At 29.2% G+C, this 72,089-nt stretch overlaps 7 protein-coding genes and 1 non-coding gene across 10 annotated transcripts in view; 1 reads left to right on the top strand and 7 right to left on the bottom strand.

The window, feature by feature from the left end:
* Nucleotides 1-2,547, bottom strand: part of LOC101489336 (protein neprosin-like) — a 2,816-nt gene extending 269 nt beyond the window's left edge. The window contains exons 1-7 of the mRNA XM_027335452.2: nucleotides 2,424-2,547; nucleotides 2,209-2,295; nucleotides 1,917-2,087; nucleotides 1,314-1,475; nucleotides 563-616; nucleotides 296-454; nucleotides 1-174 (exon numbers count right to left, since the gene is read on the bottom strand). The exon at nucleotides 1-174 is cut by the window's left edge and continues 269 nt beyond it. Coding sequence (XP_027191253.2) covers nucleotides 1-174; nucleotides 296-454; nucleotides 563-616; nucleotides 1,314-1,475; nucleotides 1,917-2,087; nucleotides 2,209-2,295; nucleotides 2,424-2,540 — 924 coding nt within the window. The 5' untranslated portion in view covers nucleotides 2,541-2,547. The remainder of the gene's footprint in view (nucleotides 175-295; nucleotides 455-562; nucleotides 617-1,313; nucleotides 1,476-1,916; nucleotides 2,088-2,208; nucleotides 2,296-2,423) is intronic.
* Nucleotides 2,548-4,887: 2,340 nt separating this feature from the next.
* LOC101502170 (probable galacturonosyltransferase 9) lies at nucleotides 4,888-7,750 on the bottom strand. Its single transcript, XM_004507210.4, has 3 exons — nucleotides 7,297-7,750; nucleotides 5,855-7,093; nucleotides 4,888-5,541 (listed from the first exon to the last, which is right to left on the bottom strand). The coding sequence occupies exons 1-3, from the start codon at nucleotides 7,447-7,449 to the stop codon at nucleotides 5,266-5,268; spliced, it is 1,668 nt and encodes a 555-aa protein (XP_004507267.1). The 5' UTR covers nucleotides 7,450-7,750; the 3' UTR covers nucleotides 4,888-5,265.
* Nucleotides 7,751-12,362: 4,612 nt separating this feature from the next.
* LOC101502485 (basic leucine zipper 4-like) lies at nucleotides 12,363-13,179 on the bottom strand. Its single transcript, XM_004507211.4, has one exon. It carries the CDS (start codon nucleotides 13,077-13,079, stop codon nucleotides 12,465-12,467), a length of 615 nt encoding a protein of 204 aa, XP_004507268.1. The 5' UTR covers nucleotides 13,080-13,179; the 3' UTR covers nucleotides 12,363-12,464.
* Nucleotides 13,180-36,686: 23,507 nt separating this feature from the next.
* LOC101502789 (uncharacterized) lies at nucleotides 36,687-38,113 on the bottom strand. The gene has a single exon (XM_004507212.4). It carries the CDS (start codon nucleotides 38,023-38,025, stop codon nucleotides 36,946-36,948), a length of 1,080 nt encoding a protein of 359 aa, XP_004507269.3. The 5' UTR covers nucleotides 38,026-38,113; the 3' UTR covers nucleotides 36,687-36,945.
* Nucleotides 38,114-42,690: 4,577 nt separating this feature from the next.
* On the bottom strand, nucleotides 42,691-47,100 carry LOC101503110 (ATP sulfurylase 2). Its single transcript, XM_004507213.3, has 5 exons — nucleotides 46,400-47,100; nucleotides 44,764-45,169; nucleotides 44,131-44,391; nucleotides 43,525-43,611; nucleotides 42,691-43,117 (listed from the first exon to the last, which is right to left on the bottom strand). The coding sequence occupies exons 1-5, from the start codon at nucleotides 46,966-46,968 to the stop codon at nucleotides 42,983-42,985; spliced, it is 1,458 nt and encodes a 485-aa protein (XP_004507270.1). The 5' UTR covers nucleotides 46,969-47,100; the 3' UTR covers nucleotides 42,691-42,982.
* Nucleotides 47,101-50,351: 3,251 nt separating this feature from the next.
* Nucleotides 50,352-50,423, bottom strand: TRNAT-UGU (transfer RNA threonine (anticodon UGU)). Its single transcript has one exon. It is a non-coding gene; the product is annotated as a tRNA-Thr (tRNA).
* A 3,246-nt stretch (nucleotides 50,424-53,669) lies between these two features.
* LOC101503435 (amino acid transporter AVT6B-like) lies at nucleotides 53,670-58,958 on the bottom strand. 3 transcript variants are annotated; one of them, XM_004507215.4, is made up of 6 exons: nucleotides 58,818-58,958; nucleotides 57,151-57,642; nucleotides 56,462-56,614; nucleotides 55,559-55,762; nucleotides 54,912-55,377; nucleotides 53,670-54,497 (listed from the first exon to the last, which is right to left on the bottom strand). In XM_004507215.4, the coding sequence occupies exons 2-6, from the start codon at nucleotides 57,578-57,580 to the stop codon at nucleotides 54,359-54,361; spliced, it is 1,392 nt and encodes a 463-aa protein (XP_004507272.1). In that variant the 5' UTR covers nucleotides 57,581-57,642; nucleotides 58,818-58,958; the 3' UTR covers nucleotides 53,670-54,358. The 3 variants fall into 3 exon arrangements, with proteins under 3 accessions (XP_004507272.1, XP_004507274.1, XP_004507273.1); XM_004507217.4 differs by lacking the exon at nucleotides 58,818-58,958 and adding an exon at nucleotides 58,029-58,181; XM_004507216.4 differs by lacking the exon at nucleotides 58,818-58,958 and adding an exon at nucleotides 57,860-58,017.
* A 1,829-nt stretch (nucleotides 58,959-60,787) lies between these two features.
* Nucleotides 60,788-65,212, top strand: LOC101504409 (protein trichome birefringence-like 13). Its single transcript, XM_004507218.4, has 6 exons — nucleotides 60,788-61,363; nucleotides 62,098-62,281; nucleotides 63,150-63,290; nucleotides 63,805-63,925; nucleotides 64,516-64,650; nucleotides 64,776-65,212. The coding sequence occupies exons 1-6, from the start codon at nucleotides 60,859-60,861 to the stop codon at nucleotides 65,037-65,039; spliced, it is 1,350 nt and encodes a 449-aa protein (XP_004507275.1). The 5' UTR covers nucleotides 60,788-60,858; the 3' UTR covers nucleotides 65,040-65,212.
* Nucleotides 65,213-72,089: the final 6,877 nt, after the last annotated feature.

Genomic DNA, 72,089 nt, shown 5'->3' with positions numbered 1-72,089 from the left:
ACCCATTGGAGGACTATTCATATTATTAGGAGGAGTAAAAGTTTCACCACCAAATCTAACCAAAGAAGCACCTTGGTTCAAATGAGTTAATATTTCCTTTGGCCAATATCCAATGTTTAGATACCCTGATTTATTATCATGTGCACTTAACCACCAATGCCCAGTATTTTGATCCTACATATATATTAAAAATGAATAAATTGTCACCTTATGTGAAGTAATATTAGCATATTTAAACAATCAAACTAATTAAGGAAAGTAACAAAAATTGTCACCTTAGTTATAATAAAATTACCTGTTTGACAAGAAAAGGAGAAAAGAATTGTTGGGATCGTGATCCAATTACAGATGTTGGCGAGATGGCTGCTCCAAGGAAAACATTTGGATCGACTTGCACAAAACCTGAGCAATGTGCATTATAATTTATGCAACCTGTCTTTTGAAAATTATCCACCTGAATATATACATTAATTAAATATATTTAATTAGACTAAACCACTCACATTAACTTAATTATTAATTTCAAAATGTAATACATTAATAATTAATTTTGGTTCCTTACTGTCCAGAAGCCAGTAATTCTTGTTTGCGTGTCTCCATAGTAGCCTGGATCAACCTATTCCATTATCCAACTTATACGTTATACTATATATCAAAACCAACAAAAATAAATTTAACCATATCAAAGGAAATTAATAATAATAATAATAATAATAATAATAATAATAATAATAATAATAATAATAATAATAATAATAATAATAATAAAGGTTAAATAATATAACTTTTCAGTCCCATAAAATTTCAAAAAATGTATTTTTTGTCCATATATAACTTTGTTCTTCAAATTTTAGTTCTCACAATATTTTGTATCAATAATTTATTTTCTTATAATTCCAAATAAATTGAGACTTTATTAAAATACTAGACACATTTTGTGTCATAATTGAAATCTCTGTAACAAAAAAATAATTTAAAATTCGATTTGATCTATGTCCAAATTTTTGTTATATTGAGATTTAAAAATTTATATTTAATTCATATTTTTTAAAGAATTCTATTTTTTTTTTGGGTGAGATGGATTAACTTAATAGCCAAAATTCATTCAAAATTTTAAAATATTCTCATGAATTGACTTAACAAAAACAAAATCTACCAACAAAACATATTAAAATTGCATATATTTAACCTTAGTAATAAGAAAATCAGTTAAATAAAAACAAAAATAGATGCATTAAATCATTGATTCTTTAATTTATTTAGTAGCAAATGAAATAAATAAAACAAATTAAAATGTATAACAATCAACTTACACCAGATCCAACTTTAATAACATTGAGTTCTGAAGGAGGACCGTTTTGAAGCCAAATTTGGGACATGCTATATTGGTTCTGTTGTAACGTTAGATTATATATAGTTATCTTTGCACTTGCTCCATGATATGTCGTAGCTTGAGTTGTATCCAAGGTAGCAAACTAATTAACAAAATATAAGAATTTAATTAATCTGTTTTCACAAGATAATTTTTTTACATAAATATTCAATCATATAATATTATATAGATAACTGCAAAAATATTTTAGAAAATAATTAAATTTAACCGTTGCATTCAATGGAGACATATTTTCCAAATTTAACCGTTGGATTGAAATATTATCTTTATATATTTTTGTATAAATTTAAAAGCGTCTGATATGTTATTAAAGTACGTCAAAATTAATGCATTAAATATTTTTATCATACGACGTTAATTCCAATGCACTTCAATAACTCATCAATTGATTTTAAATTTATATAAAAATTTATAAATATAATCTTTGAATCCAGTGATGAAATTTATAAAATATGTATTATATGGATTACTAGTAAATTGAGTGTTGAAAAAGAATATTACTAATAACTATCAATAAACTTACGTGATGACCAGGATTACTTTGGGAATATTGATGAAAATGTTGAAGTTGTGATTTTGAAGTAATGTTTATTTGTTGCCTTACTTTTCTCCTGTGAATAGGCACACTTCCCAGTGGACATCTTCTAATTTTAAAACGGTCCATAACTATGTCTCTTGCGAAACTTGGCCTATGCTGCAAAAAATACAACAAAAACCATTGTTAAAGACAAATATAAATAACCTTAATCCAAAAAAAAATCTAAGGATAAAATAATGTACCCCCATTTGAATTTAATTTGTGAGAACACTATTACCTGAATTTTGTGATTTTTTAGTAAAGGATGTTTAAGAGAAGGTTGTTTGTATATACCAACACACTCAAAGTCACTATCCATTGTTTCCTGTATATGTAAACAAAATGGCATAAAGTAAATAGTAGAAAGAAAAAAAATGAGCAATATTTTCCATTGTATATTGTAAAAAATAAAAAGTTAAAATTATATATTAGTACTAGGTTGTTCTTTAGAACCTGTGATTTTGTAGGAGTACCATTGATGTTCCGGGCACCAACTTCATAGCATGATATGCTCAAACTTATTATAAGAACTACAAAGAGAAACATCATCTCACTATTCATCAAAGCCATTTTTTGTTTGGAGGAATACATTTTGTGTGTGTGTGAGTCCATTTAAATAATGTCAAGAAACCTCACTATAAAGGATATTTTTTAATTTGAAGAATAAGTTACAATATTCTATTTAGAGAAAAAAAAACTGAAAATCTGCATTAGTAGAAACCAGTAATTTCTCTTGTAAAAAGACAAAAAGGAGTCTTCTAGAAGGATTTTGGATCTACTCAAGGTTGAGATTTTTTTATTATATTTTAATAGAATTTGTGGTATTGGTGTATTTTATTTTATTTTTCATGCTAAATTGGCTGTATGGAGCTAGATTTATTTTTTTATAATATATAATAAATAAACAAATTTACACTACTAACAATATTAATAATAATTAATAGACTGTTGAAAAAAAAAAAAGAATAACCATATATAAGTATTCCTAATTCAAATAAAAAATAGAATAAATAAATGTTAAAGTGTTCTTATATATTATAAAAAAATTAAGTATATCAAACGAGAATAAAAAATTTATGGATGTCCAAAAATGAGTATCGAGAAATTAATAAAAAAAAATGATATATAGAAGCAATAATCACCATCATCCATATTAGAAAAGTAAATACAATAAAATAGAAAGAAAAAATAAATAAAAAAAATATACATCTTAAAAGTTTATTCACCATCCCAATGAAGCCTATTACAAATGCGGGTTTGGGTTGGGCTTGGTATGCCGCATGCTACTCATTATTTATTTGTATTTTTTTTTATCAAAATTAAAAATAAATAAAAACATAAAATATCAAGACAAAAAGGCCAAAATGGCAAAATAAGTGTTGTTTGGAATGGTTGCTAATAGGATTGTTTATATCTAAATTAAAGATGACAATTGAATCTATATCTATATGATATTCGCAAAAAATATCTATAATAGGTAAAATAAACTGATCTAAATAAAATCGAAAATCAATTAAAAAATTGTTTGGATTATATTGAATTTCAAATTTCTTTTTCAAAACAGAACCGATCATCATACACAAATTTTAATAGTTTAATTTAATATTATCGTATATTTTATATATCATTTGTTGATATTAATTTTTATTTCTAATAATAATTATTAGTTTAATTTAATCTATTTCTTCTGCTATTTAATATATTTCTAACATAAATGATCATATGTTTGGTATGTTTGGTTGTAAGAAGAAAGTGAAAAGAGATAAATAGACAAGAATAGAGTATGTTTAATATATTAATTGATATAAAGAGATGCATGTAATTTGTAAAAGGATAAAAATATTCTTACATTCAGTTTTTAATTATTTGAGTGTTGAAACAATTAAAGGGTGTATATGTGGAAAGTTATTTAAGGCCCATGTGTGGCCAACCAAGGTTATGCTTATGCATGAATTTTTTATTTTTTATTTATAAATAAAATAGGAAACAAATTATTATTTATTAAAATACACTAAAGATGATTTTACATATGTCTTGACGTTACAAGACCAATCTTTTATCAATAAACTTATACCAGAAAGATTGGTCAATAAATTAGGAAATTCCAAAACATTACATAGAAGTAAATAAGTCTTTGCCGGTTAGCATGGAACAAAACATTATGGATAATAGCACTATGAAAAAGTAGCGGTCCATTTACTAAATAAATCCAAATCTACTTTGCAAACAATAAAATTCTCAAATAATTATATTTATGTTATGTGTCTTACATTTCTTATAAGTAAATTTAAAAATACATCCTCTCTAGTTAACATTTCATGTGTCTTACATTTCTTATAAGTAAATTAAAATTAACACAATATTTTAAAAAAGAAAAATAAAAAATATTTTTTTCAATTGTACAAATATTGTGTCTATTTTCTCCAACGTAATACATGCTTCTCAACTATCAACTACAAAAAAAATGTCAGAAGCAATCACGTCGCTTGTCGCCCTTGACAGAAGACCGAGTGTGGATCTTCTCCAATTACTGAACAGTATCAATAGAAAAGAGAAAGACACAATATGTAAAATGGTCATTTTATTATTTGCGTCTTTCCCTCTCCTAGTGGAACTATCCAGAAATTGGAGAGGATCCCAACCCCACTAGACATTGGTAGAGTCCACGATACAACATATGCATTGTATATAAAGAAAAGCTGTATTCATCACTTGAAAGTGCAGAAAACTCAGTCAGAAAAACAACCTATCTTCAAAGTTTTAAGAATGCAAATCCCTGGTTGAAAATGCTATTCATAACAACCAAATGAACCAAATCTCTGCAAATAATTTTCCACATATAGCTTTTCCCTATGATAAGTAGATATCAATAATGTAAATAGAAAGAGGTATGTCCAGAAGAGTACAAAACATCATATGTAGTAAGTGTATTATTATATAAATAAACAGTAATACCTTCTCATTATTCATTAATTAAAGTCATGACAATAACATTAGCAAATGAATAAATGATAAATATGCTTCAAACTATAGAATAAGAAAGAAAAAAATAAACAAAAGCTATTTCGTGTACATTTCCAAATTCAGCTCATAAAAATTATTGCCTAACATCTGAAAATTATCAACAATGCAGCATTCCCAGCATAGACCATACTTGATAACAATGCAGTACTTTCCTGTGCGACAAGCAAGATTTAAACATGAGATTCTCTCAATACTGTAAGAATATGGTAGCCACAAGTGGACACTTTGTCTCACAATTATGACTATAATATAGATTGTGTTAATCTCTCAACTATAAGCCAAAATTACACATCTGAACAAACTCCATGTCACTGTCAACATATTTGGTCCACAGATTTTTGTATTGATTCAAAGCAATATCAAGCCAAGGTTTCATGTTTCCGTTGTAATGAATGACTGCAGCATTGTTGATCTCATCCATGCTAATACTTGGATTGTATCCTAACCCAAGAACATGCCATGATTTGTCCAGTGACTTTGTTGTAGAGTAAAAGGTAATCAAACCAGGTGCAAGCGTCCCCGATTTCCATAAAGTCTGGTCTTCGTTCTGATAACAGAATAATCACAAACAAGAATTAGTGAGTTAAGCATCGACACAGATAATAACTTTAAAAAGTGAAGTGATTGAATGTAACCAAATGTACCGGTGTTGGACACTGATACATGTCAGACATCGAACACGTTTTCAATCTAAGGTGTCAATGCTACACAATAATTGTCCCAAGGAATGGATTGAGCACTATACCGGCAACCATTTTAGAAAAATAAGGGCTTTATTGAAAGCAAATTAAACAGTGTACCGGCACAAATTTATTGGCACATAGAGTAGCAAAGAGTAACTATAAGCAGAAGAAATTTACCTTGTTCTGCCAGTAATGATAACGTTCTGTGCATTTTTGACGCCTCCAAGCATCAAGATCAAATATATTCATACCATAAGTCCAAGAACATGCTTTTGGATTGAAGCTCTCCTTGATTAAAGGATGAGAGAAATTCAAGTATTGAGAATATCGGTGGAAAGAACCAAAACAGATCTCAACAGCGCCATTCACCTTATCATCCAAATCAATCTTCCACAAACCCGTCAAGTCTTTTTGCACCACAACATCGTCGTCTAAAAGTAAGATATTACGCAATTTAGGGTACATCTCCGGCAAATAAAACTGAAGGTAATCCAACATGGACAGGTACTTAGCATTTCTAAGTTTCAAGTCCTGTGCATCGTTTGGGGTCTTCTCGGCTTGATTCTCAATGTAATGCTGCTGCATTTTTGCCGACTCAACTTGCCTCAAAACCGGTACATACGATGAATTTAAGAATGCAAATTCTTCTACCGACTTTATCTCTAAAAACGCACCCCCTTCAACTGGCCTCATTTTAAACCATACTTTCATTGCAGCAACATTCATCCTGTTCGTAACTACATGAAAAACATGTTTCCATGGCTCTGCTGCATTCTTCACCACAGATCTCACCACCACCGAAACAGCTATCACGTTGTCTGAGAATATCGCATAATGATACAAACTCGGATCTTCAAACTCCGGCCTAGGATTTTCATCCCTATATTTCTCCGGATTCGAAATCTTCTCACCCATCAACCTCATAGCCAAACAATGCAAACTCTTGGGAACCGATTTCGCAGAAATCAAGCTCGCCAACGCCCCATTCTTCTTTGCCTTAGCAAGTGACTCATTAACAGCAAATATAGTATCCTTCAACTTCTGAATCTTTAACTGAGTATCATAATTCTCTTTCGCCTCAACAATCATCATCCTCGCAATCTTCACTCTATCCTTAACCTCCTTCTCAAACTGCCTCAACACATCCTCATCAAGCAGACCATCCGACTCAAACAACGACGCTCGGTACGTCGGCTTCAAAGCAATATCCGAAAAATTACCAGCCAATTCATCAAACATCTTCAATTGCCTAGAAATATCAAGCTTAAGCTTCCTAGCATAAGCAGCATATGCATTCACTAATGATATATGATCTTTAGCTTGTTGATGTATCAAATCCACTCTTGTCCTAAGTGGATCAGATTTCAATGCTAAAAATGTTCTCTGAACATAAGCATTACCAGTAGTAGGAAGATCCTAAAAAAAAAATCAAAAAACAAAAAAACCTAATTCGTTATAATTCATTCAATTAATCAAATTAAAATGGGGCTTATGCTTCAAACTGAATCTAAAATAAAGGGTCGTTTCAAATTTCTAAAATTGAAAATGGATTTGAATCAAAATCAAAACTTTGCAACAAAAACACATAAAAATTGAAAAAATAAAACAGAGGAACTTACAGAGATATCGTTTTCTGTGGATGGATTTGTGGTGAAGAGAACTGAAAGAGTGGCAATGAAAAGAAGAGAGAACATAGCAGAGATGAAGATCCGGTAAGAGAAGAAGCCACGGAGGGTAGATCCACCTCTGCTTCCTCTAGAAGAAACCGCCATTGGATCTTAAACTCAATAAGCAGTGTCAGATCCAAGAATGAAAAATCTGTTTTAAAAAAAGTGCTTTTTTCTTCTTTCAGTGTTTTGTTGTTTGTTGAAATAATAATAATAATAATAATAATAATAAAAATGAAAATTGGAAAGTGAAGTTGACAGTAAGAACAGAATAGATGATTCAGAAAATTCAGATAAGAGAGTGTGGAATTGAATTGAATGCAATGTGAATGAATGAATGAAGTTGTGTTGATTTAGTGTGTGATGAATTAATTGAAGGTGGGCTACTTAATGAATTATGGGCTCCATTTCACACTTACTGTAATTTCTCTATTTATGGATTTTTCTTTCTTATTTTGACTTTCATTTTTTGTCTTTTTGGTATTTCGTGTGCTCTTCCAAATGCCCCAATTTAATGTGTATGGAAGACTTTTCTTCTTCTTTGGGAGTTTGTATTTTTATATGAATGTTTTTCGTACATCAATTAAAAATTGAATTTGTGATGAAATAATTAAGGAATTTAATTATTTATTATTTGTGTCACATTATATTTGTAATTTATTGTTATTATAATTTTTGACATTTTGATAATTTCATAAGTATTTTGAGAAGTTTTGATTCATTGAATTATTTATGATATTAATGTTTTCTTGAGTGTTATAAGATCGAAACTTAAAACTCATTTTTGCTTTTCAATTATGTGTTCTAAGGATCCAACTATGGTTTTTATTTAACTAATTGAACTATACTCATTAGATTATGACAAATTTAGTAAGGTAAATTGTTTGATATGTTGGAGTTATGTTAAATATTAATACTCTAAAGATAAAATTGATTCAAAATTTAAATTTAATTTAAAATCATTAAACATTTGAAAAGTGCACACAAAAATAATTTAATGACAAATTTATATGTTATTTCAACTTATTACAATTTATCTATTCAAAAAAAAAAAAAACTTATTACAATTTACATAAAAAGAGTTTAGTTATATTTTCTATTTATTTTATAAAAAAAATTGCTTATATACATAAATGATTATATGATAAGTTTCTCTTTTTTTTTCCGTTATTCTCAAAAGCTATTTTGCATGTTTGATAAGAAAAATTATTCCAATTAATCCATCTGATTTTTCTTTTAATAAAAAATGAGTTAAAATTTGTTTTTGCTTAAACAATAGAACTAAACTAAATCATGGATTCAACCAGATGCAATTTTTTACCTATCTAATAACTAAAAAAAAAAAATCATGTTTTAAACATTTAAGGAAAAAAAAAGTTATGATTATTTAGAAGTAACTAATTTCTTTTATTCAACAAGATTCATACAAAATAGTATAAATTTTGAATTTAAATTCGAGTCTCAAGTTTGAAAGATGAAAATATAACAAAATTAAAAAAAATTAGAAAGAGTTTTACCATCTAACATGGTCTATAAGCTTAATCACTTGTTATTTTTAGTACTTTTTATCCATTTTCTTCAAAATAAATGTTTTTATACGTGAAAGTTATGAATCAATTATGTAAGTAAATTGAATTTTAATTAATATACAATTTTTTTACAGCATATTTTATGTTTATAATTTCTAAAATTAATTTATTTGAGGATCAATAATTCATTTAAGAGTTGTCTATTCTAAATAATTAACTTTTATCCAAAAAGTGTTTGAACTTTAATCACATGTTTAAAGAGTTCAAGTACTCAATTTAGTAGTAATTAAAATGATATACCTCATAAATCTTAACAAGATGAATGTCACACACTAGACATTGTCTAACAAGAATAAACAACTAATTTTTTATTTTATTTTTGATGATCTATTTAACATAAAATTTATTTGAAAACATTGACTAAGGTGTCATTAGGTTTAGTTATGAATATTATATAATTTACCCAAATTTTGTATTCATGAACGTTAGGCGTAATCCCTATACTTCATGGTTTGGCTCAAGAGCAAACTTGCTTTTTGAAAGATAAAATATATTATAAAGATTAGTAAATTAAACATATGACCAACTAGTTAGTAGGTAAGTTAGCACAAGTTTTTAAACTCATTTAAAAAAAAAACATGAGGTTGGTGTTGAAGATTCAATTTTATGCCAATCATCAAGGATAAACATCAGCCCAAAAATCAAATGACACTAATCCACAGGCTTCTCTAGAGTTTTATAATCCTAACTCAAGGCCCAAAATCCATCTTGAGTCTCAATCACTCTTTAGTACTATCCACCACACATTTCATTGTAGGAAAGTTCCTTATTGCCTCCATACTTATACAATTAAAATATCTTGATTAAAGATAAGTTCCTTCACCAAAGAAAATACATAAAGAAAAAACATGACCACAAATATAGGGCAACATAAATGATTGATATCCGAGTCTTTTAACTATTTAGTCAGAGTTTAATATTTAACAATTGCGTATAAAAAAATATAAATTGTAAGAGGTCAATTATTTAAATAGATTTTAATTACTTCGTAAGATTAGTCTATGTAATTACATGTATATGTCATTAATTTGTCACTTGAATAAAAATGAAATGGAAATCAATGGAATGAAAATTTATAAGAAATTTATAGTAAAAAATTGAGAAATCTTAATATTTTTGTTAAACATGTAATTAACTCATTGTTATTAAAGATTAACGTTTGATGAATTAATAATTTTAAATAGTTTGATGTTTGTTATCTCATTTTTACATAAAAAGTGACTTCTATAACAAAATAAAATGGGTTATGCGTCCTTTATAAAGATTAAATGGTACATTAGACATAGAATAAAATAATTTGTGAACATGTGATTCACATTTAGGTTTATTTATAGGAAAGACCATAAAAATAAAAAATAAAAAAAACTTGTGTACAAGCCGACAATAATTAAATTAACTTTTTTTAATCATTCGATTTTTAGAAGAATGAAGTTTTAGTATTCTAAAGTTTGATAAAAAGTAAGTAAAATCTAATAAAAAAAAATTGTTGATATCAAAGATAAATTTGAAGTAGTAGAAAGGGATTGAAAAGTGGATTAGAAAATAATATTAGATTTTATTATGTAAATTATTAAAAATGGGATGAAATAAAGTACTCCTATTTTGTTATTTCCTTTCAATGTTAAAATTATGATATGAGACAAAGCATTTCTGAACTTTATTTGAACTTCGTTTACATAAAAAATATATTTAAAAAAAATCAATTTGTGGGCAAGCCTAACTTAGCTTTTCCCCTGCTTTTAGCTTGGAGCAACAAGCAAAGTAATAGTGACCTCTACTATCTGCTCAAAATTTGTGCCTAATTTTATGATGTCAATATATATCTCATTCAGATGTTGCTCTCTTAAGATTTTGCTACATAAGAGGACCACAGCAAGAATAATGTCTAAAAGATGAACATCATACATAAAATTATACTTTTGTTTATTTTATAAACATATATAAATATTTAGAACAAAATTAACTATTAGTATATTATGAAAATATTAATTCTTAATATTTTGATTAAAAAAAAAACTACACTAATATTTGTTTATAAAAACTAGTTAAACTAGGCCTTATATATTGAACTATATCTATAATTTTTCTTTCTTTATAAGAATATACTCCATTCGGTGTTAATAAAATTTGAGTTAAATGTATTTTGATTTTTGTTTATATTTATGATATAATTTTTCTATAATATCTATATTTATATATACATGTAATAAATTCTAAAAATATATGTTATCAAGAACCATATTATAGAAATAGGTATTCATAAAAAAATTGTATTAATCAAAACTATATTATAGATAAAGTACATAATTGGCCAATTAAAATCCATAGCTTGTAGTTGTGTTGAATTATCTCTATCAAAACATAGGAAAGTAAATATAACCAAAAGTGAAGTTATTTTCCAATAATATGCAGTCAATGTAGGTCTGAAAAAGTCATTAAATAGTGATAATAATTTGAGTGGGGTGCCATGTCTAAATGTTTTCCTTTTTATGGCAACTTTTTCTATCATCATCCAATGACCACTACAGACACACTTTTATTTCAGTGTCATGTCCAACTCCCCTCTTATATCCATTTCCACCTGATATAATTACTTCCATTATTTTCTTACACAAATCATTTTTTTCATTATATTTTCTTGGCTTCACATTCATAGATTTCTTTTTGTTTCATATCTTCTATATTATATCATTTTCTCTTTTGCTTCCTTTTTATCTATCCACAATTCTCTAGTTGTGTTGCTTGAAAATGAGGTCATTAAATAAATCTTTACATTCAAAATCATAATGGTGCGATGAAATGAAACATTCATACAAATACGATACTGATACACAGACATTAAATATAAATTTTAAAAATAGAAATAATTAAATGTAATTACTTATATCGGTTTTGTATTGACGTCGAATAATAATGTGTGTCAAATACTAAATATATTTTCAATCTAAAGTGTCGGTGTACACGTCTAACACTTTTATTTGTCCTTTAATTTGGTGCTCAACAAATTAACCCAACATGATTATAGATAACTCATATGCCTCTTAAAATGTTTATAACGCTCAAGATAAAAAAATTTAGAGTTATTGAAGACTCTTAAGTCTCTTTAAATGTTTATTGCTAAAAACATAAAAATATAAATTTTGGTCTTATTTTCCAACACATGTCAATGTCCGACACCTTACGAGCATCAATACAAGTTATTGCATTTAATTATTTTCATTTTCTTAAACTATTACTTGCATTTATGAAGTGAAAAGGCTAAAAAATAAAGATAACTCAAATCAAGTTATTGCCATTTATCTTTTTCACCTCTTACATAGCTCAAAAGGGAGGAGAAAAATACTAATTTTCACATCAACACAAACATAAAAAAAAAAACCAAAAAAAAAAAAAAAAAAGAAAAGAAATTAAACAAAATATCAGATACTAATTTTCCAACAAACACAAAAAAAAAAAAAAAAACCAAAAAAAAAAAAAAAGAAGTAAAGAAATTAAACCAAATAGATAAAAGTTTGGCCTTTTTTGTTCAAATCAGCCAAGAAGATCATCCATGGAACTTGAGATGGAATTGTTTGGAGAATCAGGTGTAAGAAATTCAGAGTTACAATTGATATGATCTTCCAAAGGGCTAAAAGAAGGAATAAAAGGACTTTGTATTTGCATATCTCTTAACATTTGTCTAAGTTCCAATGTTTCTTCTTTCAACTTAGCATTTTCTTGAACAACTTGATCATGATTCTCTGAAACATGGTTAAGTTTTTCTATCAATTGTTGATTCTCATTCCTCAGCCAAACAACTTGTGACCATAGTTCATCAAGGTGTTTCTGTTTCCTCATGCGCGATCGACGCGCTGACTCTCGGTTCGATATCATTCTTCGATGTTTTCTCTCATTGATGAGACTTAAGTTTTGTTCATCAGCTTCATCAGAAGTTGAGTTGCTGCTTATGCATGATGATTGAGAGCTGTTGAAGTCATGAAATTGATGATGAGGAGGGATATTTTGGTAATTAAATAATTGGTTTGAGAATTTTTGGAGTTGAAATGTTGGAATGTTGTTTTGAATCATGTTGTGGTTTTGAAGATAAGGTGATGTGTTTGAATTAGGGAGAAAATAATTGAGTCCTGTTAATTCATTGGTTTGCATGGTTTTTGTTTTTTGTTTTAGCAATGTATTGGGAAATTATGATATGAAAAAGGGTTTAGAGGAATATAAGAGTGATGGAGAGTTCAATTGATTTTGAAGAGTGGGTTGAGTAGGTATTATATAGGGAGAGAAAAATGATGAAGTGGAACTATTGGATAATAGTAGAGTTCACAATGTTGATGTTTTTTTTAAAAGGTTATGTTATATTTGATGGAATGTCATGTTCATCATGTGTATGGATTTGAATCACATGTGGTCCATAATCTACAAATTGACAATTCGATTAAAGATCAAACAGTTAAAATTTTGTTTTTTATGTTACTAAAAAATTGAATTTAAAATTTGAAATGTCTCATTTTAATTCAAAAGTCATCGACGTGATATATGTGCAAATGAGTTGATTTTCGATTTTAGGAAATCCAATTCCAGTGAAAAAATCTGTCGATTCATACCACCCACTATTTATATATACGCACCAAACCCATTAATATTTAGCGTGAAGAGGTATATTGATAAAAAAAGATGTGGTCTGACAAACGTTTATAAATATATGCATATTTAATCTTACGAGTCGATTTTGTACAGACGAATTAGACCCAATTTAAAAACTTAATTGTAATTAGCATTTTAATTTTGTGTGTATTTATGATCATAAGAACATACATGTAACATAGTTATGTATGGATGATGCATGATGCACACAAGTGGCCCCAAATGGTGAATGCGATTTGGGTTTGTGGATATAATCATTTTGAAGAAAAAAATATGCATACGTAATAGAGAGATCACATCATGGAGAGTATAATAACTATAATGGAAGACTGTTATGTTTAAAGCAAGCACAATACAATGTTTTAAGTTTATGAAGTCATTTTATTATAATAATTGTGTGGTACTTCCAAGCTAATTATATGTTGGATGTGGATAGTATTTACTTAAGTGACATAAGAATTGGGTGGAGTTGTGGAAAAACAAGGTTGAGAAAGGCTTGTTAGGTTGGCTTGGACTCTATTGGACTAAATAATGTTTTTAAATTAATCACAATTGTGATTGTAAGTTAATGTTTTTGAGGTTTCTACCATCACTTATTTTTAATACTTTTTGTTTCAAATATATTGTATTATAAAATTCATAGCAATCCAAAATAAAATCATTCCTGAAAAAAAATCCAAAATAAAATCTTAAACAACAAACACTCATAATTTATAACCATGCTTTCAATACTTCTTCTCCTTCCTTCCCCTCGTCATACCTTAAAACTATACTCCCTCTTAAATAAAATAAACAAATTTTAGTATAAACTAAAATTTTAGCAAAATTAATTCATTTTTTAAAATGAATTTACACAAATTTAAATAATTTTTCTCTTATTTAACAATAATATCTTGAAACTATGCCTTATTTAATTTAACTTTTTATACTTTTAGTTATCTAATTTTTAGTCATGAAAGATAATTTAGACATTAAACTTTTTTTAAATGAAATCACATAAATTTAAAGATTAAAATAAGCATTAAAACTTTTGAAGAAGAATTTTGTCACCATGTGGTACTTTCCTACTCAAGAAAAAGTCTTTGTTGTATGGGAAATAAATTTGATTTACACATAAAAAATACTTGAATGAATGTATTAGTTACTCTGACTATACAAATTTCTTTCATGAATTTATTAAACAAAATGTCCAATCAATTATTAAAATAAAAAGAAATAAAATTTTACTTTCTTCACCAAATTTACTTTTCTAGCAAAATGATTAATTGTAAAACGATAAACACTCTAGTACTAAATAGTTTTATATATTTGATATGATATGATTATCCAATTATTTAATATTATGTTATTTTTTAATTTAATTTTATATTAATGCAACCTTGAAAAGTACAACAATACTGAAAGTAACGAAGAATTTACCTTGAAAAATTCCCAACTTTCTAAATTGGTAATTGAAAGACAAATAAAGAAAGTTTAAGAATATTGATGAGTCAAGGACCACTTCAATTGGGACCTCAAAAACAAAATGTGTGAAAATTAGAAGCCAAATAATTGATCAGCAATCACTTGTTTTATTTAGTAGGGTTAGGTAATAAATAGATTGATATATATTACTATTAAGCAATTAATGGTATAATGACGAATTAAACAGTATAATCACAACAAGGAACATTACTAGAAGATTCAATTCCACATGCCAATTCTATGTCACCTCAAATCATATGTTGAATGCTTCGTGCCGCTACGTTTATTGTAGCTTCTAAAAAGTATAAAGCTATAAAGGTTTTACATTTTCATTTTTAATTAATGGCATATTCTCGTGGTTATTCCATCTAATTGTAATTAAATAGTAGTAAAATATTTAAGTTATAATATTGTTAAAAGATTAATTTGTGGTAATTCCTAACATCACTAAAATGAGTTTGTTTGAAGCATTTTCTCCCCTATAATTGGCAACCTCAAATTGATAGGTATGTAATTTATTGAAATTGGTTCCATAATTTGCCATATTGACGCAAATATAATAAATTACTCATTAAGCATGAAATGGAAAAAGTCATAGATCAGAAATGGTGTGGAAATTATTGAGCAACAATGGTACTTTCAATTGTATCTTCCACTAAACTTAAGCATATAAATGCATTAATAAGAAGCATGAGAACCAGAAATGTTGTTAGACAAATGCTTTATAGTTGCACTTTCCCATGTGTGTGAGTCTAGTTGAGTCATGAGTGGATTGAATGGTCAACATTATCATAACACATATTTTGACCCATCTTTCATTCTTGTCTTTCGATTGTTCTCTACTTTGTCTCTATCCCTCTTTTTCTTTATTTGTTTTTTTCTCACACGTGTGCGAACTTGCTTAAAGGTGTTTTATATTAAATTAAGTAATTATAAAGAACTACTAGTAATGCTTAACATCATTTATTATTATTATTATTATTATTATTAAGTTGAAAAGTTGTAATTAATTTAAAATTATTAATTATTGTATTTATTGTAGGAGAGTGAGAAGAGCATGTGTGTGATTGATAGTTATACTTGTAGTCTACATTGTACATGTACTTAGTAGTACTTAATATGTATATCAGATTTGTCAAATCAAAATGCTGTGAACCAGGGATTCGCACACCTTAAGGCTTAAGTTATCAAACCATAAGGACAACTAGACAACTAATTATCACTATTTTGAGTTTTTCTTATCAAAATCAAATAGTTCATGCATAAAACAAATATTTGATTTTTTTAGATAAAATAAATTAAAAATCGAGGGTTCATAAGTAAAATTAATATTTGATTTTTTAAAATAAATTAAACATTAAATGACTCTAATTTTTTTAGGGTTCACCAAAAGTTAGTCCTTAAGTGTTGGAATATAACATATTATCAAAGAAAAGTTAAAGATTATATCGTGGGATAATTAATTATTCTATATGGTTTGCATCATTAGGATATAAATAAATTGTCTTAAGAGAATTTATGAAATTTGATTTTGATTTAATTGTTAAAATATCTCTAATATATTTTTAATTATTTAAATAGAATGTTATCATAAAGATGATAAGGATTATCATGTTTCAAACAAGTTGTAAGATTTATACATTATAATTTCAATTTTTCATCAAAGAATAGCCTAAGTCTTTTAATAACAAACAAATTTTTCTCATATGTATTATATTGTTCAAATCTTCTATTAAATGAGTTGATTACTTAATATACAATGTATAAAATATAATGAATCCTAAAACACAAGCAAACTCAAGGTCTTATATTGTGTGCATTAAGCAAGATTTTCATGGGTGTTTCTTTTTAAAAATATGATATTTTTGAACAAACACACATTTAATCTTCATTTCATTTGTAATTATGTCCATACTACAATAGGACTTTGAAATCTCAGAAGGTTTTCTAGTTGCCTTCAACCTACGACCATCGCAAACTTTTCTTCAAGGCCACCATATTTTGCGCAACCATGCTACACCAAAAATGATATCTCATCCTCTATGAAGTTGAGTCGCACACACCTATGTCCATGCTAATTATCTCCATAGTTGCTCAATCATGGCATAACAAGTTGAGAAAAAGATAGGGACATTATAGGTAGAATCTCCACCACAAAATAATTAAAACTTCTCAATTCAACATTTAATCAATTTTGTGTCGTGCAAAACTTAAATCACTTAGACACGAATTAGTCTTTCTTTTGTGTTAGACTGCTGCTTAAAAATTAGTGTTGTTTAAGATTTTTAATAGATATTAAGAAAATAATAAATAAATGGTGATAACAAATTTTAAAATCAATGTATTTGAACCACAATCAATATTTATAATGTGTAAACTATTAGAGATTTTATTGGTTCGTTACAAGTTATTTTACGCTAGTTAGTTGTTTATTTAAATGACTATATAATTCTACGTAACTCTTAATGTAATTCATTTTCTCTATTATTACTATGATTCAATTATCTTTTCTCTATTTCTCTTTTATCAATTGTTTAAATTAAGAATCATAGTATAGTATCAAAGCTATAATTAACTTATCTTTATTTCTCTTTATGAATGAAGAAAAATTGTTTTATTCACTAATTGAAATTCAAGATTACTAAAGACATGAAAATTGTAACCAAAATGACTATATGCGATATTGAATAAGAGAACAAGGAAGATGCAGTTGATATAGAGAATAAAAAAAATGGTAAATAGGCCATAGATCTTTATGACAATTAAAAAAAAAATTAATTAACTAAAGTTACCTGTACAAAATATAGGCTATCAATTCGAGAAAAAAAAATTATCCAAGAATTTATGAGATCAAGGACAGAGATCCTAAAAAAATAAAACATTATTACGTCAAAATATTTCTTGTTTTAAATGAAGAAAAATTTGTTCAAAAATAAATTGTGATATTCTTCTTAAAAAAAAGCCTTAGTGACATATTAGCTTCTATTAATCAAAATCATGGATGGATAGTTAAGCAAATTAAATTCATTATTTTTAACTTAATTGACTATGTTAGTTTCTATTCATAATATAGATAGTTAAACATAAAAATTCATATTATTTCACTGATTATTTTTTGACATTTAAAATTCTTTTAGCCGATAAATTTTTTATAATTCAAATTCATTTTAGTCGAAGAATTTTTAGTGTTTTAAATTCATTTTAGTTGATGGTATTTCTTTCTTGACATTTTTTAAATTCAAAGTATAGTAAACACGTTTTAGTTTGAGAGACAATATTAAAGATCTTGATGGTTACTTAATTAAATTATTAATTGGTTAGTTAATTATATTAGTTTATTAGTTATTCTACATGAATAGATTGTTTATCTAAATGACTATATAACTCTTATATAATTAATTCTTTTTATCATCAATTTCAATTAGCTTTTCTCTATTTTATGCTTATCAATAATTTAAATTTGTAAAGAGTGTTAACTACACATTTTTGCAAATATTAGTCTATAATCTCCACCTTGTGTCTCTTTTCGCCTATTGGAGCTACGATTTGCTATTTTGTTTTTGGCGAGTTGGACATTGGCCAATCTAGGATATATAATTAATATATTGTTTTATAATTTTCATTTTGAAATATTCATTATTTCCGGGCAAAAACAAAAGATATGCATTATTTTACATTAATTAATTTATTAGAGTACATTTTGAACATGAAGAATTTATTAATTTTAATTATAACCTTATAGGTGCGACACTTGGCAGATAATTTAGAGGAAAAAGACAAAAGGAAAAAGTTAGCAGAAGGAGACGAGAAAAACGCGGGCGCACGATAGATGTCATTTGTGGGGTCCATGCTAACGAGCACGCATGGCTACACATTCCACCATCCTCTACCCCTATTGCTCATCCTGTCAACTCAAATCAACCATTACTTAATTACCTATTCATTTTGTTTTTCATTCTTTTCTACATTATTATTTTTTACTCATTTTCTTTTACATATCTTAAATATTATTTAACTTATATTTTTTTATATATAAGGATTTTTTTGTCTTTTTCAAAATTGCCTAGTTCTAACATCTTTTTTTAAATGATATTCACTTTAGTTTTTAAAATATTTATTTGTTTTAAAAAATTTATGTGATTTTCATAACTAATACTATAAACATAGAATTAATTTATTTTTATTTCACCAAGCTAGTATTAGAAAATTGTTAAGATATTTTAAAAATAGCTTAATAAATTAAATGACATAATTAATAACAAAATATAATTGTCTATAATGTGCAAAACCTTATTTTTCAAAATCACATTGTATAACTATTAAAATCATTTCAATATTATAATAATATCATTATGTCAACGTAGATTGATTTGATTTAATCGGTAAAGATACAATTTAAATTCTGGATCGACTTGAATTAGAATTATGTTGTCGATGTGGGAATTTTTCAATGATAAATAATATATAAGCTACTGTTATTGATGCTCTTTGAACCTAAAATTATAATGCACAATTTATCTTCTTTTTTTTAATACGAAAACAAAAGAGCATTGTATAGTTACATTCTGTTTTTTGTTTTTGACAAGATGTAGTTACATTCTTCATCATATAATGATGGCGCATGTACTTCCTAGTTTTAAAAAATAACGTGCTTAATTTTTTTTTTAAATATATAATAAATGAAATTGTAATTAACTTATATAATTACGAATTTTCAAGTTTAAATTAAAAATATGGCATCTAATATAATAATATTGACATTTATCAGTTAAATTAAAAAATAATTTTATTTTACTTTATAATAATATTAACTTATATAATAATATTAACTTATATAATAATTTTATTTTACTTACAAAAAATAATTCAATCATACCGATGTACTATGTAATTTCTCCACCTATATGCATATTGAACCATTGCCTCATTTTTATATACTTATTTAACTTTTACATATATAGTTTTTTATTCTACTTTTTATTCAATGTATTTTTGGTTTTGTGGGGTCTTTAATTTCTCCTTTTAAAAATTTAGGAGGGTAGAGGGAGTAAGCATGAGTTGGAGATGTCACATGAAATTATTTATGTGCACCCCACTATCACAACCCACATTTCTTATGACAAGAAAGGTTGAGATTTCATCAAATATACACAAACATTTAATCAATCAATTCATTTCTTTCCTTTACATCAACCAAAATTATCCCAAGCATCACACATTGAGCTAAAGACCAAACAAAACCAATTTTACAAAATTTGAGGAAGAGGGATCTTTTCTTTAGGAAGAAGGATCACAACATAAGAATCTTTGATATTTGGATATATAGTACTTTAGTACTTTATCATAAGCTTTTCATAGGACATTTTTTTCAGCAAGAATCTCAAAGGCATATTGCATTTTTCATGCTTTATGTTCTTTATAGCATGTGAAAATGTATTGTAGTAGCCAAACATGATCAACATATCTCTCTTCATAGGCCAGTACAACTGGTTAATGTCGGTTATAATATTTTTTTTTTCATAAGAAAAAAGTAATATTAGATTTTGGGTTGTCTCTTATTCAATCATTACAAAATCTCCTTCAAAAAATCATTATAAAATGGATTAATAAGGTAAATGATTTTATTTTTAAAGGAAACATTAGTTTAAATATAAAAAAACTTAATACGATGGTATAGAGTGAGTGTGTGAGAAGGTGTATAAAAAAATTAAAATTTTATATTGAATAAAATAAAGTCAAAATTAATATAATTTATAAAGAGAGATACACCTAACTTATATTTTTAATATATAAAAAATAATAAAAGTTTGATAAAAGTTTACGATCATATATAAGACCTTTTCATCGTTTCTACGGTGTGACGATTGATGTCAAATTAATTATATTTGAATACCACAGTTATCAGTAATATTAATAATCGCAAAACAATCACACTTTAAAAACTTGGTAATTCACCTTTGTTTGTTAATATTCCAATTTTTCTTAGTGGATAGTAGTTAAATTTTTATTAATTTAATGGTCTTTATTTCACAAATTGAGTCAAGAGTAAACTAAATAGTCTTTGGATATTTAAAAAAAAAAAATCAAAACTATACTTTGTAATGTGGAACTCGATCCACAATCCCAATTAATGAAGAAGAGCCACACAAAAATTATTCTCAATGAAGAACAAAAATATATAATAAATTAGTTAGCTATTTGCTTGGTGCATCATTTTACTTGCATGCACAATAATAAGATATGGCTTACGTACTTCTTTCAGGTTTTGGGGCACTTAGCAATAATGTGGATAAGAAACATTAGTGCTTATTTTTTTAATTCAATTTGGTCATATATAAACCAATAGTATCCACAATTCTTTATTGGGGTTAAAAATAATATGTCTCTCGTCATCAAAGTTACTTATAACAATTTATATATGTATAGTTGCTATTAATTGTTGCTAATTAGGTAGTGACAAAATTGTCAGGGTCTGTCCATTAATCTATATTTTGACACACTTTTGACATTGGATACAGTATTTTTTTGAATTATCTTCTCTCTTCAAATTAATAAGATATCAAATTTGCGTATTATATACGATGTTAAAATATAGAATGTCAAATTTTTTTGTTACAATAATATTTCTTCCACATAAAAAGTGAGAAGTGGGTATACTAATAACGTTGATGATAGTAATATTTTATTTTAATTATATAAAAAATATATATGTTAACCGCAATTGGATTTAACAAAAGAGACTAAATTTCTATCTCATAGTCTTTGTGTTCCTTTTTAAATGTCATTGTTTTAAACAAAGTCTCTTTTAATTTTAACTTGTGGTTTTCAAATATTACAATAACATTGACTAATATTGTTTTTTAATTAACTGGTTTGAATTAAAAGTTAAATAAATGAAGGATTCAGATTTAAACTTGATCAAAGAAAAAATAATAATATAATAATTAATTACTAATTTTTGTCGTTTAAAAAAATGTTGTTTTTGCTTTAATATAAAATTAAAAAATTTGACTACTCAAATAGATTGACTCTTATAGGAGAAGACACATGTTTTTTTTTTTTTTTTTAAAGTTTATCCCTCAACAGTTTGCCTAATTATAGTGGCAGATTGTTGATTAATTAAATGATAGAACCCAATTTGATTATATAATGCTTAAGTGCCAGTGCCATTTATAAGCATTTGCCACTTAATTTGCTGATTACGTCCTAATATAATCAAGCTTCCCAGTAATCATTGATTAATTAATCCAATCAAATTAAAACATGTAGGAAATTGGCTTAGAAGATATTTTATAAAAAGGATAAAATAATAGTACTTGTGAATCTTTGGACTTCAAGTGATTAATTAAATAGATTAGAAAACTAACTTCTCCGATCCCAAACATATAATGGAAAATCCACCATGGTATAGGTATTGATTACCATTAACATGCATCAAACTTCAAACTTGTAAATAATTTCAATAACTTTTAAAAAAAGTCAAAGCGTAGAAAGTATTATATTAATCTTGTAAGTGCAACTCCTATGATAAAAATTGTAGATATATATGATATGTTAAACCACGTGTACAAATATTCAATTTACATCTAGTGTATATTTAGTGTATGCAAATTTACATTACATTTACATATTTAAGAGGAAATAATTCCCACAAATTATTTACTTAAAAAAAATATTTTCTATTCCTGATATTTTCTATACAAATTGTAGGCGACATTTCATTATTAAAAGGAAAAATAAAATAGAAAATAAAAAATGTCTAAGAAAATAAGGAATAAATCAATAATTGCATGTTTATAAAAATAAAAATAAAAACGAAGCAAACTAAACACAACTTTTTCATTAAACAAAATTTATTAAAAGATGGGAGTATAAGGGATATCCGATAGAATAAGAAATAAACAGAACACAAAATTCATTGATACTTTTTCAACCTTTTTGCTTTTAACTTTGATAAATTCCACTACCTATGATAAATTCCATACTAACTAGCTTCTAACTTTGATAAATTCCACTACCTATGATTTTTTGCATTAAGCTGAACTCAATTAATAGAATGAAGTGGTAACAAGGGCATTTGTTAAATATTCCCTTTTGTTAAATATTTAAAATAATAATAATAATAATAATAATAATAATAATAATAATAATAGTAATAATAATAATAATAATAATAATAAAATTTTGAGATATGTTTATTTAATATCTTAAAATTTTAAAAAGTGATTTTTTTATATAATTTTTATTTATTTATTTTTTAATTTTTTAACAAGTACCGTTGAGACATCAGTTAATAATACCATTAATTAAAACATCATAGATTATACATTATCTTTTCACTCCAAACATGAGATGACATTGACACCTCAAATATACTTGAATACCAAATTGAAGTATAAAATGATATAATAGCATTTAATTATTAGTATAAGATATGCTATGATATGCACCCTCTTGAGGATTTGTTTCACAATTTTTTTTGTTTCATGTCAATTCTTTTATGTCCCATGTTTCTTCTTGTTTTTTTTTTTTTTTCTCTCTCTCTCTCTTCCCTTCAAGTTGTTCATAACTTAGTGCTTTGTTGACCCAAAATTGTTTTTGTCTTGGCATGGCTATGAAACACAAAAGTGCTACAAGATTCTGGGAATGAGAGGATAAGGCTTTTGCTTTGCCTAACATCTAAGAATGAATAAATTTATATTTTTGTAATTTTACAACCAAAATTGATTGAGACAAATGTATGCTTATTGGTGGGCTACATAGGTTCCTATTTTCTTGTACATGAAGATTCCTATACAATATATGTTGGACTTCTTTATTGATTGTGCCATGAGCCTACTTGGTGGAGGTTCATACTAGGACTTGACTCAATAAGGAGCTAGGTTATGTTGGGTCATGTGATACATCATTAAATATAGTTATGCACCCAACAATAAAATTTGAAAAACTAATATAATCAGTACTTAAGGTATAATAAAGATGAACTCAAGCGGCGCGTTAAGAATGAGTAAGAGTCGCGTATTAAATAGAAAAGTGAAAATTGAGGTTACAAATAAAGATGTGATATTCAATTCACTCTTGTATGATTGTTCTTAATCAAATGTAATAATTTTCCATACTCTCTCATGATTCAACAATGGTATTAGACCCGATAGTTTGATATGATCGACTTTTTGTATCAAAAGTTTTCATGATAATGGTAGTCAGACGATATGTTCTGTTGAAAAAACTTATGTTTGAGGAGGAGAACTCCTAGATAAATGGATGGAACACATACTTGAAAGAAAGATTGTTGGTGTGTTAAGTGTGAGTAAGAGTCTCATGTTGAATGAAAAATTGATATAGAACACTATATAAATAAGAAGACCTATCTACTTAATTTCTTAAGGTTTTAAGTCAAAATGTGATGTAATTATATAGTTGTTCTTATGCTAATATGATTAATTCTCAAGACTCAACACACTCATCGTTTAAAATAATTTTCTCAAAAAAAAAAATCCCTCATTTTCTATTCCACCTCACTCCTTCCAAATCCTTTATTATCTTCATTGCCTAACTCGTAACACAATCCACTTATATGATTATTCTTATTTCAATATAATGATATTTAAGTCTCTCATGACCCATTGTAAATTTATGTACATCCTTGAATAAGACAAAAGAATGGAAAACAAGAAAAGAAGATTAAGCTAAAGCAAATGAACTAGAAATGTACAATAAAGGGGCACTAGCTTGAGAGACCCTATAATAATATTTTCAAACACACAATGATTGAAATAATATTAATTCTTATAGCCCCCACTTAGCCTTAAAATAAAAATATCATCTTTGGATTCGAATGCAGCGTTAGTTGTTGGTAGTAGAAATGTTGAACCAAAGCCACTCTCAAAGAGCCACACACAATTTAAGTGCTATTTTTCATTTGCCAAATGGGACACTAACTATAGTGAATCCAAAGGGCTCCAAAAATGACAACTTTGTTTTGTTTCTTTCTCTTTTCTCTGTTTAATTCACCCAAACTTAGTATGGAAAAATGAAGTATTACGTGTTCGAATATGTACCTTAATAATATAATATTTTTTATTTTTTATCATCTAAACTGTATTTATAAAAATTCTCTTTCATATACTATGTGTTTTTGTAGTGATACCACTTCAATTCACGGCACAAATTTAAAACAAATATAAAAAAAAAAAGAGCTTATATATGTCATTGTAAATATACAGTATATTTGATGAAATATTGTAACATTATTCAATGAGGTTACTAAAATATACTTGTGAGACTCATTTAATGATGTGAAAACAAATTAATAGATTTATGTGATTACATTGAAATTAAATTTCAAAAAATGAATGGTAAAGTAAATTTCTCTCTACCTACCGGATTGTCTTATGTAGAGAATTTTATTTTACTTCTTAATTAGTATAGAATGTATATAATGCTAGAGATCATAAACATCAAGACTCTATATATGGTTTACGGTAAAAGGCACATCATTTTTTTAGTTAGTTTTGTAATTTTATTGGTAACAGTTTCGTTTTGTTATTTTAAAGTATTAAATTCAAACTTTTTTAAAAACAGTTGTAAATAACTATTAATGTCATTTTAGTTAATAAAAAATTTCTCCTTTTCAAATTAAAAATAAAAAGGAAATTTATCTTTTACTTATATCTCACAAATTGAATATTTAAATTTTGTCACTAATATGAAATATCATAAATGGATAACATGTAAGTAGTATTGTATAATTTTTTTTATAGTTGTCTTGGTCCAATTCCAATTAACTTAAATTTATGTATTAGCAGAAAAAGAAACATTATTTTTTTTTACACTTACTTTTTTTTTTCTAAAGTTAAAAGTAGGTTAAATAGAAGAAGAAAAAAGAACATATGGAAACATAAATCTTATCCAAGTAAAATAAAAAGTAATGTATTAACATTATTTTAATGACACTAAAAAGTTAATAATTCAAATATAAAATATAAATAGTCAAATATTGGTTGTTTTCAATTTGTGCACCATATTGGACGATGATTGGAGAGAAAATCATTTAAACAAGTTTAAATAGTTCAAGCAATCGACTTAGATAAATTTGTTTTCTTTTATATTTGGTGACATTATAGAAAAATTTGTTTTCTCTTATATTTGTTGGTTTATTAATTTTAAATAATTGCAAAAGGACGAGAAAACAAATTTTAAAGTTGTACAATTTTGTAGTCTTAAATTTTGTGTTTTTGCAATTATTTAAAATCAATAAACCAACAAATATAAGAGAAAACAAATTTATCTATAATATCAACTTAAACCCTAAATCATATACCTTAGTATGTGTAATTTTCTGTGTGGAAGTTGCTTTAGTGACATGTATTATATACCATGCATAACATTGCACCATCTTGTGATTGTTTTGTTGTGGTTAATGTGTATCTAATATGATAATAATTTCTCTTAGACGATTTGATGTTATAATGAGATATTGATTTTCCTTGAGTGATTTTGACTTTACAATATATTTTTCCTTGAAATGATTTAATATATTGCGATTTGTTTGATACGGTTTTGTATTGATTATTTGTGTGTGTTCTTCTTACTTATATTATACTATCAACATGATTTTAAAAAACTCATCTCATTCGCTATTTGAGTTTGACTACTTTGGCCCTACTTTTGCGAAATCGTACTTATTACATGTTAATGAGTATTGAAGTTCAAGTTTGGGAGAAGTCCCGCTCTGTTAGGTGATATTGGGAATTAGAGTTATAATTTGTATTTTACTTATTTAGTTAGAAACAATTTTTTGTATAAGAATCATATAAGTACTACTAAGTTTTTTAAATTAAATTAATAAATTATAGTTAAATCAAGTTTATTGAGATTACATTGTTCTATAAGAGGAACAAATCTGAAGTATTTCATTTGTATTTCAACATAGGTCTTTGAAGAAAGCGACAAGATATTTCAAAATCAAAAGTTTCAATAAAACAGAAATACAAGATGGAAAAGAAAATAACATATCAAAGAGAAAGAAACTTGGATTAGTAATTGAACAATCTTCCTTTTCGTCCTATTCAATTGCATAACAAAGACAAATAGAATGGTCACTTTTGCAAATTTATGTGACGAGGAAGATGTCTCAGTTGCCTAAGCATACTACTTTAGTCAAAGAAAGGGAGAAATAATGGAAATGAACCCAACTTCTATATCCAGTAACGCTGAATTCCATTGAACTGCGTACAACAAGTTACCTTTAGCAGGAAAAAACACTAAAATAACTCCAAATAATTGCAATTAAGTTCAACACCCACATACAATAAGAAAATGTTTTGTTCTTATTTTAAAAAACATATTATTAGTAACAATATAACTCAAACATATATTGATTCCATAGTATCTGCATAAGATCAACAATTATGACTATCCGTGACCTAAAACCAGTTTAGCTAATTCTCAAGAAGCACTTTTAGAAACATATATATTAAAAGAACCCTAACTTTTCCTGTAATTTGAAATAAGCTTATGCATGTCAAAGTTTTTGAAAAGCTCTCTCATTCAACTTCTCCATAAACATCTACAAGTTTACAAGAACCTTTTTCTAAGTGAAGAAATGCGAGTTATTTTAACTTTGAAGCTCCCACTAGCAAAAATGTTATTATCTCTTAGCCTTTTTAAGTGTTGTTTAAAGTTGTTTTACATAACAAGAAAGTCAACAAATTTTTATTTTCTAATCAAATTAATTGTCTTTTTTCTATGATTGTTCATTATAATATTACACATACTTCTCTCTCTACAATAAGTATAGAAGAGTATAATTGATAAAACAATAGTTAATATTGCATTGAACTTTGAAAACAACAAATAAATTAGAACACAATTCTTTTAATAAATCTGACAGTTAAAATGGAATGTATGATACAAACTCTACCATAGACTTCAACAACAATAAAAAATTTTGTTTGGTTAGGTGAGGTCAGCTACATTTTACGCATATCAAACTATGTTGTTATATTCTTCAATTGATTAAAAATGTTATACAAATTTAAAATCATGATTATAATATATATAGGGACAGATCCCATGTATGGGGTGGGTGTACACCTGCCCACCCTAAACTTTGAAAAGTTGTTCCACAATTTCTGATCACCCTAATTTTTTTTTTGTATCTTAAGCCCAACACCCCTGAAATTTGAAAGTACTACAATTTTTTGCGTTGTCTGAGCCAGGGTCTTGGATTTGCCACTACATTCACACGCCCACAGAAACTACAGTAAAATAATAAAATAACATTTTACCTGAGCAGTGACCTTAATCTGGAAGTACTTAGACCACTTTCACTGGAGTATAGTCACAGATAAGAGATTTAGAGATTCTTTTACCATATATAATTCAAGAAACTACTAATAAGTTAAATATAATAAATGAAAATATCAAAATTGTACATAGTATATAGAAAAACTACGTAAATAATAGAGAAAAAAAAATTTGTTGAAATTTAAAGAAGACGGCCATGTAATATTGAAAGTGACTCAAAAATTAAGAATTGGAAGACTTTTTAAATTTGTCAAATATTAAAAAAAATCTTATCAAAAAAATACTTTCAATTATATCAATAACATCTTTCTTAAATTTGATCAATTTAGATAAGCATACATACTTCATCGATAATATCATCAACTATTCCAATCTCATTTATTTTCATTTTTTTTTATAAACTAAACAATATTTATCAATTCAACAACATACTCATATTCCTTTAACAACATATTAAAACCCCCACATACACAAAATCATAATGATAGTCAAACTTACCAGAAGCCCATAATTTTTTTTTTTACTTCCTTTTCTTTTTGTCACCTCAACCCCTCCAAAATTTTATACCCTTATCATAGATGACATTCAATTAGTTAGAATAAAATCATGGATTTGTATCCAAAAATAAATCCTAGGTCATTTAACAAAGGAATGGCCCCAACCAAAAAAAAAAATGAAGGACGATAATTATTATTTTTCTTTTCTTTCTTTTGAGTACTATATCAAAGAAATAAAATAGTGTAAGATTTATAAACTATGAAAAATAAAATTTTGGCCTTATGGTCATTGTTTCACCAAGGGATTCAACACCAAACTATGTGTCGCCACACATGAATGCATCATTTTAATTCCTATTTTGTTCATTATTCATCAAAGTTATCATTATTTCCTATTCAATATTCTTGTAAATAGAAAGAAAAAAAAAACAAACTAATTTCAGATTTTTCTTTTTATTTATTTTTATGCTCTAAAATAGAAAAATACAATACAGAAAAAGAATGGGCAACAAAAAAAGGAAGATCTAAGAACAAGAGAAACAAAAAAATAGAGTACATGGAAATCCTTTTTATAAAAAAAATTATTTGTTGTTATTATTTTCAAAGCAAGGGTATCTTTGAGCTACAAACCCATTTATTATTATTTTATATTTTCCTTGTGTTTAAATAAGTTCACATTCTATTTTACTTTTTTAACATATCGACTTTAATTCTTTTTTCATTAAAATCTTAAATCATCTAAAAAAAATATCAAATATAATTTATTAAAAGTGATTGGAAGTAACGTCTATTTAATTCTCATAACGCTACGTTTTGAAATTTGTTAGTTCTATATTCCATTTTTATAACAAATCAACTAATAAAGAAGTTATTTATTTAAAATTTATTAGTTGTGATATTTTTTTAATTTTTTTATCTTTAAGGATGTTAAGTTGTACAACATGATATTTTTTAAAAAAATTTAAATCAATCTTATTGAAAATTAATTAGATGCGACATCATCTATTTAATCTTTGAATCGTTAAGACATAAATTATACAATTTAGTAGTCTCAAATTTCATCTTTTTGCAATTATTTAAAATCAATAAACCAACAAGTATAAGAGAAAATACATTTATCTATAATATCAACTTCATCTGGAATCTCATTTCATACATCACGACAGTGCAAAGAGAATGTAAGATCTAAAACAAATTTTAAAGCATGCATTTTACTAAATAGGACAACTAAAGGTTCGGTTTTTTTGTTGTTGCTAGAATGATATCCATTTCTTTCGATAAAAATAGCCAGTAATACTAAATAAAATTTCTTTTTGAGGCATAAATTCCTTACTTTAGTAGATTCGTGTTTGGATTACTAAGTAAAATTATTGTTGAGGCGTAAATCATTTGCTGTAGTACATTCATGTTTGCCATGGTTATGCTAGAGATTTAGTGCCTCAAAGGCACCTTTTGATCAATGACTTTATCTTGATCTTCTTGGTATTCTATAGTTATAGGCTTCAATGATAAATCAAAAACTCTATTTCTATGCAAGAGAAACTCTACTACATTGTTTTAGAGGACTTGTTGTTATGTAAGAATTTTTAATGATCTTAATGTTATAGTTACGATCTGGTTATTATTATTTAAAAAAATTATATTTTGATATAAAAATTTAATAATAATTTAATGGTTAATGCAATTTAGATATTAAATTAATTGTGTTTAATAGATAGTTAATTGTATTTGATTAACCATATATTTAAGCTATATTAACTATATAATTTGTTGTCAAAATTTATTGACAAATTTAGGTGTCAAAATAAAACATTTCATATCTTTTAAACAAAGTCTTGGATTAAAGTCCTATGAGTAAAATAAAATTGTGTTAAACAGTTTTACATTTTTCAACTCAAATCATTTAGGGTCAAATATAAATTTCAGATAGTGAGAATTTTTCTTTTTGATTGATATAAAGGAATTATATAGTAAGAATTTAGACCTAGAAAAAAAGGTAGATCGTGCATTTGAGGCTTTTGACTGTCAAAAATCTAAATAATAACATGACCAAGAGGTTTAATTAGCAAAGTAATTTCAAGCCCTTTTTGTCTCCTCCATTTTTTCTCTTTACCACACGATCACTACTTTGCTACTTTAATTATATTTCACTTTTTAATGATCTTAGCTCACAACCTCACAAGATGATAATTTTGACCATCTAATCATCAATGCCATTCAAGGTGGAAAAAGATACAAAAAAGTTGGGCTCTTTTTCCTCCCTTAGATTGCACAATTTTGGGCTTTTTGTTAAAACATTAAGTTATTGGTTAGTGTCACTAAACCTCAAGTACTTTTTTTTATCAATAATTTCATTTACTACTACTTCAATGATTTCTTACACAAATGCTCGGCTCGTGCATTTTATTTTATATATCATTGCTAAATAAATGATTTTTTAGTAAAACATTTTCTTATTTAAATTAAAAAAAAAATCATTTTTATCAAAATGAGTTGAACTAAGCATGTGTGATTACCAACTTTAATTTACAAATGCATGGCACATTAAAAAATTCCCCTACATCACTTAAGTTCAGAAGTTTTAAATAAGTAAATAAACAAAGTGGTTATCATTTAGCATTGGTGTCATGATATGATATGAGAAACATATACCTCTTCAAAAGGTATTAGACAAGATTTGAATATCGACACTTCTCAACACACTTTAAACACATATCAAATACCTTTTTATGGTATTCAATTAAAAAGTATTTTTTATTTTTTTAAACATATTTTAGACACATCTTGGACACACGCCACAATGCTTAATTGACACTACCTTTTGATAGGACACTGTTTAGACACTCTTTAAGTTTAGATCATTAACTTTTTTACTGCTATCTATTGATGCTCCCACCAAGAACTGCAAGTTTTTGCAAAAGGTTGGAATGATTGAGTTAAAGCATCACCTACTATCTTATTTTCCATCTTCTATACAATGTTGGATTTCTATCCACCAAACTACTTGCAACCAAAATGATTTGAATTGTACTTTGGTCTCTTGATAGTAGAGAGAATTAAAATTTTAATTTTTCTCAAACATGATTTGAATCATCGATTGTGAATAAAAAAAAGTTTATTGATGGTTAAGAAACAAACTCAGTACTTTGAAATTTACAACTCACATTAAACCACTTGCACTAGAGTCTAGTGGTTGAGTACAAAAGGTAAGGTTTTTCATAAGGTTGAAAACTTAATATAAATTTCGTGTCAAACTTACTTTTACTTTTAGGATAAAAACAAGCAAAAAAAAAAAAAAAACTTCACTTTAAACTCAACTTTAACAAGTTGTGGTCTAAGTGATTTCTTTTAACTAATACTCTACATTCTCAAAAGATAAATGTTGATTCAGCCCTCAATTTCACTCACTCATGTAAAAACACTACCGATAATATTTTTCATACAAATTTGAACTATCAAAATTCGAAATCTAGGAAATTGTCGTGTTTTTTATTAGGGGAAGGGACAACATCAGCTTAGTTATAAGACCAGCAATTGTAAGGATACACTTAGATGAGATAACGAGTTCACCAAGCCAGTTCACATCCTCTTCTCTTGGTCTTCTATATTTATGATGGATATATATTTTTCTTACTATATATAATGTATTTTAAGTAATTGGACAAAACTCTCTTCAAGTGGGGAAGAAGACCTTAATTTTCTATTAAGAAAAACGTGGGTTAAACCAATATATTGTGATAAATATTTGGTTCCTTAACCAATTGTCAATGGATCAATCGCTATCAATGCTTATTCAAAAACATCAGTGAAGATATGTCTAACTCTTTAAATAAATTTCAATTACATCGAAGAAAATATATATTCAACAATATCAAACATTTAAATAAATTTTATTTACCTTGAGAGAATACTCTGCAATTTCGTAGAAAGGATTCAATGGTTTTATAAATAAAAAAACTCTCTTCACAAGAGTACAACACATATTCACAAAACTCAAGATAGAATGATATAATTGACAAAATTAATATTTGTTTAGACAAATTAATTTGAATGTTAAAGTATTTGGATAAGAGAATTTAAAATTCAAGGGAATTTAAATCATTCATCTGAATTCCTTTTATTTTCAAAATTATTTGTTTGGATGATGTAATTGAATTTCTTCATTTTCAAAATCCATTATTTGTAAAAAATAATAGAAATCAATTCATTTATTAAATTTTTTCTTCTCACAATTTCTTCCATTTTCTAAATTGAATATTTTAATATAGAAAAACTTAATTAAAATTGTAACAAAATATAAATCAATTTTAAACATAAAAAACAAAATGTTATTTTCATAAAATAGTCGTCATTTTTTAAAGTTTATCTATCTTTCATATCAATACCAAAAACATAAGCAAAAGGACCGATCATTTTTTTCATAATCCAGTCAAACACTTTTTCATAAACAAAAATGGCAAAAATTAGGGGAGAGTCCTTACATAATGTGTTGTTTTTCTATTCTATTTCTTTACCAGAACATCTCACCCATTTGTAGGTCAAAAAGATGTTACCGAGGGTATAGGTGCTGCTAGAGGATATGAAGATATATAAGGGTTTATCCAATTGATTAATGGATACTTGGTTTTAATTTTGAGAGAGTCAAAATTGATTATATAAGTGTAAAATTGACTTTTTGAAATATTTGATTGTTCTGAGTTAATTTAATTTTGTCTTTATAATTTTGTCTTAACTTAAAACTAGTATACGTAACTTTTGACTTCTTACACTCAAATTTATTCTTCATATCCTTTTTTTACGTGAATATATCCAAATAAACTATTTTACATTCAACTCACTTTTAAATAACATTAATTTTACAAAATCAATTTTTATCATTGTAGAACCAAACACTAGCTAAATATAACTATGACTAAAGGAAATATATGGACTATGCCGTTTAAAGGAAAACTTTAAAGGTTAAATTCTGCAGCAGAATAGCAGAACAGAGAGAGCAAGAGTAAGGTACAGAGGGAGGAGATTTCAGAATGATAACTTGGTCAAAAGCTGCACAATTATTGATAGACTCCTGGAATAATTGAATCTAAAACCACCTGTCCCATTTCCTCAAATGATTTTCTTTTATTAAGTGTAATGCTTCATGTGCTATTTTGGATCATAACAAGCAGCTCCATAATACCACAATCTCAACAATATTCATTGGAAAAGTTTTTATATCTTTATTTGCATTTTCATATATTGAGTAAGATTTAGTACTGTTCTTCCGAGACAACATTTTGCTCACTGTGGTGCATATCATATTGTATTCATTTATTGTATGATACATATTTCCATTTCTCTGCTCATTAAGGTCATTCCAAAGATCTTTTCACGACTTGAAACCATTTTATGCCTTGATTTGTTGTTTGAAGACCTTGAAAGTCTGTTCAATTGTAAACCTTTTAAGCATTGCTGGCTAACCTATACTTGAAAGTGTTGTGAAATTTTTCTCCCATACTAAAAACTTGTGAACTTTTTAGCCTAAACATAAAATTTATTCTCGGGAGCATCCATTATATTTAATTTTCTCGTGTTGCTTGTACACACATGATTGAGACATTCCTTGCATTTCTTAACTAATCCCAGCAATTTCCCACCATTCATATTAATGTTTGCTAGCCTTTTAGAGCCTTATTGCTTAGTTTTTAAATAAAAGTTTATGCCTCATTGAAAACTAACAAGCTGAAAAGCCAATTGGAGTTAAGGAATATAATGTTCATTTTAGAATTTAAGGGTTGTTCGAGGGGAAGCAACATATCTTAGCTTGGTTGAATAAAAATATTTCCTACTCCAATTAAGATGAACTTATATTTTAAAACTGTCCAAGCTCATCTAAGCCCCATTAAAACATAGATAAAGATATATTGATGTGTGTGACATTTGTATTACATTTACTTTCTTATAACTTTATCATGCGTATGGTAGCAACAAAATGGTCTGGTTCTGAGAGAATACCTGGTTGCCTTTTGGAAAGAGCTGAGGGCAGTTGCTTAAGCAACAAAATGGTCTGGTTCTGAGAGAATACCTGGTTGCCTTTTGGAAAGAGCTGAGGGCAGTTGCTTAAGCAACAAAATGGTCTGGTTCTGAGAGAATACCTGGTTGCCTTTTGGAAAGAGCTGAGGGCAGTTGCTTAAGCAACAAAATGGTCTGGTTCTGAGAGAATACCTGGTTGCCTTTTGGAAAGAGCTGAGGGCAGTTGCTTAAGCAACAAAATGGTCTGGTTCTGAGAGAATACCTGGTTGCCTTTTGGAAAGAGCTGAGGGCAGTTGCTTAAGCAACAAAATGGTCTGGTTCTGAGAGAATACCTGGTTGCCTTTTGGAAAGAGCTGAGGGCAGTTGCTTAAGCAACAAAATGGTCTGGTTCTGAGAGAATACCTGGTTGCCTTTTGGAAAGAGCTGAGGGCAGTTGCTTAAGCGCATGTAGATGACAGGAAGCACTTCAGACCCATTGCAGAATTTTCCGACAGGTTGGGGGCTGGAATTACATGACATACATGAACTAAAATATAGCAAAATAATGAACCGTACCTCAATCAACACTAAGATTTCTGGGGATAATATGCATGACATTAGATAGTGACAGAGGAAAAATGCAATGGATTTCCTCTGTTGCTGAGAATACCAGAGAAACAACTATTGTGAAAGCAACACTTAGCTCCTAAATCTTATATCGCTGTTTGACAATCAAGCTAGATTTCCTTATAAAATCTAATTAATATGACGACATTAAAAGAATACTTGCAACAAATTAAACATCACTAAGCTGTTTTAAAAGCCTATAGGTTACAGAATAAAAATAAACAAACAACAAAGCATTTATCCTTCAAGGATAGATGGATATCCAAAATATATGCCCAATGCTCAAAATTTAAGTAACAGCTATGATCTTAAGCTGTACATATAAACAAAACATAAGAAGCTTGAAAAAAAAGATTAAGATCAACTAATGAAATGATTTTAGATGTCAAGCAACAGCAGGATGCTACAAAATGCTTACAGGATAAACAAGATCAAATTATTGGACAACAAAAGTATCAAGTGTTAATCTGAGCTCACTAAAATGTCAATTGCACAAAAGATTAAGCATTACTAAAATATCAACCTGATGAGAATTCAAATAATTAGAGAACAGAAAGTAAAACATATGATCCAAATGCAAATTACTCAAGAAAACAATGCAAAGATGAAAAGTTTACATGAGAGACAAGATAACAAACTTTATGTCTATGCCAGAGCATAGAAAATGAAGTCTACAAGAAAATCACGTATGGAAAAGAAAAGGAGTACATATTTCTAATGGAGAAATACTAATGACTAGGTGTACAAGCTTTATGTCTATGCCTTCAAAATCCACGTTCCAACATGGTAGTACAGATTTCTGATGGAGAAATACGAATGACGAAACTTATGGTTCACATGTTTTCCATACCATACATAATAAATGTGTGTTTTGTCCAAGAGAACTAATCAGGAACATTAAAAAAAGGCATAATCTTGGAAAACATGTGGATGGAAATCATGGAATAGCAAATTTCATTATACAAAAGGGAAACAAAGTGAATAGGAACCATGTTAACTTATACAACATTACAAACTTACAATGCCCTTCAGCTGATTAATACCCATTTTCCTTTTCCTTAGAAATGCAACACTATCGAAAAGGGCAAGCTAAACTAAAGACATACATGATGATGAACACTCTATACATAACGATTCTGAACAAATATGTCAACTACAATAATACAATAATTATATATTTATGAAAAGTTTTCATTTAAAACAAATAGTAACTAACCCATCAATATGATCCTTCATGTGCAACACTTTATCTTTATAAAATATGAAATATAAAATAAACGAACTTGAGTATTGACAGCATCATGTCTTGGGTATATCCAATGCACGCAAAATGGTATAAAACTTATTCTAAAACCACCATAACATGAAAACTAATTACAAAAGATTTGTTCTCATCATCCTTCGAATAAACGAGACAACACCAACTGCTATTTACATAAACTTTTAAGTATAACCTGAAGCAAATCAACAAGTGAAAACTAAATTTACATTGAAAGCTCCCAAAGATCACGAGCCACACTACGAATCTTACTCCGCTCGTAATCAGCATCATCCGTGGGCAACTCAAACCGACAAACAGGACACGTGTTACGAATACTCAACCATGGCAAAATACAATCTCCATGGTAACAATGTGAGCAAGGTAACTTCCTCACCTTCTCCTCCAACATCACCTCATCTTTACAAACAGCACACACAATATCCTTCCCTTTCAACTCCTCCTCCGTCAATTCCACCAATGGGAGATTCTCCACAAAACTCTTCGCCGTCGGTGGACTACCCTTCAAACCACTCTCATTCTCAAGTAACTGTCCGAAAAGAATATCATAATCGGTTGTTCCCGATATTATACCGTCTTGAACAGCTAAATACAAATCAGCAATGTTCTCATCTTCATGTTCCAACCCAACACCCCTCTCTAAATTGTTAAAAGCCAATAGAATCTCCCATTCCAAATACCTCAACCCCTCTTCATCAAGTTCCGTTCCTCCTTCTTCTTCTTCTTCCTCGAAGCCCGAGGCCACGGATTGATCATCAACTTCAACCTCAACCTCAATTTCATCATCAGTCACCCTCTCTTCAACCACTTCCTCCCATTCATTGATACTCCTACGATCCTCTAAACATAGACTATCCCAACACAATCCACCAACCCTCTCATCATCTTCATCATCATCGATTCTCCCAGAACCGAATTCTTCATCATGACCACTCGATTCTGAATCGGAACCAAATCCAATAACCCTAAGTCCACTAGAATCATCACGCAACGAAAAATCGAAAACTTCATCATAGTTATCGTTATATTGAGTTTCAATTTCGTTTTCATCACCAAATCCTAACTCTAAACCTAAACCTAATTCTAATTCTAGTTCACCTTGATGAAGATCAGAAACGACGTCGGAGAAAGGGTTTATGTTTGTGTCATCGTAGGGAGAAGGGAGGTTGGAGGAGCGAGTTTGGAAGAGATCGGTGACGAAGTAACTCGGCGAGTCAGAATCGGAATCGGAATCAGAATCGGAATGAAATGTTGCGAAGGGATTAGAAGAGGAATAACGAGACATGTTTGAGATATGAATGTGTGTTATTCTCGAATTTTGTTTCTTTTTCTTCTCTCTCTCTCTCTCTCTGTGTGAATAAACACTACCATGTATGTGAGTGAATTTTGTTATTTTCTTCAAGCAATTTATGACGTGTATATTTTATTAATTAATTACGTATTATTATTATTATTATTATTATTATTATTATTATAGTGTTGAAAATGGCGGAAATCTTTGAATAATTTTCACTTATTAATTAAGTATTATTATTATACCGTTGAAATGGCGTAAATTTTTGAATAATTTTCACATACGGCATCAATAATTCAGTCGTTTTTTGGACTAACTCAGGTTATGTCACAGAAATGGGGATTGTTCTTGAATTAGGACATCTTACAGTTAAATAAAGAGAATTTGAAGTAGGAGATTACTATAACCCACATATATCTTAATTTTACGATTACACAGTGACAATTATACTATGATCATGGTCACTCGAACAATCACCTCATATTAGCAAGGAGATACGTTTGAAATCATACAATAATCTAAGAATCATTGTTCTCTCGCTAAGAATCCAAACGAATTTCTTATAAAAACCCTAGGAAATATCATATATAAAAGAGGACACCTACTGCATAAAAAAGTACACTAAATTCTAACTCTTAAAATCTCTCACTCTAAGACTCAAATTGACTTGATTGTCAGAGTGTGTGCAATATGTGGGAATTGAACCGAAGACCACATGATCGTGGGTTCTATTTCCGGAGACAACATCAATGTTCTGATTGTTCCAACCTCAAGTTCCCAACACTAAGTTTCTGATATATTGTTTGCTTTGGCTTTGCATGAATTCTCATAATTTTGTCTTTTATAAAAAGACATCTTAGTTGTTTGAGTAGTTAGGGTAATTATAAACTATCTTTAGTCTCAATTATCAAACGATGTGAAATTTTTTAGTGTAACCGAAACACAATAGAATGTGAAAGTATAATAAGAATTTCAACAATGATAACTTTCTTTGGGAATGGGAAATCAAAGCATATCATTGATTCAAATACTTAGTATCTGTTAGGTTGGATGGAATAGGAAGAGGTGTGAGGAGAGCAAAATCCATCATAAACCTCATTTTGTTTCCCTTCTATTTTTGGGGATTTGGAGTGGAGGGCAAAAAAGATGACTAAAACTACTTATAATCATTTTAAATCTCTTTCTTCTATTCAATTGAACCAAATAGACCATAACATGCGACACATTGTTTTACAAGTTCTTGATTAGTTGATTTGATTCAAGTATTTTTTATTTCTCTCTAACTTCCAACCCTATAATTCTTACACCAAATCCGAATCAAACCAACTCAATCACGAAAAAGTAGGTTGGGTTTGAAGTAGCAATATCAATCAGGAAGGGGGTTTGAATTGGGATCACTTTTCTAGATGTTAATTCCTGCTTTTACTTTTTAAATCAACTAAAGATCAAACTTGATTACACATAAAAATCCAGAACGTTCTTGGTTAGTTTGAAAAAAGTGAAACAAATTATTTATATGTGATCAACAATAGTGAGTGAGAAATAATAAAAGATAGGGATGAAAAAATCACACAATGATGTATTTTGGTTCACCAAATGTGGGCTATGTCCAATCCTCATAATTTGTGAGTATTTTTCACTAATGTGTGTCACACAAGAACGTTCATGTTTTCACACAATCTTACTTGATCACTCTTGATCAGTTACAACATTCATCTTTCAATCTTGAAAAGACTTTTACGGTTATCTTTCAGTCAATAAAGGATTTTATTAGGTATCTTTTAATCACTAAAAGAATTTTTACAATATACTCAAACTATCTTAAGAGATATACTTAAGTTTCAAATGGAATTATGATAAAAGTTTGTAGGATCAGAATATATTCAATATTTGTTTGAGATTGATTATCAACAATAACTCAATAAAGAGATCCTTATATATAGTAAAAGAGAGTTGAAATTTTGGCTTGAAGAGTTTTGTTGCTTGAGTATGATTGTGTGTTAGTGAGCTGAAGTTTTGTTTGAAGAGTGTGATTGTCTTAGTGATGAAATTATTGCACAAAAAACTCTTGTTATTGTCTTCACCTTTATGCTTATTTTATAGGCATGAAGAAGGTTAGAAAATGACTCATTATAGTCGCTACTAAACTTGAAGACAAGCATTTGTTCGAAGTGAGATTTAATAGACATGTACATTATTTAACCCATAACGTTATTCTTTGTAATTAGAATGTTCTTGGTTTTGTGTTGAATGAAAAATGCGGTTGAAGGATTTTGCAGTTGCTTGGTGTCAGTTCTTTGTCTTAAAGGCATGTTGAGCTTTTTGCAAAAATGAAGCAGGAGTGTACTTTCATCCTTGTTGTCATAACTATACTTGTTCATAGCTCATCAATCTGGAGATTGATCCGATAATTGATCTTGATATTGTTTTGTTTCTTTGGGCCTTCAGCTTGACTTTTTGGCTTGAGTATAGTTTTTGAGTAGTTTTGATATTCATTTATCTTTATATCCAAACTGTGAGGAATGATTCATTATACTTCTGTCCTTAAAATGAATTAACCAGAATGATCTTGATAAACTAAAATGATACTTCTATAAATCAGAATGATCTTGATTATCCAGAATGATCTTGTAATTAGTTTTCAGTTTAGTTAAGGGACGATGTTTTTATTTATTTATATCATGATGTGATTGTTTATTGTTGTGTAAATGTATTTAATCACTCATTTTTAAATAAATTACTCAAGAACACAAATTAAACATCAACACACTCAGAATTATGATTAGAATTTAATTAACTTGTTTGTTTATCTTCAAAACATTTGATTTGGAATTTTACTTCAATAGACTCGCATGCCATGATGAAGAAAATCAATAATGAGTTAAAAAAATAAATAATTGTAATAACAAGTTAGCATAGTGAAATAAAATCTATGATTCCTCTCGTAGCAGTGAGCCTTTAATTCCAAATTTAAAGAAGCAAGCAAACATAAATCTACAGCAAACAGTCATAGAAACTAGAAACTTTCAAGAACAAAGAACGATGGTTATTTATTCCCGAGAATAAAGGAAGAAAAAAGGTGATTTATTATATATATTTAAATGTTAATTTTATTTATTTATAAAGAGATAAAAGATCTTTAAAGTAAATAATTATCTATATTTTTAAATATAAAAAATTGTTTTTATTATTTTTATTTATTAACTAATATTTTATTTTATCTTTAAAAGACAATTATATTACTTCAAGAGCTTTTATCAAAGTAAAATCATAAATCTTAATAGATGAAATAGGAAATGTTGTCTCAAGAGTGTCCTTAATGTGTCTTTTTAATATGATAGAGGAAGAATGAAGAGTGGGTATGAAAAATCCCTTACATTTGCATTGCTTTATACTCTGGGGTAGTAGCATAGGATTCCCAACTATTACTGTTTTTTCTTTTTTTTGGGTACAATTTTTTTATTTATTTTCTTCTTTTAAGTGATCACAGTACACTCAATTGTATTGTATTGTTTGCAAAACGGAGAATGTAGGGAGAAAGATGCTTGGTCGTATACTCCACAAGGAAACATAGTTCGGTCCAATTATATTTTTTTTTCTTATTTGATTAAATTGATTTTTTTTTTCTTCCTTTCTTTTACTAAATTTGAGAAAATTTTACTCTATATCTACTCAATTATATGCTACCCTCACTTTTTTTACCCTTTTCTTTCCAAAAATTTACATTTCAAATTTGTTATGAAAATTTTATTTTAAATTTACTGAAACATTAATGTGTTCGAAAAATTAAAAATAAATTTTCTAAAATACAATTTAAATTCTTTGAAACACATTTGTGTTATTTTAAATTTTTTGGAATTTAAATAAAGTTTTCACACGAGATCTATCGTTTCTATCACAATTATTGGTATCACTTGTTTACTTCACAATGAAAAATGTGAGACTTCCAACATCTATTTAAGAAATTCTATTGAAGATTCCAAGTTCTTCACTAGTATTTTTTCCGAAAATCCGGTAGCTTAGATCAATTGTTTAAAATTCAATAATTAAATTAAAAAGAACACTTTTTTTAATTGAAAAATAGGAGAGAAATCTCTTCTTCAAAGATTACTTCTCCACAACATAGATTATACTATATTCAACAATTAATTACAATATTTAAATATATTCTCTTCAAAAATAATAATAACTCCCTATTTATTATACACAATTTCCTCATCAAAACTTTGTTTTCCTCATCAAAACTTCTTCATAAAACTTGTCCCACCATACCTAATAAATAAATTATTCTTCTTCAGAATTATGCATACAAATCACACCAAGTGGTCCATTTGAATGATGCCTTAGACATTAGCCATTCAATATATTCCTTTTGTGGTACCATTTCATTAGTTTTTCTTATAGTTAGTTGACCACACTTGTTAGTGTCTTATCATGGCCATATCATAGACATAGAAAATATATACATACATGAACATGGGTATGCTAACTCCAATATTTCTAGTAAAAACACATTAGATCTTTTGGTGCTATTAAAAAAAGGCAAATATATATATTTTTTTTAAGTGTTCATCAAAACTCTAAGATATTATCTACTTCGAACTGATGCACTATTCCGTCACCCAAAATTTTATTTAGCCAAAAAAAAATCATGGCTATGCTAAATTTCTCTTCTCCTTTTATTTAATTGATAGTTCAAAGAGACTCATAGTAGCTACATGATTTCATCAACAATAATAAGCTTAATACAACACAACAAACTCTTTAATCATAGTAAATTCATTAGCAAAAGAAACATAATTTTCAATATGTTACAAAATTCTTGATCATTGATGCTGGAAGACCATGCATAAAAATTGGTACTCCCTTAATTAACTTTACTCTTAAAACTCTTGCTCTAGAATCAATTAGTTGATGCAAAAAAACTTCTAGAAGAAGATGGTTATGTCTAAGGAGATAACACAGGCTGTTGTGATGCTTCTTCTGTTTGCACACTTTCATAATAGTTTACAAGAACTTTCCATCCACTTGGACACATAAATCCATCTGGTGGATTCTCACCACTTTTTGCATAAGACCTCATCTGAGAAAATAAATCACCAAACAAAACAACTAGATTATACATCTACTAATAAATTCAGTGTTGTCGATTACAGATCGCGGAAAATAGCAGTTTGATAACACTTTGTACTAAATAGCGTATCACAGATCAATAGAAATTTGTTCAAATTTCGCTATGCTATAGCGACTGACAAATTAACACAATGATGAATGGACAGTATCTTTAGGGTTTTGAGCAAGTATCGGCCCAATCTCTTGATATGTCTAACAAGTATCCGAGCCAAAAAAAAAATTATATGGACACATTTAAGAGATGTTGTACATGTATCTAAGGCGTGTCCGAGAAGTGTCGTGTTTGAAACATGTTTGACATGCTGACATGACACTTTCGATAATGAACATATTATTGAATGATAGGGAATATAATACCTTGGTTCCAGATATAAAGAGGAAATCTTTAGAACGGCTAGGGTCGAAAAATGCCATCTTGTTGTCCCTAGTATCATAAGCTGCAACCTGTAATATAAAAGGGACAACAAAGTAATTGTTATCATCTAGCAAAAGTGTGCTATAAATAACCATAAAATGAAACAAACAATTTATCGGCATAATTTTATGTGGCATATTAAACTTAAAAAAGAAACTAAGTACTAAAGAACAAGTAAAATATGTCATTTGCCAACTCAAAGAATAACGGACACGTGTATCACTAAGAATTTGATTTGATTGATAAAGTATCGACTTTGATGAAACTTTGTACAAAAAAATAGAGTATTGTGAATAAAATATCATTAAAAAAACATATCTCATAGAAGAGGAAGAACCTACGGTAAGTGTTGTCAATCGCGGAAAATAGCAATTTGTTCAAATTTTGCCACACTACAGTGCTACAACGTTGCTATAACCACTATTTGACAACACGCTGTACTAAATTGCGTATTGCAAAACAATTGCGGTTTGTTAAAACTCGGCTATGCTATAGCACTGCTATCTGACAACACTTTCCACAATCGTGTTTAATAGTATAATACTTACCCTGAATGGCAAAATGTTAAGCTTCTCAAGACCTGGAGCCATGCTAAGGACCTTTTTCCCATGATCAGGGTCATACAAATCCCTTTTCTCAGTTGGGTGACCCATACCAGCGGGATCGCGGCCAACAATATAGAAGTTAGCACCTGCATTTATCCGTGCCTTTGCATGCCATTGTACTTCAGTTGGACCTGCATAATGCATAGGTGATGGAAATATGGCCACTATGGTAGTCTCGGGATCAAGAACTCCATCTTCTAGGACCTACGAAGAAGAAAAGGAATCTTACAATTAGAGATAAAACCAACGTACATCAAACGGGCAAGACCTTCAAGTCATGGTTCAACTGCTTCAAACAGCTTAAACCAAGACAAAACCATGATCAAAGTGCTCACATAACCGAGCCGTAGACAGTGTTAGTTTATGTTTCTACATGTTGAATCACCTGGTTCGGTTTGGTTTTTAAAACATTGGATAAAACTCGATGAATAGAACAATTTACAATTTCAAATGAATAGATAACTGAAATTGAATTACAGTTCAATCACTTCCAAGGTCATTTATGAGCATATATTGTTATAGGAGCATCGACATTATTCTTACTCAACGCCATATGAGAGGAAAAAGGAAAGTTACCTTGCTATGTTGCTCCATCCTGACATCTAACGGCACATCGTCGACCTTTGTGAAACCTCCAAGAGGATGAAGCAATAAAATCGGATTTTTATAACCCATGTCTAATAGGCGCTGACGAGTATCATTCATTAACAAGGCATGACCATTGTGAACAGGATTTCTCAACTGAAAGGCAAAAACTGCATCAGCTTTACGCCTATCGAATTCTTCACGAAGTTGTTTTGGAGATAACCTATAGTTATCAAGACCATCATTATATTTGATAGGTTTTAGCACTTCCAAATCTCCTCCAATAAGCCAATTTCCGGCCGGAGCAATGACCTCCTCAACATAAGGCAATCCCGGAGCAGTTGTTCCCCAAGTTCTAGCTATTCTTTCTTCTTTGTTATGCTTGAAGATTTCAATGCTGCAAAGACACCAGCCAGTGCAATTCAATAAACTAATGTTAAAACTCAACATGATTTCATGACTTACTGTTAAAGCAACATATATAAGACTGAAAATTGAAGGCATGTGAACAAACATGTGAGAAGTGTGAAAACAATAAATCATAACTTGTCAATCACACACAGTGGAAAATAGAAGTTTGGTCAAACTATTTTATGCAATAACAATATAGCGCTGCTTATTCCCTATTTGACAACTTTTTGTACTAAATAGCGTATTGTGGAACAATATTAATTCGTTCAAATTTTGCTATGCTATAGCGATACAGCCCCTCTGTAACTGCTATTTTTAACAACACTAGTCACTACAAAATCTAAGCAAAGTTTATAACTTGGCAGTAAGAGAGAAGCAATGTGACCAGCTACTTTCTTTCTAAAGTGCTGGAAATTCTGATAGTATTACTATTATGTTTTGTAAGAGCCTTCAAAATTCAAATCCATGTCTCTTATATTGCTCCTTATTCAAGCATTTGAAATCAGTGTTGTCAATCACATATCACAGAAAACAACAGTTTGTTCAAATTATACTACGCAACACTGCTATAACTCTGGTATAGCCGCTATTAGACAACATTTTGTACAAAATAGCATATCCTGGAACTATAATGATTTGTTCAAATTCCACTACAATATAGTTTTATAGCACTACTATAGCTATAGCTGCTATTTAACAACACTATTTGAAATCATTCCATTACTACCTACTTGTACCTTACATGTGAGATAGTTTGGTTGTAAGTAAAGACTAATATCTACTTTTGGAGTTTCATTTCCTAATTCCTCATTCCTCATTCCTTTTTGTTAACAATAAAGCCTCGTTCGATTATCTTCTTACTCATTCACAAACATATCCAACATACTGAAATAGATAGTCATTTTGTTCGCGAACAAGTTTAATTTCGCTCAGCAAATCGAGCATTCTGAATCTACATGCTCCAACTTGAGATGTTCATTAACATTTGGAAAAAAAAAAAGTGAAATTCGACTAAGATATATGCACAATAACACAACGATTGTACTTTTCTATGCAATGAATCAGGGTTACAAATTACAAAGTTTTGTTACACTCTATCAACAAATATGAGTCATACTCAACAAAAACCATGATAATAACATAACAATTAAACAAATAATAAACTAGAAAACATAAATTAACCAAAAAATTAATACAAGAGAAAGACTATACTAACCTTCTAAGAATACCAACACAATCTCCATCAGGTCCAATCAACCCAACATTAGAAGAAGACCCAATTTTCCCCTTAGTCTCATCATCAATAGACAAAACAATAGGAAGTGACATATTCACAAAAGAACCATCTTCCAACCTAATTGAATTAAAATGCAAACTTTGAAGATACTCATTTTCCCTCATGAACCCTTTCAAAGGACTAGCCCAACCTTCACAAATCACATGAACCCATTCAAAATCAACCCTTGTTAGTTTCACAAATGGAAGTGACTTAGCTTCAAGTATTTTAGAATCTCTTTGATTCTCAGGAACAACAAGATCAACCAATACACCTCCATCTGGCTCAATCAAAGAACTCTTGATCATGAAACTTCCTTGCATTCTTTTATTGAGTTTAGTACACTTTGTAATGATCAATGGATTGTAACCAAAAATGGGTTTGTGTAGAAGAATCTTAGTGTTGTTTTGGTTTGAAAAAGTTTTGTTTTTTATTATGTTTTTTGCATGGTTGTTGTGGTTGATGTTGTTAAGGTGAGGAAAAGATTGTAACTTGATGGTTAGAGACATTGTGGGAAATTAATGAATGGTGTTAGAGAGAGAGAGTGTGTGGAACGTGGAGGAACAGAACACAAACACAATATGTTGTTGAACAGTTTCAATTTGACATAATGATAACAACCACCTATGATTAGGGCGAACATGTTGGATTCATAAGAAGTGGTTTTGATTTTTTTTTTTTAATTTCTATTTATTTTTTTTTAATTGTTGTGGATGAGAAAAGTGTGGTAGTCCATGCATGCATAAAAAGATGCAATTTGTGGGACCATAATGGGTACAGAAAAAAGATGCAACAAAAGATGAATGAGGACTGAAAGTAGAGAAGAGTGAGAATTTTGGAATGAAATAAAAAGAAATTCTTTTGCTTTTGATTTTTGAAAATATTAGTTTTTTAAAAAATGTTATTAGGATGTGAATCCATAGTCGTCTCTCTTTTCACATAAAAATGGTTTAAAGTTAATTTTAAATATGAAATTACTAGTTTAAATTATTTTTCTGTTTATTTTTTGTTTAACTAAGTGACTTTTACATCCGTTTAGTTAGAGTCAATTGTTTGACATAATCAACTTATTGTATTAAAAGTCGAGTTTAATAAATGTGATGGCTTGGATTCGAAGGAAACTAACCCTAAATAAAGGAGAGAATTTACATTTAGAGAGAAACTATTAGTATATCAAAGTGTAAATGAAAATTTTACGTCGAATAAAAAAGAATATTAAATACTATATAAATAAAATAAATCAAATATCTAATATCTTAATATTTTAAATGATAATATGATATTCGATACATTTATATAGTTATTTTTAATTCAATTCAATGCGATTATTTTATCCTTCATATTCCTAACAAAAAAAAATAGAGAGTAAAAATAAATAAATTAAAATATGATATCTCATTTATATATATGGAGATATAAATATTTTTTTGAAGGGCATAGATATAATTGTTTAATGATAGGATTATAGTGGTCCACCTTCATCGTTATGAAATACCCACCCTCAAAAGTTGGATTCTACTTGTGGTTGTTAGCTGGGGCATATTTTGCTCGTTTAATTTGATGTTAGGATAGTGCAAATAGTGGCCACATTCTAGTTTGCTAGTAAAAGGGGATGAAATATCCCTCTTATTATGACTTTATAATGATGGACAAAGATATCACTATTCATGATGTAAATATTATGCCTTTTGTGAACGGACAATAAAAGCATTTAAATATGGGGTGACAAACAAATATAAGATATAGAAACCATATGCTATATATGCAAATATGATAAATTGAATTGGAATTATATTTTTCTTTTAATTTGTAAAAAATCATCTTTTAATTAAATAATTAACGATACATTGTTATCTCGTGTTTGATTTATATAATAAACTAGAATTAGTATTTTATATAAGTTTTTTTTCTTTTAAATTTTGATCCAAAAAATATTTATAAGAGACACAAAAATGAAATACACATTTTTTTTAAGATAGGGAAGAATGAAGTTTTTATTAATCAAAGAGACAATAATGATCAATTACATTTGTCTTTGAAGACATTTGAACTCAACACTTTTAAATTTTTTATTTTTAGAAGATCATAATTTTAACTAATTGACGAGTGACTATCATTTATCTCGTGTATGATTTATTTATAAAATTATAATTAGTGTATTATAATTTTCTACAAATTTTCATGTAGAAGGCATTCAAGAAATACACTACTATTAAAATATATATTCATCTTTTGAATAATTTATTCATGAAATAGTTTTTTTTAACTAATTGAATGATAACAAACATTTATCTGATGTACGACTTACATTTATTTCTCTTTAATTTATTGATTTGTGAAAAATAATTTTTTAAATAATTTATCAATTACAAACATTTTTCTTGTGTATGATTTATACATAAATTAGATTTTTAAGAAATATACTACTAATTAAATACATCTTTACATTTATCCCATGTATAACCATATTTTAACTAATTGACAAATTAACAACCGACTCATGTATAATTTATATTTATTAATATATTTAAGATACACACTGCTAATAAAATATATATTTCTATTTAAAATAATTGATTAATGAAAGACCATCATTTAAATAATAAGGTTTATATTTTATTTTAAATTATTTTGAAAAATAAAATAAAGCAGTTTATTAATTTAATTTTAGATAAATAAATACATTTTAAATCTATTTTTGTCCCAGTTCTGTATGAAAAATCTCTAAATGCAACATCTTATTCTTCTGACGCAAATCTACCCAAATTTATGATTTACATTTCTTCTCAAATTTATTTGAAACTATTTTCAAGTTGTCCAGGATATTCAATTTGCAATGAAGGCTTTACAGACAAGAAATAATTTGTTTGAAAATTATATTTTGTCACAAATTTGTGCTAAGCCTTTATAAAATTCGTATGAATTTGTTCATAAATCCGTGCAAAAGTAATCAAAATCATTCATGTAGGTGACTTCATTAGTGTCTAAAAAAATAAACGAATAATACTAAACTTAAGGGACCATATCATGTCTTCCATTGAAGAGAAATTGAATTAAGAGAAGACGTTTATAGAAAGAGATGATCTTCCAAGTTCAAAGGTTTCCATAGTATGAATAACTTATGGTGCAATTAGCTATTTTATGAGTGGTTTCACCTTTTGACAAATTGATCTTGCCATGATGGTTGTCTTACAACCAATAATTAAAATTCTTATTGTTTTATTTATTCTCATATTTCTTCATTTATAAAGATCGTGATGATCAAGATATTTACCACTAATATTCATATAAGAAAATTTTCTCAATTTTTCATATCTTTATTCTCATAAATTAATTTAAAAAATGTTCAAATGTTTAAGTTTGCATATTTTACACTACAACTTAATGACATAAAATCCACTTTAATAATAATTTGATTAAGATACTTTGTATCTAAACTAGAAAAAAAACTCTTTGATAAAAGAAAAAGTAGTTTAAAGTATTTCAATTTGGTAACTAAAAGTGATGTGAGGCAAACCTACCACAATTAATAAGTGATACTTTTCATAGAACCAATATTGAGGTGCAACTTCGAAAGTATATAAATAAATTGTATATTATTTATAAAGTAATAGTAGATTGTTAGTCAAATACAAACATTTTTAAACAATATACATATATAATAAATGCATTAGATAAGAATATTCATCGTAAAATTTTTTATAAAAGAAAAAGTACTTGATGCGTCTTCCAAAATATATGTGTGAATTGTCTATAATGATAAACAATATTAATGCATTACATAATGGAAAAAACTATTGGGTTTGTTTTATTCCTATTTATAGTACCAAAGGAAAATATATAACCTATTTATAGTATAAAATATTATATTGACAAAGTAAAAATATAAATATGCCCCCATGCAGGATCGAACTACAGACCTTCAGTTTACAAGACTGACGCTCTACCACTGAGCTATAGGGGCAAGTTGCAATATGCTTGAAATTACCATTTTATATTCCAAAACAATATATAATTGCCGTGATTTGATGAGTAGGTATTGAGTTTGACACTTAGAGCATCTACAACGGGAGTGAAAATGAGTTCGTCCGTCAGCGTGTACTTCCAGTTTTTTGTGGGTTCACCGTTGGAGTTGTGCCAAGGTGTCATCACGGTACTGTCAGGAAGGAACGGTGCTTCATAACAGTTACATTTTTTTTTTCTATCTACTTTCACAATTTAATAATAATATAATTATAATCATTACCTTTTATTAATTTATTAATAATAATAATAAATTTATCATTTTTTATTAATTTATAGCCGTTAACTTCTTTTTAATTTATTAAATAATAATAATTTTGTAACCATTAGCTTTTTTTTAGTTAATATACCACCCTTAACCTTTTTTTCTCCTTTAATTACTATTGTTAGCTCATTAATAGAAACAATTTGTTACTCATACTTTTTCTTCACAATTTTTGTTACAGAAGTTTATTAAAGTTTTTATTAACGTACTTTTTTATTTATTTTTCCATTTAAATTAATATTTTTAAGTTATAATAAAATTAAATATTAATGTATAAGTTAAAGTAATGGAATATAATATGATTTTTTAAAAGTTAAACAGTAAAAAGTGAATGAGTTAATTTAGAGTGATGTGACATAGTAGAACTTGAATATGTTGAGTTCACCGTTGAAGTAGAAAATGAGTGAATTGTTTCAAGATGATGTGGCAGAGTGGACCCCATCTAAAGAACTCATATTGAGTTCACCGCTGTAGATGCTCTTAGTTCATTAGACTGTGAGCGTAATTAGAGTGTATTTAAAATGGTAATCTTTTGAATTTACGAAACAAATTATATTTCATTCTTTAAATTCCCAAGTATTTATTATGTTTTAATTCATTCTTAATTTGTTTAGGTCCACACATAAAAAATGAATTCTTAAATAAAAAAATCATGGATGTCTGGATGATGTGGTTTATCTAATGGGTATATATTTAAGATTGAGCAAAAAGAATGAAATTAAGAAATCAACTAACTATTCTTATAAAGAAATCTTTTTTGAGGTCACATGGATTGATAATAAAGAGGATAATTAATAACAAGAAGAAGAGTACACTGCTTGTGTTGGTGATACTTTATATGTTCCTTTTAATCCTATTAATGATGAGGTCATTGATGAATAAGAGAATGATGATGGTGGTTACAATGTGAATAACTATACTGATTTGGGATTGAATAATTTCTTAGATATTTATCATTGTTGTTTCCATACTAGATTCATTTTAAACTTAGTCTTTGAAGTTATTTATGAATGTATGGTTGTATATTTATTTGATATTGTAATTTAGAGCTTCTTTTCTTCCTTCGTATATGATAATTTTTATGCATATATAGAGTATATTTTCACTAATTAGACACATTTTAAGTAAAGATACAATTACTTATAAAAAAACATGAAAGATAAAATTGCGAGGCTCACCAAGATATGCAAACAATGCTTCAAAAAAGAACACAACAAACTTGAAAACGGGACAATATGTATAAAAAAGAAAGTAATAGAGATTTGTGTGAAAGATGAGGAGATGGTACGTGTGCGACACAAATGAAAATAGAGGAATGAATGATGTGATGTGTTGGACAAAATAGAGACAAAAATTATTTTTAGATCACTTATTGGTTTGGTTGAGAGTTTTGAAGTGCACAAAGGAGGTCTAAGTCTTGGAACAATGACTTTCTCAACTTTTTGAAGTTATAGTTTCCTCTTCACAAGTCATGACTAGAGTTAGCTAAATTATTTTTTGAGATGTTAGGTGATTCTTATATGTTAAAAGACATTCTTTTGTTTTAGAAGAATGTTGGACCAATAAAACAAGGATTTATCGAGATTCAGAGCAATTTATGAATATCAGGTTAGTCAAATGTCCAATTTTTAAAGCAATGTGATAGTTATTCTAATCTATTATTGTGAGTTAGTTATTTGGGGAGGTTTGTTGTAACTGTTTTATTTAATTCATTGTTGCATAAAAGCTTTCTTATAATGTATTACCTCAATTCATTTTTAATTATCATTATTTACACATGTTGATAAAACTATTAAATTTTTCTACTTTTAATAAAATTATTATCCTTTTCTATGACAAGATTTGAAAAATTTATGCCAAATTTCTTCTTTTATAAAACCCATCGTCGTGATCTCTAAAGACATGCATGATAGGTTCAAGCGCTAATTGACATCGGGTACAATTGTTGTCATGGTAGTGTCTCGGTGATGTCTTTTAGAGTTGGTAGAAGATTACTATGAACAACTTTCCATAAATGAACATGAATCTTACCTAGACTTTTACAACTAGTAACCTTAGAGAATTTATGATTTAGATCATTATCTGAGTAATTGTTCGCAACAATGATACTGTATGCAATTTTAATGGAAATTGAACATTACTTTCAAGAATCCACATTTATAACAATTAAGATAAAAATAAATGTATATCTAAACTAGTAAGAAATAAAATCAGATTCTTTATAAAAGAAAAGGTACTTTGAAGTACCTCTTGTATGTAATTGTTGGTGCCAATGATCAAACCCGAAACAACTAATCAGTGATACTTCCCACACACCAATGTTGCAGTACAATTTCGGCGGTGTATTTATAAAAAAAATATAATTATAAATCAATAGATTAGTGTTCTACAATAACAATGATTTTTTTTACTCAGACAATAACAATGATTGACATTACTTATTTTAAATTTTAAGATGAGTTATTCACTTTAAAGAAGCCGTGAAAGACCACAATGAAGCTGCAACAATGGTGAATGGAAAAACCTAATTTTGATCTTTCATTGTCCTTTTTACATTGTTGAGTTAGATATGTCACATAAGTCAATAATGCTTTTTCATTAAAATGGACTGAAAGGACCAAAGTGACTAACAGAACCATAGTTAGATGATAAAAATAGAACGAAAATTAAATAAATGACCAAAATAAAACCCAAAAATAAATTAAGAAATCAAAATAATAATGTAGTTTTTTTTATTTTTTTAATTTTTAATTTAAAAAAATGACCATACATCTAACACATCTCATACTTAAACTTGTATCCTTCACAAAACAATCATCTTGAGCAGTTGTGCATGACCTTATCAATAAATTATCTTTCACAATCATTAGTCAATATACATAGCTAAGACCCCATTTAGAAATTTGGATCAATCCCAAAACCTAATGAAAAATTTCGATTAATGCAAGTCCAAATTAACCGTAGTTACATGTAATCAATTAAACACTTAATCAGGAAAAAAATATTTAATAATTACATAAGAATTGTGCAATACTATGAAGTGCACCAAAAGCTCAATTTCTAGGAAAATTTAGAAAACAAACTATTAACAAGCCACACATTTTCAAATCCATAATTCAGCAAGTGCCAATGGTACTGCATAAAAGTGCCAACAGATGCTTCTCTTACATTATTGAGGGAGATGAAACTCAGGAAATGGAGTCACTTTCAACAAGAACTTCCACAATTACAACAGCAAATAGCGTATTACAATAGAAATGATATTTTGACAACAAATATTTGTTGAACACCATATACATAGATTGTGTTTTCTACTTTATTCTCTCTTCCAGTCACGTCAACAGCTGTGTTGAGTGTATTTTTATATGATGATCTGAATTTGTGATGTTCAAATAACACTACTCTATTCTATTACAAACAAGGTTGAACATGTCAAAGGCTTTCTTCATACACTTTTGAAGAATAATTGTACACATGGTAGCTTTGTTTATATAATAATCAACCCATCAGACCCGCTAAAAAAAACTGATTTTACATAACCATTGCAAATTATGTTCCTTTCATCTAAAAGTACGGAACTACCTCTATTGTTTGGCTATCAAATCAAGAAATTATTCACCTTTAGATGTATTCTTCTTGATCAAGGCATAGGCATCACTGTATATAGCCACAACGCTTGAGAAGACTGCCAGGACTATCATAAAGATAGATAGAATTCTGTCTGTTTTAGTTGCTATATTGTATTGATCCCTGAAAAAAAAAATCCTTAATGATAACTGTTGAATGTTGAATTAATTAATTATCAAGCAAAAGCATAAACATAAAAACCTTCTATAAAAACCTTTTAGTAGGTGTTTGTTTCAAACTAAAGAATAAAATGGGCCCGTTTGTAACAGATTATAAAAAAAGTTATTTTGGTATTTAATAATTTAGAGGTTATTTTTTAGAATTTTTTTTAAAAATGCATAAGCTGTATTGTATTTGTCTACCATAATGAAAATCATTTTTTTAAAAAAAAAATCAGTTATGAAAAACTATTTTTTTGAAAAGTTACTAAAAACAACTTCCCTTTGAAGCAGTTTTTAGATTTTTTTTCGGATTATCATTTTTTCAGATAAAGCAAAATCCATTACAGAACAAAATGAAATCAGTGACCAAACTCACCTAAGTGTGATTGCCGCTGGAAATATGAATCCTACACAAACAGCAGCTGTTGCTCCAGTGAACTGGAAAATATCCCAAATGCTAGGTATGAAATTTGCTCCCGTGAAGATAATACCAACAAGGGCAATAGTAATTGAGGCAAATCTGAAGTTATCAACAACCAAAGGACTTGATGAGGAAAATATGAGACCATCTATGTTGATCCTCACTGCATAGAAGACTACAGGAAATACAAGCATAAGATGCGCAGCATAGCTAAAACGAATGGCATCATTGAGCGCAGAACCAAAAGGAATTCCAAGATCAGTATCAAAATTGGCAAGCACGTCATCGAGAGTTTCGTCACCAAATAGGAGGAACCCAAAGAAGCTTGTTAGTAAGTACACTGAAGAGCATAGAGTAAGGGATGTACGCACAACCCCGTGCATCCATGAGGAATCATCGAGTTCATTATCTATGCTGTGAACTGCAAATAAAGAATCCACCCAGTTCAATCACTGTATTATACATCCATGAAGAAAACAGGTGGAATTTAGATAGCTAACTGCAATCATGTCATCCTCCAACATAGAATTACATTAATATATATAAAAAACAGTAAAACGAGGGAAATGAGTTCTAAATAAAGGTCTGAAATTTTTTCGTACCATTGTAGTGACAGATGTAAGCATTCACCAGCACAGGAACTACCGTAAATAGATCAAAAACTGAATCAGCATCAGTAATGATCGGGAAGAGTCTCGGCATCCCGATGCCTCCACTTATAATCTTGATAATTGAGATCCCCACAGCAATGACAAGGAAAACAACTGCTAATCCAACTGACAATGCAGATGTGAATCTCAATGAATCTGCAACAAGAAAGCAGGTAAATTTGTTATAGAAGTGTCAATATGGGTAATGTTTGGGTGTACCGCAAAACATATAAAGCCATGGTACAAAAACATGAAGCATTAATATCATTAATAGACAGCGAACTAGCTGTTTGATTCATTTGGTAACAAACCAAGCAATAAAACTTGATTTTATAGATAGACCAATTTGTACTTGAGTGATAATTGAGTATTGAACACAATATTGCATAAAGGATTTAATTTGCTGGTATCAAAATGCAACATTTATAAAAGCATCAAAGTAAAAGAATGTTGAACATGTTGAAGACCGAGTATATATATTCTAAATTTCAATTTCTTTAATTTCTGCCACGAAATATATATTTTGAAACCATAACAAAAATGAGTAACACAGGAATTAGAGCATCTAATATGTAATGGAATGGAATCTCTTCCATGTGATGCCTCTATTTTTCTTACCTAGTTTGGGATGGAATCAACTTGTTGCTTATTGATCTTGTTACCATTCTGTTCACTTTAGAAACAATGAAATGGAAACTATCATCCATACCATAGAGTGTTTTAGTCATCTTCCTAACACTGTTGTCTAATCTATGGCTGGTAATTTTCAGTAATAATTTGTTTAATAAGTGAAACAACTAATAATATGTTGCTATTTTTCACACCAATTAATGCAAGAAAAGAATACTGACTCACCAATTCGCTTAAAGCTGACCAAAGGTGCAAACACAGATAGTGTTGTAACAACAAGAACAATTGCACGTCCAGTCCACCAATGGACACCAAACCATCCTTCAAGGATACCAGGATGGTGAATTCCACTTGAAGTTGTTCCAGAAATCACATCACCTACAAGATAAAGAAAACAAAAAACTGAATCATACAACCTTAAAGTTTTTGTCTGAACAGATTGATTTCTAATTAACTAAAACCAAAACTGATTATGATAACATTGAAAGCAAATTTTGAAGTACTAGACCTAAGTATATGGTCTTCACCAATAATAATCTTGTAAACAATCACAACACATATTTCCACCAGTGCTTTTATGATAATCTTGTCCAACTGTTTTTATATAAGCAATAATGTTTTCATAAGCAATCCTAAATAGTTTACGGAGATAAACCAAAAACAACTTAAGGACATGTCACAAGTTATTTCCATAAACTCTTCCAAAAAGTCTCACTAGAGTCTATGCCAACAATTAAACTCAGATTAGACAATCCAAACAGCCTTAAAACGAAACCAATGATAACGGTAAAGTCTCACAAGTATTTATGTCAATAAATAAATTCAGATAAGTCAATCCAAACCGCCCTAAAACCAAACAGATAATTACGGTGAAAGTAAATTTTAAAGTACTATACTTAAGAATATGATCTCACCAATAATAATCATGTAAACAGTCAGAACACCAATGTTATTGATTACAACACAAAACTCCACTAGTGCTTTTCCGTATCTCCCAAAGGCATCTTCCATAAGACTTCCATAGGAAGACAGATTTCCTGCCCTAGAAAACCTGATCATGAACTCAATTGACTTCTCTGTCAATAATGCTGCTAGAAATATGGCAAGAAGACCAGGCACCAGCCCTAACTTTTTAACGCAAGCCGGTAAACCCATGATTCCAGCCCCAATAATTGTTGTGGACAAATTGAAAACAGCACCAGAAAACGAAGCTCCATTGAATTCGTGAAACTCAGCATCTGCTTCTTGAGGCTTAGGTATCAAAGGTGCATTCTCATCAACAACTTCCTTGTTCTTCCTTGTTTTCCTATTCTCTGACTTTGGTGCAAGAGTCTCAATTGTCATTTTCAGCTATCACACAAGTCTTCTCTCTATCTTTCAAAATTTCAAATCAGCTTCTTGAAACTCTGTCAAAAACAAAACACACCCATTTCTCAATTAGAAGAAAAGATTCAAACTTTGGAACATTCACAGAATCCAGTGGGGAAAACAAAATCAAAATTCAAAACTTGATACACAATAAATGTTCAATAAATGCAAATAATAATTCAGAACCCAAATAACTATAGCTAAATAAGCACTAAATACAACAATACAGGGATATTTTGGTCGAGTTCAACAAACCTTACAAAAGTGCAACCCGAAAACAAAAAGAAGAAAAAACAATTAGAAGCAAGAGAAAATGGGTGGTGAATATTGATTATAGATATGTAATACTACAATTTTCCTTTTTTTTGGGGTGAGAATTACAATTTTTTTGTGAAGTCAATCAAAGAGAGAGAGGAAAACATACATATGAATAGTATTGATTGAAATTGATGTAACGTACACTACTCTTTTTCTTTTTTGACTCAAATAACTTATATACTACTCAAGAATTAAAAAGATTGGGTAAATAACATTCACAGTGACCATAAAAAATAAGGGTTCCATCGAGTTTCAAGCTTCAATATTAATCCTAAAAAAAAGTTGCATTATTAAATTTTGGTCTCTCATTAATTTATTGATGACTAATTTTTGTCCAACAATCTAACCGATCACTTTTAGTAGACTCTCTTTTTTTGTTTGTCAAATAGTCTACTGACTAGACTCACACACTTTAAGTGTGTAAAACTAAAGAATCTCAGAATCAAAATCAGTCTTATGCATATAGATATTGGTGGAGCCATCAATTGAACTGTAATTACAGGATATAAGATATATTTTTGAGATAAGTTCTACGCTGATCGAGGTAGAGGATGTTTGAATTGGTGGTACACGATAAAATAGATTGAAATTGAATAAAAAATGCTAGTTAAATTTAAAAAAAAAACTGAAAAATGGATGTTATTACATTTCATTTTATACTAGTAATCAATCATAACGTTGGTGATGGCAAAGTTAATAAAACTGCAACTAATAAAACGCTCATATAAAATGTTGAATAATAATTCAGTAAAAAAAAAGTTGAATAATAGAAGCACTCGCGTTCTATAATTGTACCATAAAATGCAAAATGGAAACTCGTAAATGCAATTAACAAAGGACAATTATTAAATCCTAATAATAATAATAATGGAAGTAATTTCAATTTCAATGGAACCTGTTTGGCGCGAAACAGTTTTCTGAAGAGAGCAAAAGAAGGAATGAGCGAATGCGCAGAGAAAACGACGATGAATTCGTGAAGCTCGTCGATTGGGAAGAAATGCAATGATTATAAGATTTTCATAGAGATTTTTAAATGAAATAGATTATTTTTTACATTAATAATTAATAATAATTTAATAGCAGTGATTAATTAGTAATATAATTTTTTTTGTGATTATGTATTATCAATAATAATGAAAATTATTGTGGTATAAAAATAATGAAAATAATTTTATCAAATTTTTCTCCAGTCTATTACATATTCATATTCATTAAATTTAAATGATTGAACTACATAAATAAAAATATTAATTCCTCAAATAATTAATTTTGTTGAAACGGAATATTTCATTTTTTTTTATAATTATTGATTTTATTTTTATTTAATTTTAGATTTTTTTATAATTAAATCTAAAATAAGTATTTTTTTTATTAAGAAAAAATATTTATTTTAGGTTCAATTATAAAGAAAAAATTTATATTTGTTGGACTAAATTATAAATGAATGTCAATAAAAAATATTCTTAAATTAATTTATTAATATTACAAGAATATAATCATATAATAGGTCAATAAATATATTTTTCTACATGAAATTTAGGTGGTTAGGTACAATTGTCAAATAAAGAAAAAAATTTAATAGACTTAATTATAATACTAAGTTTGAAAATGAGTTTAAAAATTACATAATCAGATATTAAAGATTACATATCATTGATTTAAAATTATTTTATAATATTTTTATGTTAATCAATTTTGATGAAAATAAGACTCCAGTAGTTTATAGATCAAAATTTAATCTAGAGTGTCCTTAAACTTTAGTTGGACAAAATAAAAAATTAACAACAATTGTTTTAATCAAAATTAAAAAATTTAATTGATTTTTGGTATAAATTAACACTTTTGCTTCCCACACCCCTCATTTTGCTTCCCACACCCCTCAATTTTTTATAAATTCAAAATACCCAAACTACCCTTCCCTCTTTATTCACTTAACCCTTCATTTCTATCTTCATCATCTTCATCTTCATTAACCTAACATTTTCAATCTTCTTCAATATTCTTCAATCATTTTGATACATTTCATCTTCAATAATCTTCAATCATTTTCAACATCTTCATCATCTTTATCATTATAGTGACTCAAATCAACTAGGTATGTATTTTGTTGGGTTTTGTAGCTTAATTTTTTTTCTTCAGAATCTGGGTTTCGTATGTGAACTGAGTTCACGTACGTTTACGTGAAATGAATGCACGTATTTGATAAAATTAAGAAAATTCAGATGTTACGTGAATTAAGATTGCGTACATCAATGGAGTTTTAAAATTTCATATAAACTACGTGAACTGATATAACGTAGGTGTACGTGAACTCAATTCACGTAGCAAACATGTGAATTGAATTCATGTACACATATGTGAACTGAGTTCACGTATAGGTAAGAATTTGAAAAATCTCAGTAATACGTGAACTGAGTTCATGTATGTTTACTTGAATTCAATTCACGTATTTGCTAGGTGAACTGACTTCACGTACACATACGTTATCTCAATCCACGTAAAAGTGATAAAATTTGGAATAATTATTCAAAAAACAACCATTGATGAACATTCAAAAAGAACCATTCAAAAAACCCTAAACTATTAAAAAAAACCATTGATAAACATTAAATAACAACAACCCGAAAACGAAAAACAACAATTGCTTACTTGATTGAAGATTATACTAGGTTTAGGGTTGAAAATGATTGAAGATTGCTTACTTGATTCAAGAATGTAGATGATTGAAGATGAATGTGTTAGGTTAATGAAGATGAAGATGATGAAGTTAGAAATGATGAGTTAATTGAATAAAGAGAGAAGGGTAATTTGGGTATTCAAGAGTTACAAAAAATTTAAGGGGTGTGGGAAGTAAATTAAGGGGTGTGGGAAGCAAAAGTGTAAATTAAAATTGAGTAAACGATATTTTGAGCCGTCCGATACAACAATCATATGCAATGACATATCACACTAAACTGAACCACCTTGGAATGAATCGAATTTCAATATCAAAGAAGAAGAAGCAACAATCACCTCAAATTGAAGGTAGTGGCAGTGGCATGGCCACAATCACAGTCACAAGAGAAAATAAACTCTCTCTCTTTCCACTTCTCTCTCTTCTCTGCTTCACTTCCATCTTCATTCTTCTCTCACAGTTCAAAAACACTTCATCTTCATCTTCAATTAACACTTTCTCTTCCATTCACACTTTCCAAATCGATAACAAAAACAACAACTTCGCATCATGTGATTACTCCCACGGAAAATGGATCTACGATGACTCTAGAGTTTCGAGATATGATAACACGTGTAAGGAGATCTTTAAAGGATGGAATTGCATCAAGGGAAATAAATCTAACGGTTTAGAACTTGCCAAGTGGCGTTGGAAACCTAATGGATGCAATGATCTCACTCAGTTTGATCCACTTCATTTTCTTAATGACTACACGCACACCAGCATTGGTACGGTTCTCCTTCTATCTCTCTTTGTTCACAAATCTGTTTGATATTCGACATGTGTAGTGTATCTGGTGTCATGTTTGTGCATGTTTAGTTTTGGATACAAAAATTGATTTTTGAATGTAAAGTGGTTAATTTTTTAATAAAGTAGTTGAACAAAACATATATGAAGTTAAAAATTAATATTCTGCTAGTTTCGCCCATGTTTTTCTGAACTGAATTCACATAACCTACATGAATTTAATTTACCAGATATGTGAATGTGAACTTAACTATGTTAGCGTAGGCTAAGTGAGTTCAATTCATGTAACCTATTTTGGGTGTAACCGGAAAAAAAGGGTGAAACTTGTAAAAGTGAAAAAATAATTATAAAGATAAAAGCTGCGATTTGTGGTTTCAAGGTAGAATAGATTAAGAACATTCAAACATCTCTAAATAAATTCTTCACTTTTGGAATCAATTTTGTCGGACTCTAAAAGTGAAACCAAACATATGCTAAGTGTGTGTTTGGTTTCGCGGTGAGATTGGCATAATCAGAAGCTATGCTGTGTCTGACAAGATACCAACATATATGATTATATTCAATCACTTTAAGTTTTAAATTATTATCAAAGTCAATGTGTATGCATCAGTGTTGTGTCTCGTGTTCGTGTATTTGTGTATGCTTCGTACTTGAAATGAAAATCAAAGTTGTGCTTTTTGGTATACTTGATAATGGGTGTGTTTCAGAAATGCAGGTTTTGTTGGGGATTCACTCAATAGGAACATGTTTGTGTCTCTTTTCTGCACTCTAAGAAGCAGTATCTCTGATGGACAGGTTAAGAAGTGGAGACCTGCTGGTGCTGACCGTGGATTTACCTTTCTCACTTACAATCTTACTATTGCTTATCACCGTACAAACCTTCTCGCACGATATGGTAGGTAAGCTAAGCTAAGCTTGCTTGCAGTCTTGTTTTTCTTATCTACAACGCCCAAACACCAGACACGATACTAACAATGACACTAACATGTAGAAACCAATAATAATTTGAAAATTTGGAAGTGATTAAATGTAACTACATGTGTTAATGTCATGTTGATGTCTGACACTGAACACGCCTTCAATACAAAGTATCGGTGCTACATAAATTGTTATGATATATGTGAATTTGCTTGTCAGATTTCTTTGAATTGATGATTGTATGATTGGTTTCAAATTGTGGTTGTGGTGTGATCCTTGATGTTGTGGAAAATTGTTGATTAATGTGATCGTAATTATGAACCACAGTGATCTGTTGGGGCGTCCAAAACCTTTATATTGTTCGTTTGATTGCGGTTAACAATTTAAAACTATGTTGTATACATGCTGCTGTTAGTTACTAAATGATTGCAGAACTTTCATCCAATTTGTGATTTTCTCCACAATGTATGTATGTGGTTGTTGCAGGAATTGCCTAGTGATGTGGTTGCAATTGCGAATGTGATTATCTCATACTGTGGCAAACTTTTATATTGCAACTATGTTGTGGATAGCGATTTAAAACTATGTGCTGTGCATGCTGCTCTTAGTTACTAGTTGTTTGCAGAACTTCAATCCATTTTATGTATTTCTCTACTATGTATATATATGATTTAAAGTTAATATAAGTAGGTTTTCTAGGCTATTTTTTATATGTTGCTATTTATGGAAATGTGATGGTTTACATTGTCTTATGTGCGATTATTATTGGACTGTGTAATGAAACTGTTTGTTACACCTTGTTGGCTTAGTTGTGGTTCTTTTTCCTCTGTTTGATTGATTTGATTGCAGATGGTCGGCTAGTGAGAATGGTGGTGCCTTAGAAAGTTTTGGATTCAAAGAGGGCTATAGAGTTGATGTTGATGTTCCGGATAGTACATGGGCACGAGCTGCAAGTTTCCACGATATTCTAATTTTTAACACTGGGCATTGGTAAGTAATAGTAGAGTGTTTTTATGATTTGTCGATGTGTCCTGTTTTGTATTTAGCTTCCCTCATTTCTAGTAATTGATGTTGGAAATTACAGATATTTGATAATGGGTGGGACCAGAGTTCCCAAGGGTTTGGTTTGATTTGATTGGAATGTCTTCTTGTGTGTGCATTTATTTTAAAGGTTCGCAAGCTAGCTAGCTATCCCTATTTGGTTTCATCAATCCTCTTGATCGTTGTGATTTGTTTACAATCAATGCAAATAATTCTTTCATTGCTCCGATTGCTTTTAATTTTCCTTTGTTTGAGTTGAGCTGATGTCAGAGTTGTTGTTCAACAATTTGAGATACTTTAGTTGTATGATGATCTGGTTTAACCATACATATAATTCTTTTACTGCTTATTTGTTATTTTTCTTTGTATAAGTTGATGTTTGTAGCTGTTTGTTGCAAAAATTTGATAAAATGTACTAGATTTTAATTATGTTTATCTGATTCTGCTTGGTTCATATAAACAGGTGGTGGGCCCCTTCAAAATTTGACCCTGTGAAGTCACCTATGCTTTTCTTCAAGAAGGGTGAACCAGTGATACCCCCATTACGTCCAGATCAAGGCCTTGATATGGTTTTAGAGCACATGGTAATGTCTTTTCTTTCTATTTCACTTTATAGGAACTTGGAACTTATCAATTGTTATCGATAGCTCTGAAGTTTACCTGATAGAGTAACAATTACCTAGGTATATCATGTTGATTGATCGATCCGATAGTTTTTGCTTCTACTGAATTTTGTACATCTGGTTCCATAATGATTGTTTCCTTCCATTTTTATAGATGACCAATTTTATGTTATAAATAGAGGAAGGTTGCATGAAGAATATAGAACGGTCAATGTGATCTTTCTCTTCAACTGACACGTCGGTATTTGAGAATTATTTCGAGCATTAGCATAAAGATCAAGTATTCTGCAAAACAATGAACATCTAAATTGAACAGTTTTTCTATTAGGAACATAAGTCTTCTGAAATCATTAAACTTTTAAGTTGAGAAATTAATTCTCTCTGCAACTGATGATGATTAGGATACTCCTAAAACATAAATTTGATTTATTGCTTTGATTCTTGGAATAACTGCAAATGCAACTATGAAATTACAGCTTATCCAAGCAGGTATGTGATTGTACATTTTTCTACATTCTGCATGTTTGATATGATAAGGGGTTTCTTTACAGATTTCATATGTGGAGGAAAGAGCACGACCAGGCGCAGTCAAAATTTTCCGTACTCAATCACCCCGGCATTTTGAGGGTGGAGACTGGGATCAAGGTGGTTCCTGTCAAAGGGATCGACCTATATCGGCAGAACAGGTGGATCCATTTAGTTATTAATTTTCATATGCAATTCCTCTCGTAAATGTGACTGTTCTATTATTATTTTTTTTGTGCTTAATTGTTGAATAAGCTGACTTTAGAATTTTGTTGCCCTTTTGTAGGTAGAAGAACTTTTCTCCGTGAAGAATAACGGGACTAATGTGGAGGTTCGATTGGTCAATGAACACCTTGTTAAGGCTCTAAAAGGATCCGGTTTCGATATTTTGAATATCACACACTTAAGTGAGTTTAGGGCTGATGCTCACCCTGCTTCTGCTGGTGGGAAAAAACATGATGATTGCATGCATTGGTGCTTACCTGGAATTACAGATACATGGAATGACTTGTTTGTAGAGCATTTAAATAGCATCAAACATAGGAGTTGATAAAGTGATTATTATGCTAAATAGAGAAGAAAAACAAAAGCACTTCCAAGTGCATCTTGTTTGCAGAGGGTTTTCTTGGGATTTTAATGTTTAGGAGTAACACAAATATATAGGGATAGTTTGCTTGTCTTGAATTTAAATATTTTCATGTGCCTTTGTTTCCTTTTAGTTCACTTTTCATGTGCCTTTGTCCTATCAGCATGATAATCACATTTTTCTCCCCCTTACTGATTTTTTTACTAATATTCCTCATTTTCTAAGAATTGAAAAAGTGGGAGAAAATGCATTGCAGAATAAAGTAATATTCTTGAGGTTCCTATGCATGATTAAAATTACGTAATTATTCCCCAAAATAATAGGGACCCGGTTGGACCTCAAAAAGGGGAATATTAGGGGTGCCCTTCATATTACTATAGAACTAATATATTCATCTCACCGCTTTTCTCGATAAAATTAACATATTTTGTAACATTAATTTATTTTTCAATTTTATTTTTAATGTTAAGAAAGTTGCTACTTTTCGACCAAATATAATGAGGTTGATTGTAGCAGTCCAGCCTTTGCCACAATTGAAAATAGCGACTTTTGTTTGTGAGAATTGAATTCGGTATTTGGGAGAATTGCATCTATTCATTCCTATTATCAATTGAGTTGTAGATAAATTGTGCGTCGGTATTTATCTCTTAGGTATCGACGGTAAGGATTGGACTATTTTATATATTTTTCTAAAAATAATAGTATTTTAGTGTACATATTTAAAAAAAAATAAAATTTTAGACGATTTTACGTGTATATATACACTACGCCAAAAATGACATTTAACAGCGCCCATTTTACAGCGCTTGCTAAACACAAGCGCTGTTGTAATTATATTTTAAAAATAACGGAACCTATTACAGCGCTTTTTGATGCAAAGCGCTGTAAAACAAGCGCTGTAGTAGGTCATATAACGTTGGCGCATCACGTTATAAGGCTTTTACAGCGCTTGTCAAAAAAGCGCTGTAAAAGGAAGCGCTTTCGCGAATCAGTTACAGCGCTTTTTTCACAAGCGCTGTAAAACACATGCGCTTTCATTGAATTTAACTACCTATTACAGCGCGTTTTTCACAAGCGCTGTAAAACACATGCGCTTTCATTGAATTTAACTACCTATTACAGCGCGTTTTTCACAAGCGCTGTAAAATACATCTTTCAAATAATTATATACGTTGCGAACCCTAATATCCTCTACGTACTGTGCGGCCATCTACGTTGTCTAAGGTATTTTTTACACATGATCTGTTATGTTTTGAAATTGTCAAAAATTGTCAAAAACTCATACCACATGATCTGTTCTGTTTTGAAATTGTCAAAAATTGTCAAAAACTCATACCACATGATCTGTTCTGTTTTGAAATTGTCAAAAATTGTCAAAAACTCATACCACATGATCTGTTCTGTTTTGAAATTGTCAAAAATTGTCAAAAACTCATACCACATGATCTGTTCTGTTTTGAAATTGTCAAAAATTGTCAAAAACTCATACCACATGATCTGTTCTGTTTTGAAATTGTTAGTTGATATTGGTTTCTTTTTGAAACTTGTTGATATGTTTTGAAAGCTTATTATTTTTGTTACTGCATTTATATAGGTGGTATAATATGGATAGGAAATGGATTTCAGCCAATCGATTGTCAAAAGAGTATGAAATTGGAGTGAAGGAGTTTGTTGAGTTTGCAGTGAAGAATGCAAAAGATCCAAATAGAGTAGTTTGTCCTTGTTTAAAATGTTGTTTTGGAAAACGTGTTAGAGAAGATGAATTAGAAGGACATCTAGTATGTAATGGAATTGATCAAAGCTACACATGTTGGATAAGACATGGTGAGAAAAAAAAAGGAAACATTAATTTTGAGAATAGTTCTACATATGCTTCAACTGATTTCGATACAGATACATATGAGCCGGACCGAGTTGATGAGATTGCAAAAGCAGTTGAAGAAGATCTTCGAGATTGTCCTAAAATGTTTGAAAGTTTGTTGAGTGATGCAGAGAAAGAATTATATAATGGTTGTACTAAATTCACAAGACTGTCAGCGATATTAAAGTTGTACAACTTAAAAGCGAGTAATGGATGGTCTGATAAAAGCTTTACGGAATTATTAACACTCATAAAAGATATGTTGCCAGATGATAATGAACTTCCCAGTCGAACCTACGAGGCTAAACGGATTTTGTGTTCTATTGGAATGAGTTACGAAAGGATTCATGCGTGTCCTAACGATTGCATTTTATTTCGAAACGAATATGAACTACTTAAGGCGTGTCCGAAATGCAATGTCTCTCGATATAAGAAGAAAGAATCTACTCCAGCAAAAGTCGTGTGGTATTTTCCTATAATACCAAGATTTAGGCGCATGTATCGCAGTGAAGAAGATTCAAAACACTTGACATGGCATGCAGATGAAAGAATTAGAGATGGAATGTTTCGACACCCTGCAGATTCCCCACAATGGGCAAAAATTGATCACGAGTATCCTGAATTCGGGATAGAGTCAAGAAATCTAAGACTTGCACTTTCTACTGATGGAATGAATCCACATGGTCTTCAAAGCATCTCACATAGCACGTGGCCTGTGATTTTGGTAATATATAACCTACCTCCATGGTTATGTATGAAGCGTAAGTTTATGATGTTGTCTCTGTTAATTTCTGGACCCAAACAACCGGGGAATGATATCGACGTATACTTGACTCCTCTAATCGAAAATTTAAAAAGTATGTGGGAGACAGGTGTGGAAGTTTATGATGGGTATAAGAAAGAATGTTTCAATTTAAGGGTTATGTTGTTCGGCATAATTAATGATTTTCCAGCATATGGTAATTTATCAGGATATAGCATTAAAGGTCAGTGTGCATGTCCTATATGTGAAGAGAGTACAAATTGGATGCGGTTGAAACATTGTAAGAAGAATGTGTTTCTTGGACATCGTAGATTTTTACCTTATAGTCATCAGTATCGTGGGTGGAGAAATGCATTCAATGGAAAATCAGAGGAAGGTAAAGCTCCTTTAGCACCGACTGGATATCAAATACTTGAAAAAGTACAAGGTTTGACCAATAAATTTGGCAAACCTTTTGCGGGAGAGCTGGTGAAAACTGGGTGGAAGAAAAAGTCAATTTTCTTTGAATTGCCATATTGGAAGTCATTGTATGTAAGACATTTCCTCGATGTGATGCATATTGAAAAAAATGTATTTGAAAGTGTTATTGGTACGTTACTCAATGTTCCAGGAAAGTCTAAAGATGGCGTCAATGCAAGATTGGACTTGGTCGATATGGGAATAAGAAATGAACTGGCTCCAGTAAAGAAAGGAAATCGCACATATCTACCTCCAGCCGCTCATACTCTATCTAGAAAGGAAAAAATTGTTTTATGTAAATTTCTACACGAAGTTAAAGTTCCAGAAGGATACTCTTCGAACATTAAAAATTTGGTTTGTATGAAAGACCTCAAGTTAAAAGGTTTGAAGACCCATGATTGTCATATTATAATGGAGCATTTGCTACCAATAGGTATACGTTCCATTTTACCTGAAAAAGTTCGACTAGCCTTAACTAGATTATGTTTCTTCTTCAGGGAAATTTGTAGTAAAGTGATCGACCCTCAGAAATTACCGACATTGCAGAGGGAAATTGTTGTTACTTTGTGTGAGCTTGAAATGTATTTCCCACCATCGTTTTTTGATATAATGGTTCACCTTACTGTTCATCTGGTTAAGGAGACACAACTTTGTGGGCCAGCTTATATGAGATGGATGTATCCGATAGAACGATATATGAAAATATTAAAAGGGTACGTAAAAAGTAGAAGTCGACCAGAAGGTTGTATTGCTGAACGATACATTGTTGAAGAGGCTGCTGAATTTTGTACTGAATATCTGTCCAATGTTGAATCCATAGGGCTTCCCATGTCTCGTCATTCGGGAAGACTATCAGGAGAAGGGATAACTGGAAGGAGACTACTGACTATATCAAGGACAGAATGGGAGCAGGCACAATTGTATGTTCTGCACAATGATGATGAGGTTCAACCGTATGTTACAATACACATTGATCAGTTATCTCGTTTGAACATGAATAGGAATCAAAATTGGATAACTCGAGAGCACAATCGAAGTTTTGTAACATGGTTAAAAAATCACATAATGTCAAAATTTGATATAGACCCCGGATCAATTTCAAATAGATTGAGGTGGCTAGCAAATGGTCCGAGCTTACATGTCTTTTCTTACACTGGTTATGTTATTAACGGCTACACATTTTATACCAAAGAACAAGATGATCAGACCACTATGCAAAATAGTGGAGTCACTCTCGTAGCTGAAGCGATGCATGTCTCAAGTGCAAAAGACAAAAACCCAATATATGCAAATCTATCATATTTTGGGGTTATCGAGCGCATATGGGAGTTAGACTACACAATGTTTCGTGTTCCCATATTTGGTTGCAAGTGGGTCGATAATAATAATGGCGTTCGGATTGATGAGTCAGGATTCTTGCTTGTCGATTTTAATAGGGTGGGATACAAAGACGAGCCTTTTATTTTAGCGTCGCAAGCTCAACAAGTGTTTTATGTCACTGATCCTTCTAATGATAAATGGTCTGTTGTCCTATCGACCAATAAAATAAGTGATGATAACAATAATGATGAAGATGTTGGTAATGATCTTTTATTTGCAACATCACAACAACCACATGAAATTGATTCAACTGATGATGGTTTATATCTTAGAGATGATCATGATGAGGGAATTTGGATTAATCCATCGTTTCGTATTGTAAATGGACAAACAAATGTGAATGTCACCAGGAAAAGAAGAAGGGCATCTTAATGTATATATATGTTTAATTGTTTTATATAAGCTATGCATGTAATCTGAACTGTGTTATTGTAAATATGCATGTAATCTGAATTGAGTGTTTTATACTAAGTTCTGATTAATTTATTTTCTGATTAATTTATTTTCTGCTTATATTTAGCTTGATTTGAGTGTTTTATACCAAGTTCATGTAACAATGAGTGTTTTATATTTAGCTTGATTTACATGAACTGAACTGAATATAAATTAGTAATTTACATGAACTGAACTGAACTGAATAGAGAGATTCTCTTTTGCTCAGTGCATATATATATATAGATTCTTCAGAATACTCATTTCTAATAATTCATCATCTCCTAAAGTATTGTGATAAAGACAATGATAACAATATTTTTAATCCAATAAACAATGATAAAAATGTTTTTAATGTCATCCCAACCCAAATAAACCAAACACAAAAATAAAATAAAGAGACATTTTACAGCGCTTATCTTAAAAAGCGCTGTAAAAGATCCTTTTAAAAATAAAATAATGAGTGTTTTATACCTTTTACAGCGCTTTTCACACAAAGCGCTGTAAACGACTCTTTTGAAAGTGAGTAAAAAAGACATTTTACAGCGCTTATTTGACAAAGCGCTGTAAAAAAGCTTTAAAAATAATATTCATCAGACACCTAATTTCTTCAAACACCTTGTACGCATCATGGGAATCCAAAAAACATCAGACACAAACCCATTTCTTCAAACACCTTGTACGCATCATGGGAATCCAAAAAACATCAGACACAAACCCATTTCTTCAAACACCTTGTACGCATCATGGGAATCCCCAAAAACACCAGACACAAACCCATTTTTCGCAACATGGCAATGATCCTGAATACCAATTAAGTTTCGATTTAAGAAGGAAAGAGAATGTAAAGAGATAAAAAGGGTGTTGAGGTGGAGATTGAATTGTGAAAGAGTAAGCTTTGATGTTTGTGAAGAAGATGCATAAAAGGAGAAGAGTTTGGTGAAGAGGAAGGGATTTTTGTGGTGACCAGTTACTACTATGTGGGTTTTGCATGCATGTTGAGCTTGTTTAAAAAATAACATAACATAACAAAACACAAAAACAATAAGGCCTTTTACAGCGCTTATTTGGAAAAAGCGCTGTAAAAGAGCCTTTTAAAATTAACATAAAGAGACATTTTAGAGCGCTTATGTGGAAAAGCGCTGTAAAAGGCTTTAAAAAACATTCATATAACATAATAACACACGGAGGTCTTTTACAGCGCTTATTTGGGAAAAGCGCTGTAAAAGAGCCTCTTAAAATTAACATAAAGAGACATTTTAGAGCGCTTATGTGTAAAAGCGCTGTAAAAGGCATTCAAATAACATAATAACACACGGAGGTCTTTTACAGCGCTTATTTGAAAAAAGCGCTGTAAAAGAGCCTTTTAAAAATTTAACTAAAGAAGCCTTTTAGAGCGCTTATGTGTGAAAGCGCTGTAAAAGGCATTCATATAACATAATAACACACGGAGGTCTTTTACAGCGCTTATTTGAAAAAAGCGCTGTAAAAGAGCCTTTTAAAAATTTAACTAAAGAAGCCTTTTAGAGCGCTTATGTGTGAAAGCGCTGTAAAAGGCATTCATATAACATAATAACACACGGAGGTCTTTTACAGCGCTTATTTGAAAAAAGCGCTGTAAAAGGCATTCAAATAACATAATAACACACGGAGGTCTTTTACAGCGCTTATTTGAAAAAAGCGCTGTAAAAGGCATTCAAATAACATAATAACACACGGAGGTCTTTTACAGCGCTTATTTGAAAAAAGCGCTGTAAAAGAGCCTTTTAAAAATTTAACTAAAGAAGCCTTTTAGAGCGCTTTACAAAATAAGCGCTGTAAAAGGCTTATAAAAAGCGCTGTAAAAGTGTTACGTATATATAACAGTTACCTCTTCAGTTTCCTCTTCATTACGTAACCTTCATCTCAACCTTCATTTCTTCTCTTCTTTTGCAAACCCTATCATCCCGTCCTTTACGAACCTTATTTCCACGATCATCTCCTTCATTTCGAACCTTATTTCCATCCAAGATCATCTCTCCCATTTCACACAATATATTTTCATTGAAATACGTAACCCTCATTACGTATTTCTTCAAACCGTATTTCTGTGAACCATATTTCTGTGAACTTTCTGCAA

This window comes from Cicer arietinum, chromosome 2 (assembly GCF_000331145.2).
Source record: "Cicer arietinum cultivar CDC Frontier isolate Library 1 chromosome 2, Cicar.CDCFrontier_v2.0, whole genome shotgun sequence".
Classification (NCBI taxonomy): Eukaryota; Viridiplantae; Streptophyta; class Magnoliopsida; order Fabales; family Fabaceae; genus Cicer; species Cicer arietinum.
Note: the sequence above shows the minus strand (reverse complement) of the source record. Positions and strands in the feature narration are given on the sequence as shown.

Excerpts from the sequence above, each read along its gene's own strand:
- LOC101502170 (XM_004507210.4), bottom strand. The coding sequence starts at position 7,449 with ATGGCGGTTTCTTCTAGAGGAAGCAGAGGTGGATCTACCCTCCGTGGC. Across the intron at positions 7,094-7,296 it reads CCACAGAAAACGATATCTCT|GATCTTCCTACTACTGGTAA; the intron begins GTAAGTTCCTCT and ends TTTTTTTTTTAG. Across the intron at positions 5,542-5,854 it reads ATCATTACTGGCAGAACAAG|AACGAAGACCAGACTTTATG; the intron begins GTAAATTTCTTC and ends TTCTGTTATCAG.
- LOC101502485 (XM_004507211.4), bottom strand. The coding sequence starts at position 13,079 with ATGCAAACCAATGAATTAACAGGACTCAATTATTTTCTCCCTAATTCA.
- LOC101502789 (XM_004507212.4), bottom strand. The coding sequence starts at position 38,025 with ATGTCTCGTTATTCCTCTTCTAATCCCTTCGCAACATTTCATTCCGAT.
- LOC101503110 (XM_004507213.3), bottom strand. The coding sequence starts at position 46,968 with ATGTCTCTAACCATCAAGTTACAATCTTTTCCTCACCTTAACAACATC. Across the intron at positions 43,612-44,130 it reads TTAACATTTTGCCATTCAGG|GTTGCAGCTTATGATACTAG; the intron begins GTAAGTATTATA and ends TTTATATTACAG. Across the intron at positions 43,118-43,524 it reads TCTTTATATCTGGAACCAAG|ATGAGGTCTTATGCAAAAAG; the intron begins GTATTATATTCC and ends TTATTTTCTCAG.
- LOC101503435 (XM_004507215.4), bottom strand. The coding sequence starts at position 57,580 with ATGACAATTGAGACTCTTGCACCAAAGTCAGAGAATAGGAAAACAAGG. Across the intron at positions 56,615-57,150 it reads TGTTTACATGATTATTATTG|GTGATGTGATTTCTGGAACA; the intron begins GTGAGATCATAT and ends TTTATCTTGTAG. Across the intron at positions 55,378-55,558 it reads TTACATCTGTCACTACAATG|TTCACAGCATAGATAATGAA; the intron begins GTACGAAAAAAT and ends CTTTATTTGCAG.
- LOC101504409 (XM_004507218.4), top strand. The coding sequence starts at position 60,859 with ATGACATATCACACTAAACTGAACCACCTTGGAATGAATCGAATTTCA. Across the intron at positions 63,926-64,515 it reads ATATGGTTTTAGAGCACATG|ATTTCATATGTGGAGGAAAG; the intron begins GTAATGTCTTTT and ends GTTTCTTTACAG. Across the intron at positions 64,651-64,775 it reads GACCTATATCGGCAGAACAG|GTAGAAGAACTTTTCTCCGT; the intron begins GTGGATCCATTT and ends GCCCTTTTGTAG.